Source organism: Nuphar pumila, chromosome 9 (genome assembly GCF_984573655.1).
Source record: "Nuphar pumila chromosome 9, dmNupPumi1.hap1.1, whole genome shotgun sequence".
Classification (NCBI taxonomy): Eukaryota; Viridiplantae; Streptophyta; class Magnoliopsida; order Nymphaeales; family Nymphaeaceae; genus Nuphar; species Nuphar pumila.
The window spans coordinates 116,340,193-116,412,281 of record NC_143257.1 but is presented as its reverse complement, the minus strand read 5'-3'; the positions used below and the strand labels follow the sequence as shown (position 1 = coordinate 116,412,281).

At 37.7% G+C, this 72,089-nt stretch overlaps 1 protein-coding gene across 1 annotated transcript; it reads right to left on the bottom strand.

Annotated features, from left to right (window-relative positions):
• Positions 1-18,230: 18,230 nt before the first annotated feature.
• On the bottom strand, positions 18,231-34,632 carry LOC149828989 (beta-glucosidase 12-like). The gene is made up of 13 exons (XM_090017188.1): positions 34,546-34,632; positions 34,389-34,458; positions 34,174-34,232; positions 32,835-32,910; positions 29,662-29,739; positions 27,337-27,424; positions 25,669-25,921; positions 22,862-22,977; positions 21,111-21,331; positions 20,203-20,234; positions 19,939-20,041; positions 19,738-19,846; positions 18,231-18,399 (listed from the first exon to the last, which is right to left on the bottom strand). The coding sequence occupies exons 4-13, from the start codon at positions 32,893-32,895 to the stop codon at positions 18,231-18,233; spliced, it is 1,230 nt and encodes a 409-aa protein (XP_089873314.1). The 5' UTR covers positions 32,896-32,910; positions 34,174-34,232; positions 34,389-34,458; positions 34,546-34,632.
• Between the last annotated feature and the right edge of the window lie 37,457 nt (positions 34,633-72,089).

The window sequence follows — 72,089 nt, the reverse complement described above, 5'->3', positions numbered from 1 at the left end:
CTTCTTGAATAGTAATAAACTTTTTTTTATGACAAAGAAAAACCCTCACCAAGAACTCAGTTACTTAATGGGCCAGCCTCCATGTGAGGTAAAACTCCTTATTGAGGATACAACCACCCAACCTTACGTGCCTCAATCGTGATAAAGCAATGGCAGCCCTCGTACACCCACTACAAGATAAACCTCTTTTACTGGTGAGTTCGAGTTGGCGGGTTAGTAAAAGATCCTTTACGGGCGCTATTTCACTTAGTGCCAGTGAAAAAGTGAGTTACATTTTTCTGGCGCACAAATAAAATTTGCAATAAATATTCTTGTGTCATTTATCTCTCTGTGTTCTCTCACTCTCTCTTCACTGGTCAACCATCACTGCCTCCTTTTCATGGTGGGTGATCGAAATCTCATCTCTCTTGGCTCAGATTGGAAGACTCATCTCGGAATTGTCGTGCTCTCGATCGAGGACCAAGCCCAGCAGTCCCTCTGGCAGGGGTTATCCCATTTCTCTGGGGTTTTCAACCTTGGTTTGAACCCGAACCCACCCTGGGCCCACGTCTCGACAAGGAATCGGGACACCCTCGAGCTCGCAGTGCGCCGGCCGGGTCCGGCAAGGCCGTCGCCGAGGAGCGGCTCACCGGAGTCCCTGTCTACACTCTGATTAATTCAAACGAGGATTTTATGTTGGTTTCGGGCGCGAAGACAGGGAAGTCATTTGGGCTCTTCTATTTCAGGAAAGATGCTGAATCCCTTCTTAAACATGTTGGCATCAGAATCATTTTTTGTGTTTTTGTTTGTTTTTCTTTTCTTTGGTTGTGGAGTTTTGTCTGATTCAAGCTTATAATTATTTTGTCTGATTCAAGTTTTGATATTATTTTGTTGATTTTTTCTTCGGTTTTCTTGTTTTCCATCTTTCCAGTTGAAGTCTATGGATCGTGGAATGCGAAAAAGATCGAAGGTGGTCACTGTGGCATTGAATAAGGTGAAATCGATTTAATGGAATGATTATAAATTCACTTGAGCCTTTTCTAATAAACATTTCTTATTTTGATCCTCAGTCATTCTCTTTGTTTGGTTCTCCTGTGTGCAAAGAGCTAAGGCAGGAGCTCTCAAAGCTGCAAAAGGAGAGGGGGGCATGAGGAGGGCTGATTTTAATTTTGGATTTATGGGTTCTTTCTTAGTTCATAGGGAACGGTTACGGATAGTTCAACTTCGTTATCTTATTTGCTGTGTTTTGGCTTCAAATTGAGTACTAGGGTGCTTAGCAGTAAAATAAAAGGATTATTCTCTCTTTTTTTCCTGGGAAGGACTACCATTTTGTATTTCAATATGCCTTTATTCAATTTAAAAAAACTTTTTCGTTGTTAAATTCTCTTTCAGTGATTCATAAATCTCCAACACCTTTTATTTCAATTCATTCTTCAGGATGGTTGAATGTAATAAGCGACCATGTCCAGAAATTCCCTTATTAATTAAATCTCAACATATACAAGAAAAGGTTTGATATGAGACGAAAATTCATAGGTTGATTTGGAACACACGACCCTGTATAACTAGTCTTTCAGCTGCTTTTATAGCATTCCTTCTTGTTTTGTTTGTGTTATGGTTGTTACTCGTTAGTGACTTCAACTTTATGCTTATGATCCCACCTTTATTCAAAGCAAATGCACCCAAACAGTATGATCAACAAAATATTGCAGAAACACCAAGTAGGATTAGACAATTGTTTCTATTAGCCTATTTTGTTCATCTCTTAATCTTGACTGTGCAGTCCGACGCCACATTGTGTAACCTCTGGCTGTTTCAGCCTTGTCAAGGAAGGAAGATCTTGTTGGTACATCGATCTTATCTGGATTAGTTGAGATGGTCAAAAGAGACCATGTTGGCTCTTCTGCAGACACCATGCCGACCACTAGATGCATTCAAGACTTGTTACTTTGTTAAATTCTAGACTAATAAGTATGATAAACACATAATTTGCATAACAGTGAACATTTTAAGTGATGAATGTTATTGCTCAGCTGTTACTTCAGGAGACTGAATTTCAGTACATGAATAATACCAAAATTGCCTCAAAATTGACCCTTCTTTCTCAATCACCGATGTTTATAGGCAATGCAACACAATCACTAACCAACTAATAGTACAAATGCCACAATCCCCATTTTTTCCAAACGGCCTTCTTGTCCCTAAGCTGATGGCAGAAGACTGACAATTAAATGAATTGGCCTCATAAACCAGTTGATCCACACATGGCTGTTCCATGATATTCTGTTGCAAGCTCTGCTATTTTAGCTACATCGGTTGAGCTCTCACTAATCATTCGGCAAAGTTTCATGAATAGCGTGTGTATGTAATGCTTGCCTGCATCTGTTATCCAAAGGATTTGAAGGATATCACCTGGTATGACTGTTGCCGGCTTCGCCTGCCACTGATGCCGATTGACCACTCAACCATGCAAACTAACAAAGAGAGTGAAAATAAGCAACAGGAGCCAACTGAGTAAAATTTTTAAATGAATAAAATTGAATCTTAATCACTTGCTGAGGATTTTCACCATATTCATTGACTCGCTTGCTTCGAAATGCACATCTATAATGTTGCTTCTCACTTTGCCTACCTTTACAAATAGCAAAGACAGTCATAATTTCAGTTTTTGTATTAATGTTGGAAATCCTCACAACCGTAGATTATGGCACATCCGATAGAATTATTATTCCAGCAGCTAGATGTTTGCAATCACATAAAAATACCCTTAATGCCAGAAAAAGAGAAAAATACTTAACAATCACGTAAGAAACAATCTCAATATCTCAATATCTCAATCTTCTTTTTTTAATCCGTAAGAAACAATCACATAAAAATGCCATAAAAAGAGAAAAAAGAAAGAAAGAAATCCATATTGTCAGCAAAAACTTGCCTTAAACTCCTTAAGACTCCCAAAATCCAAGATCTTTAGGGCCAAAAGAAACCTCAAAATCCAGGTTTTATGGAACTACCAAGAAACGACAGAATATCAAAAGGAGAAAATAACGAAAAGTCTCAACAAGCACAGATTAATAACAAAAAATAAAGAGGCAAAATCCTAGATTTTTTGTAAAAAAAATGTTAATTGCATGAAAATTAGACTTTTCAAATTATATAATATTAATATATATATATATATATATATATATATTTGCATGCATTGGACATTTCAAATAAAACATATGATGTTAGTATGCATTGGATTTTGTAAATAAAACATATATGTTCACATCCGTTGAATTTTATGAATAAAATATATGATGTTCGCATGCATTGGATGTCTTACGAAGAATAAAATATATATATTCACATGCATTGAGATTTGTTCGCATGCATGGAATATTTCATGAATAAAAATATATATGTATGCATGCGATGATTGTCAAAGCTCACGATGGAGTTGTGGTTCATGGAACCCTGTTGATTATACATGTATATGTATATATAGGATTTAAAATTATGTAAAAAGTACATAAAAGACAAAAATATATATGAAAAATATATATATTTAATGCTAAAAATACAAATTTTGAATTATGCATGTATAGCTTGAATGACATACATAGGGATTACATATGCTTGAGGTTTATATGTTTCATACTATGGAATATGCATGTTCATGTATGCATGCATAGATACATATTACCTTATTAAAGTTTAAAATTTTTAAAAGGATAAATTTTTATAAGCTTTTAAAATAATTACGAACCTTTGAAATATTTACGAGCTTTTGAAATTTTTACATAATTAGGAGCTTTAGAAATATTTACGAGCTTTTGAAATATTTATGAGCTCCTGCATAATTATGAGCTTTCACATGTTTACGAACTTTTGGGTGTTTACACACTTTCGTAGGTTTTACGAGCTTTAAGGATGCATTCATAAAATTTATTATGATTGAAATTACATGTCATATGATATAATTCACATGTAACTTGTATTATAATGTTAATGCATGTGATGATGTGTAATTTGAAATGCCATGTGATAATGTATGCATGCAATGAATGTTTAAACCCAAATATTGGAGTTATAGATCATAGAACCTTGCTAATAATGCTCGCATGTTGAAATATTAAATAATTGTATTACAATAGTTGTGATGATGTGCTTTTGAAATGCCACATGATGATGCAAGCATGCAATAAATATTTTAAACTCAAATATTAGAGCAATGGGTCATAGAGCCCTTCTAGCTATGCTTGCATGTTAAAATGTTGTGTTACATGATATATGCATGGCTCATGTTGGATCCAGGGGTTCAAAGAACCCCTATAGTGCCATTGAGCACGTTGGTGTGTATAGCATGTGATATATAATATATTGTAAGCATGCATGTACTTATGATGGCTCATACATGACCTTGGGGTTGATACGAACCCATGAGGTATGAAAGGGGCACTGTTACATGAAAGATACATGCATACACACACTTATGGTGATTTCACCTTCAGAGTTAAAGTGCTCATTGGGGCTAAAGGCACTCAAGCAAAACTAAATGGGTTGGATACCTATGAATGAATCTTATCGTAAAAGGGTATTAGGGTATGTAATAATAAAACCCCATAAAAAGAATCTTGTAGTCCATTTAGATTTATGGTCTACCTGAAGAGGTAAGTGGTACAAGCCTCGAGTGATAATATTATATTTTATAGGAGCGAAACGTCCAAATGGTCTCCAATCACTCGAAGGTTAGGAGACCGAAGCTATCAATGTCCTAGGTGATATATTTTCAACTATTACAGTTAGTCCAGGATTCATCCTATACCAAATGTTATGGCATAGAGGATTTTTTTCTCTTAGTCACAGGCCATCTACTTTGGGTCTGCTCAATCCGACTCTTGGGTAAATTACAACCCATGAATAATATACCCCTGAAATGTCATGACTTTTTGAGGTGGTCGTTCTCCCGTATACTTGAGGGGATTATAATCAAGAGAAACAAAGACCTTCTTAATTACACAGTCTTGAAATGAAAACATGTCCTGATAATATACAGTCACATTTTGAATAAAGTTGTAGGACTCTTTATAATTGTTATTTCTCATACATGTATTTTTTGCTACTGAAATTTAATATGCCTTTAAAAAAAAATCCTATTTTTTTCTCTTAAATACTCTCTATTTTAACTATAGTCCTTTCAAACAACATATAAAACATGTAGGCTATTTCAAACTTACCATACTTATTTCTTAATTTCATCGTTTTCATCTTTCACAACACCAAAGAAAGGGAAGGTTAATTATTATTATTTATTTTTTTCTTTCATCTAGTTAGGTGGGTCCCACTAGGGGTGTGTCACTCATCCTCCTAATTATAAATGAGAATATCTATTAATTATCTTAATTTAAAAATCCAATCTTGTTTACTATAAATTCTTGAATCCTATTAGATTACTAAGAATCCAACACTAATACCCAACTGGATTTTGGATCTATCTGAGATCCAAATCCAATTACCATATCCAAATCCATATATTGGATCCATATTACTTTATTTGGATCCAAGACTCAATTAGATTAAATTCCCATTTACCTTAAGAATCCAATTTCTCTTGGAATTTAGTACTTAAGTTAAATTTATTATAACTTTACTGTGACATTTTATAATGAAATGTTTCATGGTTTGATGAATGGTGACATCTTATATTAAATTGTATGCATGCATAGGATTTCATGTGCTATATATGCATGTTCTTAATTATGAAATATAATTAATTCAATGTATCGAATGCGCATGGTTGGATTTTTGTATGCATGTTTTGATTCATGTATGCATGCTTTAAAGTTCAATTCACAAATGTATAAATAATATGAAATATGATGTGATATCTAATGTGATGCATGCATGAAATAATTGAATTACATCATGATAGAAATGAATTATGCGATAATTTTTTTGATATGAAGATCAACTAAATGATCAAGCCCAGACATGTGGCTCATGACCTTATGATTGGTCATATGAAGTAATATGTGTTGATGCCCCAAAGTGATGGTCAATAATATTGTATTTTGTTAATTAAATTTATACATGTTTGCATCATAATTGGTGGCCATCGACCCTATGAGCGGTCAATTGTGTTTATGCATATATGGCAATAGAATCTACTTGATAAATTAAAACTATTAAGGAATTGTTCATATCACATATGTGTATCATGAAAGATGTATATCATAGATATCTAATTAAATGGATTGTGTTATCATTAATTTACTACATGTATTAGTTTTGTACACTCACTATGTGTTCTGGTGTAGACCTACCAGGCTTTCACGAGTCTGACCCATTTTATGAGCATACAGGTGATTATAGGTTTAGTTGTGAATCTGGAATGCTACGATGATGTCAATGAGCCAATCATTTTCCTTTCTTGGGTACTGAATTCAGATACATCTCTTGTGTAGGTTTTGTAATACTCTATTTTTTTGGAATTGAAGTATTTTAAATGAGTTATCTTATCTGCATTTAAATTCGGTATAATCATTTTTTTGTGTAATATAACTCGCCTGAGGTTTTGAACTAAAGTTAAAAAGGTTTTCGCTGACGATTTTAATAAGAAAAGAAAAATCTTTTAATTTTTGCTTGCTAGGCCGGCATACATCAAGACCCTTAGACTACCTTCTATTCAACCCCTCAAAACCTTGGTAAGTGAGCTAATCCTAAGCCTTAACCCCAAAGAAGCAAAAGTTTATTAAGAAAATCATGCATATATTTTGTCTGACTGAAACCTTTATCAGAAACTCATTGTGAGTTGTATTGATCACTTTAAAAGCATATGTGATTGGGATCACACACACATGGTGTGCATCTTCGTCAATACTGATTAACTCAGACTTCGATTTCTATGAAGAGTGATTCAAGGAAATTTCGCAGACGAAATTCTTTTAAGGAAGGTAGGATATAAAACCCATGTTTAAAAAAAATGGAACTGGGTCAGACCCGGACCCACTAGGGTTATCAGGGGTGAGGGTTTCTTTTAAACCCTCTTCCTCCCCCACGCCGCTCTCCCTTTCCCCCTCGGCTGAAAAAGGAAACCCCTTTGGGGTTTCCCGATTCATGCCCCTAAGCCTTTAATAACCCATAGGGGGGAGGGGGAAGCCTCACCCACAACCCTCTCTCACTCTTGATCGCCCTCACCACCCTCGCCCTCTTCAATTCGTCGGAGGAAGCCCCGATCATCGTCCCCTCTCGTTTGGCATACCCCAACCACATTCGGTGCTATAGATATGCCCTCCTCTTTGTCTCCTTCTTCTTCTCCTGTCTTCCTCTCCCTCTCTGACGACTTGTTACGGCTGTCGTCGGTGACTCCACTGGGGAGCCCGACATCAACATTGTGCCTCTCCTCTCTCGTTGTCTTCTTCCTCCCTTTATCTCCTTCTTCCTATGTCTCTACATAGTCCTTCAGGCAGGAGAGGGGGCTCTCTTTTCCACTTGCATGATTCTTCTGGCAGGGGTAGGCCCCTGCCTGGTTTTTCGGTAGAGGTTGAATCCCTGTCATTTGCTCAATTGCGCTGGCAGGGGCTGAGCCCCTACCACGACTTGGTTATCCGGCGGGGGCCTAGCCCCTGCCACTCTCCTTCTTCGGCAGGGAATGAGCCCCTGCCATTGCCCTTTCTGATCTTTACTATGGCTTTAGCATTTTAAGTCTTCATACTTTTGCAGTTTGCACGACAGATCTCGCTCCTACCCCACGACCTGAGTCTTATATCACCTACACTCGTAGGCGCACACAATGATACAACATTCTGAGGTAGGGAAAAATCGCACGAGGACTTTGGATGAATTAAATAAAGATTTAGGAAATTGAGATAATGACAGATGATACTCATATGACTTATGTTTTTTACTTGTCTTTATTACATGCTTTCTGTAGTTGCCATATTTTGCATGCATAGATTAGTTCTGCAGTTAGTTTTCTGTCATTAATTTCCTTTACTTGTTTACTTATGCATTGGCAAGTGTATGAACACTTAAAAAAATTATGCCTTAATGTGGATATGTGTATGCAATGCAAGTGTGCAATGAGCATTAAATGAGTATTTGCATGTGTTAATTGGATTACACTTGGTTTTATGCATGCAAGAGAATATGACATTGCACACATGTCTAGGTTGTTTATGACATGCATGTTCATGGTATTAATGCATAGTTGCTTATTATGCATGTAAAGACTTGAAATTATCATGCCTTGCATGTAATCAGTGGCATGAGTGTTCACATGTTCATTTGTATGATTCATGAATAAAATCATGTATTGGTTCACATGTTTAATTGAATTGGTTTATGAATGGAAGTGTGCATTTGGCATATGGAAGCATGCATTATAATGATGAATACATGTATACGAATATTATTCTATGCACATCTCTAAATTGGCATTCATGATTGTGCATCGAAAGACATGTGATATGAACATAATGCATTGGCATATTCCTTAAGATTTTTGCATATGAATGAATAGATGATCAAGATGGATCATCATGGGCTATGGGATGCCTTGAGCCTGTGTACTCCTTGTTGTACTTGTTTTTGTATTGCAAAAGTCATATTTGGTATTATGGTTTTAATTGCATTGTTTTACTGTTTCCATGGGTGGTAGACCGTGAAGAGTTGTGCATGCTGATTTGTGAGCTTATGTTTGCATGTTGATTTACAAATTTATGGAATTAATATTAACAATAAGATAAGAAAGAGAACAATGTAATTAACGTTCCCTTGATGTTCCTTCTATGGAAAGGTAATCTTGGGCTTAGCGGTTTGGAGACCATGAGGATACTAAAACTCTGTGTGCGTTGTTGTTTCCCTTGAACTCGATATTGAGGTTATTCTCATGGTTATAATTTTAGGGAGAGTCTGTCACTTTGCCTAAAGGTGGTGTGTAGACACAACTGTTGTTTTGGTATATCAAGAAAGTAGCGTCAGTGGATGCTGATTTCTATGGTGTCCTCGACATTGGATGTTGATTTTCAATGTTCTGATGTATGGTATTGTTTCCTGATATCGGTCGAGGGCTAAGTTTGAAACCTAATAATAAAATACAACTTGTATGCTAAGCTACCCAGAGAATCCAACTTGACCTCGGGGATTTTACCCGTTTGGTGTATCCGTGGGCAATGGTAATTAAAAAGAGAAACTTAAATTATGTGCATTTAATAGGAACATGCATATAGAAAATGAGACTTGACCAAAGATAATAATGTGTTCATACATGTGCATTGAAATCATGCATACTCCTGCTATGCATTATATCATGCATATTTACTTGTTTCCTTAATTGTTAAATGTTGGTGAATGTATAATTTGTTTCTTAATGCATGTTAAATATTTTTAATACTCAAGTTTAATTTCTCGCAAATTATAAATGTTATTACTGATTTCAATGAAATAAATTGTTTATCTTGTGATGTCCTACTTTATTTATTCTACATTGTCTATTTGTGTACCTACCAGTTTGTTATGAAACTGACCCATTTTATGGGCAGGTGACGAGTAAGACTTTACTAACGATCGATGACGCGATGCAACATGGCTCAAGATCACCCTCTTTCTGCCGACATCTTGACTATTCTTTGTAAGTAAGATTGGTTTGTAAGCTAACGTGCCCATAATTGTCAACTTGTTTTTCTCTCTAAAAGAAAATTGCTTCTGTTTACGATTTGAAAGATCAAAATCCTGAACTTTAAAAGGTTTTCTCTAAATATTTTCAAAATTACAAGTTGAAATTTTGGGGTGTTACACTCTTAGTTATGTCTAGTCTTGAGAAGAATGGTTAGAACATTCAAGTTTAAATCTACCTAAGGTCGGCATACATCAAGACCTTTAGACTACCTTCTATTCAACCCCTCAAAACCTAGGTAAGTGAGCTAATCCTAAGTCTTAACCCCAAACCAAGTAGTAAACTCCCTAAATCATTAAACCTAACTTCAAGTTCAACATTCTACTAATGTAAATCGTTGAAACTAAGTGGAGTTTAACTAAATGATTCTCTGAAACTTGACCTAGTCTAAGCCTTAAATTTTAACCATATTTTCACCTACTTGTCCTTAGTCTACCCACCAAAAATCAGATCAATCCTCATTCTTAGTGATTAGAAATAAATTTGAGACCATAACCTATTTTTATCAAATCCCAGTCCAGAACCAGTGGAGACCCAAACATGTTTCCTATGTTCCTGTATTTTTATCTCCTTGACCTTAAAGACCATGACCCCAAAATTTTAACTGAACCTTCCCTAGCCTATCTCAAGCTTACCCTAAACTTTTCATAATTATTTTATTGGTATTATGAGAGAAATAAAATTAATATCTTAAGGTATATCAGAATCTAAATAAAACCATGTCCTTAGAAAATCTCAAAAATGTCTGATATTTTATCTCCCAAATGACAAACCTTAAAATATTGATATTTTTACCCAAGCTGGCCTAACCTATCTAGAAGCCCCTCTTATTTTTTTAGCATTTTATCTATTGTGAATTGATAGAACCAAAATTTTCATTAAACCCTGTCAAAACCCAACATGAATATGAACTTGTTTTAGCCTACTCGACCTAACCTTGACCTAGGTTCAAACCCAAACCTACCTGAGGGCCCAGGAATGTAATAGAACCCAAGCAGGTTAGATCTAAATGCCAAAAGGGTACTCAATATCCTTGAAACAAATAGGAGGATCACTTGTTCCAAGACACAAAATTAGGATTTGAAAATTCTCAAATAACAATTGATCCAAATAAGTAGGGGATGGAAGAATCGCCGAAAAGGTCAAGACCCAAAAAAGTATGTAAATCGGCATGAAACTAATTTGGAAGAGGTAGATAATGAGGAAGAAAGTGTTCAACTAGTGGCAAAATCATTAAGGAAAAAGAATTAAGTGGTCCACAACCATAAGCAATTAATGACCAATCAAAAAAGACATGCAAGTGTTACATAACGATGGCAATATACAGTCTCATCTCAACTTGTGAAGTGAAAATGGTGGAAAATGAGATTCGACTCAGAACCCTTCAACAACAATAGAGACAAATCATGAGTGTTCGAGTCGGTCTAGTTCAAGTTGTTTGTCAGCCAGAAAGTGTGATCCCCCAGGTTTGGATCTAAACACCTCAATCATATGAGTATGAGGATCAGGTAAAAAATTTGGATAATGAGTTAAGCGATATGAATCGTCAGCTCTGAAGTATCAATGGAGAAAGGAGAACCTATACCATTCAAGATTTGTGGATGGGGCAGATGACGCTCCAGCAACAATATCGCCTAAGAAGTTTGTCAAGTTTATTGGATCATGAAATCCCGAGACCCAATTGGCATTGTTCCTGAATGAGTGTGAAGACTACCAACACAATCATCGAGTCCTGATATATTGGTTCTCAAAAATATTGGAGGGAGAAGCTTTAGCATGTTTCTCAACCCAAGATATCCATCATATAATTAAAGGACTTCAATGTTCTGATGAATTTCTTCATAGAGAGATTCATATACAACATTGATTCCTTGTCTACCATAAGTCTGCTTTATAACCTCAAGCGGAGACAAGATGAAGATGTCCAAGACTTCACAAACATATGGAGGTCAGTCTACCATAGGATGAAAGATCTAATGTGTGAGTCTCATGTACTCACAATAATTTTGAACAACTTCAAGCAGCCTCTAAAGGATCTCTTAGCCACCAAGAAGCATGAGACATTTGTTGATCTGATTGATGCTACCATCAAGATAGAGTCCAATTTGAAGAAAGGCAGAGTACTTTAGACTGCCTAAAGACTCAAATCCTCCTCAAAGAAAAGGAAATGATCCATCAAAGTATTATAGATATCATCAAGCATTTAGTCATGATACTGAAGAGTGTATTCCTCTCAAACACATAATCTAGGACTATATTGATGAAGGTAAACTAATTATAGAAAATGAAAAAGCCCAAGAAGAATTAGGTTGTAGTCATGATAAGGAAGTCAACATGATAAAAAAGGTTGATCATTATAATTCTAAAGATTTGAAAAAAGATTCATAACTACCTTGCTCACCCCCAATTGGCTCACCGTCAAGACCACCAATATGAAGCTCAAGTCACAAAGGAAGATGAAAAAGGTCCTACTAAGTCTCAAAAAAAAAAATATTGATTGTGCTTGAATCAACGACCAACACTGCCATTTTGGAGGAAGAAGAGGTGTTTGAAGTTCTTATGTAAGAGAAAGACCTTGAATATGATGATGCCTTAGAAGATTTGGTAGGGGAAGATAATCATGTTGAGATGAATTGTGTAGATGATGTCATGGAGAATTCAAAAATGAAAATTTGTCGTCTCTTTAGAGGAAGAAGAAAGTAATTATGTTGAGATTTCTTAGGGCAACTCAAAATTTGCTAAGAAAGAATGTGGTCTTGTTGTTCTCATGCTCATGTTGTTTGTCAACATCCTGATCTCGGTCTGGACCATGCATAAAGTCAAGATCTTTGCTAACTTAGCTCAATTATTTTCCTCAAACGTTCAATAAGGTGGAGAATTCTTCTCTGTTATGCATTATGCAAAACCAATATAGGTTGGGGAAAGAGAGCCTAAAGGCCAATAACCTTTTTTAATGATATGGGACATCATCATCACTTGTCATTTCATGGAGCTACATCTAGGACAACATTGAAACAAAAGTCTAGTTATCAATCCTAATCTTTTGAAAGATTAAGGTTGGAAAGGAGGATGACAGATTGGGAATATAGACAATATCTTACTTCAAGGGGAAGATATCATAGGCATATCCTTATGGCATCTCAAGTCCATTGTTGGGGCAGATTCAAAAAGCATTGTCAACCCCACTACAATTCAAATAGAACTTGAAAGAATGAGGTTCTATGCCAGCTCAGAAAGAATCACCCGAGGTAAAGTTGCATCAACAAGATTAGGTTTGCTCTCAACCTCCTATAGTCCAATGTCACACATTCATCATTTTCATATCTTTTGGGAATTTGAGTGATTTGTTTTGATCATCTTTTGTAAATAGTTATTTCAAGAATCCAAAAAATCTAAAATTTTAAAATTCCAAAAACATAAAATAAAATAAAATATTTAAATTTTCAAAAAAGATTGCCTTTTTATGCACAATTTTTGTCATTCGAATGGATTTTACCAAGAATTTGTTGCATTTATGAGAAATTTGCATGCACTACATCTCATTCTGCACCATTAGCAGTAGTTAGCTTTTTTCTATTGTTGTGAAAAGGAAGCTTGAAGGTAGTCTTTTATGAGAAAGAAGTATAAAATCAATGAGCCTGCAATAAAATAAAAAGATAAATCTTTTTGTGAAGCCTAAAAATAGCAAACGATGAATCATACAAGGGAATGTTCAGTATGATGTTCTATGTTTTAAAACTGTGATAATCCACTTAGAAGAGTCATTTCTTCTTATCCCCTCCTTTGGTTGATCATGTAGATTTGTTCATCTTATCCATTGATACCTTCTACTTCCAAGTCTTGTCTTCAGCATGTTTGAAAAGGACTAAGCTGGCCATTTCATTGTACAAAGCAAAACCTACCCATTTTGACCTTATCTTATGACATGTTTTTTTGCTTTATAAAAAGAAGCATTAAGAAATGATTTCTCACTAAAAGTTGCTTCTAAAAGAGAGAGATGAAAATTGCCAAAAAAAGAAATTGATAGAATCAATCATGTCATCCCCTATGCTTGGTGATTTCCTTGTAAAATTATAATCGACCCTAGGTCTTGGTGGTAGTGATGAAAAAAAAACATTATTGCAGAAAAACAAAGAAAAAAGGACATTATTGAAAAAAATGATAAAGCTCGTAGAGTATCAATGCTTCCTTTGTAATTAAAGAATCAACCTGGAGATGCCCAATATTCCTTATCCCTTGTTTTTCTTTGAGTCTCAAGTTTGAAAATGTCATATCCACAACTTTATGTCTTAGCTTTGAGCCTCTTATTTAAATGTGCAATATCCATCTTTCTTTGTTATCCCTTTTAACTCTCATGATACCCAAAGTTCATTTACCTAAAAAAATTTGTCAGCACTACCTCAATCATTGCCATTGCCATTACTGTTTTATTCAAAAAATTTAATAATCAATTGTTCCTTCAAACTCTTTGAAAAATGATTGTCCACTTGGGAATATTCAATATGGATAAGTTTGATGCAAGCTTTGGAGTGATGAAGTTAAAGTGCATGAGAATGAAAAGTCTGTCATTTCTGTACTTGGAGCTCTCAGTTTTTCGGCATAGACAACCAAGAAGTTTTCTTCATTTGAAAGTTTTTAGAGTCTAAATCTTTATGAGATTAGATTGACAACTATTAAAGTGTGAACTTGTACAAGCATTTTTTTTTACTAGTTCCTTTGAAATTTGAGGGTCAAACAAAGGATTTATTCTAGTAAAGAAGAGTGATTTTTTTTATTTTATAAGGATTTCAATTAGAGGCAAAACTTGGAAAGTGAAGTTAGACAAACCTTGACAAAGAATCATATTTCTACTAAGTAATGCAAAATGCACACTCAATTTGCACTCACTCTTCTCATGTCTGCAGCATTTTCCATGGCAACCATCCATTCAAGAGATGAAAATTTTCTTTCTCAAAAATTCATTTCCTAATAAGTTGGCAAGAGGCAATTTCCTTTTTGAAAAAAAGTCATTTGAAGCATTTTTTAGATTTAGGTCATCATTCATATGGCATTCCATAAATTTTTTCATGACACTTGGCATTATGTCATATATCTTTGTTGTTCATGAGTGTCATCTTAGTCTTATCATTTGCTTAGCATGAAGTTTTTTGGCATCATGTCTTGATTGTCACATCAAAAGCATTCATATTCATTCAATCAATTAGGCTATCTCATTTGACCCACAATGGTCTACAAGTTTATTCTCCAACATGGTTTATTTTGACAAAATTTTCTGCAATCCTTGGTGATTTTATCCAAATTAGTTTTTTCACAATGTATGGATTCATGCTATAGTTTTTTGCAAGAATTGTCAATTTGAGATAATCTTAAAAAAGTGTAAGTCTTACTACATTTTGTCTTTCTTGTATCACCTTGAGACCAATGGTTGGTTGTCAATAAGACCTCTCACCTTTTATAGTTATTCATCAAGTCGGGGAGACTCTCATGTAAAATGAGGTTCTTATTTCATCTTAAAACTGATGATTGGTCATCAACACAACCCTCCTACCTTGAATGATTGGTGATTAAGTCAGGGAGTGAGGAACAATTGACAATGCATAATTTTCAATATTGACTTCAAGGAAGCTAAGAGGGGTATCTTTTGTATTTTTTCTCAAAAATTTAATCTTTCATTAGTCAAAAAGTTTGTCTTGAGAACTGGATTTGTAATCACCTTGACCAAAAGATGTTAAATTAAAAGTGTTGCATCATGCATGTCATGTCATATACATTTTTCTGCATATTACTAGCCAGTTTTTCCTTGCAGCCGATATAGTTCTTAGGAACCCAATTGTCCCATTAGAAAGGCTTACCCCAGTCATATCTTATATTCATCCTCTAGATAGATGAACATTATATTCATAGGTTGTCCCGCTGATGTCTGCTACCCAAAGACGAGCAGAGTCAAACCCAACAATATTCTCTCAAGTAAACCAATGTCTTTCTTTGAGAGTAAAGAATCAGTAAATTTTTCAAAATGATTTGGTCAACCGTCAACATCAAATGACTTTTGAACCTAGTATGTCACTAATGCCATCTTTTCAAGATGTCTTTCAAAGGTCTTCAGTCTTTCATGTTTGTGCAATCTTTTGGCCATAGGCACTTATTATGCCTTGTTTAATCCAAACTTGTTAGGCAAGACCTCCCACTTTAAACAGTAAAGAGTTGAGGAGACCTTTTGTATGGAACAAGATACTCACTTTGTCTTGTTTAATTTGACCTTGCTCAGCAAGACCTCTCGCCAATAGGCACAAAACTTGGGAGAGCCTCATGTAAAGCCATGCATATTCCAATTATACAAAAGTACACTATTTCATCTTATTCATCAAAAAGCCTTTTGAAAAGATCTCATGGTTGTCAAGTTTTCCAAAGATTGACTTCTGTCTTTTAAAATTGGTGTGTCTACTTCTTTGTCAATGATCGAGCTTTCTTCACTCGACAACAAAAAGAGACATCTCTAGACATCCCAGTTTTGACCAATTATTATTTTATGGATTTAGTCCAAGTGATTGGTTTCTCAAAACACCAACGTCTCGTGTCCAAAACTATTGGATCTACTTCAAATGCATTTTTTTGCATAGAAAATGATGTTTTCAAGGTTTTTTTCCAGAAGAGAAGTTAATGAGAATATCATAAGCTTTTTAACGCACCAAAAATTACCTTAAATAAACATCAATATCAAAAGTTATGGCTAAAACAAGGTTTTGACCCTTTTTAGATCCAGATCTCGTCAAAGTGGTTGCCCAAACCTCATTTGTCGGCCTTAGTTTGGACTTGAACCCAAGTTGTCACCCAAACTATTTAGATCTAGACCCTAGTTGTCATCCTTAGTTTGGATCTGGATCCAAGTTCTTGCCCATACCAAGTGGATCTGAATCAGATACAACTTAGTTGTCGCCCAAGCTATTTGGATTTGGATCAAATCCTGGCCAAGTTGTTGTTCTTATCATTCTCACTGTTGGATCCAAACTCGATCCAATCCAAGTTGTCATCCATGTTGTTTGGATCTAGATCATATCCAGGTTGAGTTAACACCTTTACTGACCCAGTTGTCATTCTTGGTATGGATCCAGACTGGATCCAGATATATTTCAGTAAAAACAAAAACCTAGATAATCACCCTTGCTCATGCATACGGTTAGGGTGGTGCCCAAGCTTGGGACTTCCCGTTTTGGTCATGGTTCATGTTTGTTAGGAGTTTTTGAAATTATAATCTACCAAATGCCTAAAACTCGCCCTTTCAGCCTTCCAAAAATGATTCCTTAGCCCCACCAGCTTGCCAAACCCATTTTCTTGACATGTAAGCTAAAAACCCTAGCCAATAGGATTGTGTCATCTCAGATCTCTAGCCAATCAAATTTAGGCACCTGCATGGCACCTAGATTTGGTTTCTTTGGCACAGAATCAACTAGATCTAGGCCCAAGATCTGTCTCTATGTACAAGTCCACCCCCAGTCCAAGATCTATTTTCTTGAAGCCTTCGCAAACAAACTCTTTCGGATTCTCCCTAGCCTAGTACACCCCCGTTGGAACCTGGACTGATAACACCCTAGATCTAAATTATTGTATTACCCAACCTCTCCAAAGCCTCTGCCTAGCCAAAGCTACGTTTGTCTGTCATCATCGTAGAAAGGGCTACTTATGCCCGAGGTGAAACTCATATCCTTTTGATTTTTTTTATTTGATGTTTTATTTAATCTAAGTATGAATTTGTCTAACCATGCCATATTGTTTGTTTTGAATCTTTTTCTAATTTTGGTTCTGAACGCTAAAGCTTGAATCAAGGAGAGCTGACATTCCTAGTGAGGTGAGGTTGATCCCTTCTCATCGGAGGAGGAAACACTCGACTTGCAAGTGGGGATCTCACATCACCTTTTATATAAAAAATACGGATCCATTTTAAAACCTTTGTCAAAAAAACCCATCGGATCCATATATTCACACATACATAACTGATAATGGAAAGGATTCAAGTCTCAGTTCTGAGAGATAATAGTAAACGAAAAAGGGTCTTCAATCCATTTCATCCTTTGTCTTTTCTCAGATGCAACAAAGGTTAATGTAGGGTAGCGCAGTGCAAAATCCATTTGCTTAAGAAGCAATTCAAAAATAATATAGAAAATTCTTTGAGTTATAACGTCAATAACTTTTTCATTGGATTATGGGTATCTACCTGTTTTGAAAAATATAACATACTTCAGATAGAGGAGAGATCACACTTATAAACGTTTATTGTACCTGTTGCCATAAAATATATTTTTTTCCTTGGATTATGGGTATCTACCTGTTTCTTTCTTTTGTCATAAACGTTTTTCTCCTTCCTTCAATGAAGTTAACAACCTCCATCTTTTTAAAGGAAACTAAGTAAATAATAAAATTTTGCTTTTTTATTGTACCTGTTGCCATGTTTGAAGGGACATTTTTCATTCATTCATTCATATGAGAGATAGATAGAAAGATACTTTATTTCGTATGCTGTCCTGGGTAATACTGTTCCATGCATCCATGCATACATAAATTATTACGGTACATGATCAGTTCACTTGATTGGTCCTTAGGCATGGAGAAACTTTTGGAACCAGAGAAATGAACTCTTAGGAAGCCTCTTCAATCCATGTTTGTAGTCGATATAAACGAGTCCGAACCGAACTGTGTAGCCGGAGTTCCACTCGAAATTATCAAGCAACGACCAAGCGAAGTATCCCTTCACATTCACTCCTTCCCTATAAAATAAAAGTTTCATCACAAAGTATATTACAATGCATGGACATCACCCCAACTGTTTAATTGACCAAGGCATTTCACCATGTGCCGTTGTTCACCCCTTGTGACATTTTATTAGGTAGAGCCAAATACAGCGTGTCATTTGGAGTGAGGTTTTGAGTCCATGAAAAGTTCAATTGGCAGTCAATCTCAATGGTGTACAACCTTTAAAATGCTAATCATAATTTTCATGAACATCTTCTAAGCTCAGCTTGAACAATTATCAAAATTCTTTGACTATGATTCATGAGGCCTAAATGAAAGACACACACACACACCCTTTGATTATGACCTTTTGCAAAATAACCTGATCATTTTTGTATTAGCAGAAGGATTTAACCCTGATGAGAAATTAGGGCATCTTCATATACATTAGAAGGGTGGGGTGGGGAGGTTGAGGTGGTTGGGAGAGAGAGAGAGTTTTACCAAGGTTGTGACCTAGGTCTCTAATGCTTTTATGTAGACATCAATCTAGTTACAGATCTTTTTTATCCATTTACACTAACCAATATTAGAAAGAATATAGAAAATTTAGTTCAAAAGTTGTAACCTCAAGAATTTATTAAAGGGGCACACTTGAATCCCTTTCATTGTCAAGATATGCCCCCTCCATAGACGAGTCCCCTGACAGCATGAGATGTTATTTCATGCAATTGATGCCACACAAGTAGCTTGCTACCATGGATACTTTTTGGACCAAACCTTCAGCACAAATTGCATTTAAGATATTCATGAGGGCTCAACTCATTTGGTAGAGAAACTTGTGGATGTCACCAAGCTTAAGGGATGTCACAAGTCCGAAACACATCGTTGTGCATCCCTTACTGCAAACCCGAATCTGGGTGTATCCCTAGTGGACAAAGAGGACATGGGGTTTTAACTCCAATGAGCTCATGTGTGACTGAGGTGGTTTTCCCCATCATCCAAGAAAAACAAAAGTTGTGATTGTAAAGACCTGAACTAAAACTTAGAATAACAGACCCCTATAGGACCTGGATCAAGCCAAGGACATTCAGGACATCTTTATTTGAAGTTATTTTAAGGAAAATGATTAGTTAGCTCAGCTAATTAATAACCTTAACTAAGGCCTTGCAAGCATATCAAACAAGGCAAGCACAATGAACTTTTTGTTGGACATGAAACTTCATGGTGTTGTTTATCATTGTGCAATCATATATTCCAAATGTAATTGCATGCCAATGTAAAACAGTGCATGCTCCACTTTTGGAATGGACTTGAAGAAAAAATGAATATGATAGAAGATGAAAAAGAGATGGCAGCATTCAGCACTGTTGTACCTTATAGCCTCATTTAGATAGTAAAGGTGCGTAGAGTGGTACTCAATTCTGATCGGGTCCTTCAGTGCCTCCGCTAAGGGGGTAGTACTGTTGTTGGCCTCTGAGAAACCTGTGATCATTATCAAAAGAGAGTAAGAGCAACTGCATCTCCAATTGCCCAGTATCCTAAGGGTTGACAGAAAAAGGAAGTTAAGAACAAACCATTTTCTGTGATGAATATTTTTGGACTGTCATATCTTTTCTTGACATAGAGCAATAGATACTTTAATCCTTTTGGGTACATATAGAGCCATGATGAACCCGCCTATGCATTAAAATTAAAGGACTGTTCAATTTTGCAAAATTGTGAATTAAATTTTCACCAGCTACTCAACAATTGGCTGCAATTGGATTTGAAAGGTCTAAATGATTGACCAACTGAAAGAATTGAAGGTATTCTGGATATGTTGTTAGTATAAGTCTTACCACAGGTCCAATCGCTACGCCATTCCTTGTACCTGCCATAATGAAATTCAGGAGTTTTCAAGTGTGAGTATATGGGAGTAGATAGATAGTGCTTATACAAACCTAAATTAAAGTTGTGGCTAGGCTGATTGTACTAATGATCCATTACATAGAATCACAGGCCATGGCGTGCTAATGATTCATTACATAAAATCAATGGTTCTCTTTTAAAGATGAGTTGGCTATAATTGGAGTACATTTTTTTGTTTTAACCATTCAGTTGCACGGGATATTCATGGAATGGTAATTCATACAAATTATTTCACAACTGTGTATGAAAAGAATCTACTGATGTGCACATGCAACACCTAGGTGTGCATCCAACCAATTGCGACCTGGTTTACGACAAAACCAAGATTGGAACTGGTTTAACTATGTTACCAACATCAATTGATGATATTTGGAAAATTACCATAAATTTATTGTGATATTTTCAATTATCATGATCATATTGTACATTTTTAAAAGCTGACATGATACCAAAAATTCACAATATCTTAAAAATGTCACTTATTTTGAACATATTTTGATTCATAGTGCTATTATTGCTATAAACACTTATAAAATTGTTATTTTTAGAATTTTAATCACTATATTAAATGATAAAATTGTTATTTTTAGAATTTTAATCACTATATTAAATGTGTTTAATATATATATATATGCTGGTGTTTTCTGAGCTTTTCTTGAGATAAACAATTTTTTAATTTACTATGAGATTTTTTCTCACTAAGCAATTCCTGATTCAAAGATTTGTGATGTTGGTTCAAGGATTTGCCGTTGAAAAGCTAATTATTGCCCTTCAAAATGCATTTTTACCACTTCATGATCCATGTATTGTCAGCTAAAGATGTTACTGATGTACGTACCTGCAAAATTAGCTCTGATATCAGTGCTAAAGCTAGGAGCAATGACGGTATAATTTGAGGGGTAGTCTGAAGCATAGTAGGTCGTGTAGTAGTTTAATCCAATGAAATCATAAGACCCTTTTACAAGTCTTGCCTCTTCTTTTGTGAATACCGGGAGACGCTTTTTCACAAGTAACCGCATGCTTTGTGGATAATCACCCTTAGTCAGTGGATCCATAAACCTAACAAGTTTACAACAATATAAAAATCAAGGAAAGTAATGACATGAAAAATTCTTCATGCAGTCTTAGCTGTAGTATATGAGCTGAAAGTTTGTTTACTTCATTGATTACTACAAGTTCTTCACCAATCAATACAAACTTGGCCAATTCTACAGTGAGCTGCAAGTCTTGCATCTTTGTGTTTGTGTGTGTGTAAGGTGAGGGTGTGTTTCACAGGAAGATTTCTAGCATCTTTGTGTTTATCCTTCATGATGCCAGCATGGATTGTGATCAAAGAGTCCGAATCTGGTTTGCCAATATGACTATTATATATAAGGGGACATGAGAGTGGAAGTCAAAATGGAGTATCCATGTGACATAGCAAACGACAAAAAAGTTCCAAATGATCTCAGCTGCAACATGGAGTTCTCAGCTGCAGTGGGATCCATTATCGAGATCTTACTACTGAAGTTTTTGGCTGAGTCTCATCTCCAAGACAGCCTTAGAGAAATTCTGACTGTTCTCTGCTAAATTCAAACTTACAGTTTAGCAGATGGACTATTAGGCTCACAGTCACAGACTTATGCTGGGAGATTAACACAGTTCCGTTTCATATGTGGGAGGCCGTCAATCACGGCAACACGGTTGATTATTTGCTGAAATAAAACTGGAATCTTGGAGCTCTGTCTTGTGGCTTTCTGTATGCTAAAATGCAGTTTGCAGGGCAATTTAAAACCTACTGTATTTTTGACTCATAAATGGTGGGGGCCAGAATTCCCGAGCTTGCTGATCAGGAAAAAAAAAATTACATATTCATGTGTATTGACTATGACAGATTGTTGGTATCTTCCAATCAATGGTCAATTTCCAATCTAATTTATATCTATGCAATAGGGCTGGGGTTTACCTCGCAGAGGGGGGGGGGGGGGGGGGGGCAGTCCCATTAAGTGACCTGGTTCTTGACGAGGGTTTCTTATCAACGAAAAAAAAAATAAAGGCTGCAAACAGATCAGACAGGCTGGATCCTACCTGATTCAAATAGGAAACTGAATTTTGTGCACTTGATCTGAATCTGAATTCAAGAAGAGATTTGATGATCTAATATTGAATCCGGATCCAAACTATATGTGGTAAAAACATACCCAAAAGGGCCAAAACATGTTCATGACATGTAACAAAAATGCAATTAGATCAGATTTTGAACAGAATCTGAATTATATCAAACATAAAATATTGATCCAGATCCTGTCCGAGTCTGAAATTTATTTGATCAAGCAAGTCCAGGTATGATTCAAATGCACATTTTGAGATTTCACTTAAAGGATATCCAAAAGCAAAAATAATATGCCAGATTCAGATTGGATATCCAATCGTATCTGTTCAGTGTACTCCCCTGCTATGAAATACAGAATTCATTTACGGGATAACAACTGTATAATACAGCAGTATATATATATATATATATATATATATATATATATATATATATATATATATATATATATATATATATATAGAGAGAGAGAGAGAGAGAGAGAGATATTCACCCACCATCCTAACATAAAGTCAAGTACCCGTTGTGTTGCATCTTTATTGGGTTTTGATGGTGAATACGGTATAAACCAAGGAGACACCAACGTAATCCCTATCTCTCCCTTTTGCCATTTCTGCACAAAGTTAATCATAAAATTACCATCAAAGGCAGCTTTCTTGCCCGTTGAATGAGACATAACCTAAAATCTGATGACCATTTCTGCACAGACTCTTATTTTGCATAGAAGAACATCTCTATAAAACATGAGCAATTTGTTACAAACTATAACACATAACTTTACAGTTCTTGAAAGAATGCTTCTTAGCATCAAAAGCTATGTCACATAGGTGACGGTTGCGGCACTTTAAAAAAACTTGGGTGGGGGGTGCGAGGGTATATATATATATATAATATTTAAGAGTTTTAAGTTAACACTACGTATATGTGTGTGCATTTATGTATTTATATATATAATATAGATAAAAATGAACTTGATTAGAGCTGAATCAACTTTTATATAGAAATGGACCTCAGAATGGTTGATTTCACCTAACACAAAGAAAGTTGTGTCCAAGTGTCGCACCCGCTGGGGGGTGCCCTGTTAGAAGAGTTGGTGTGACATAGATCAAAAGTGCCACTTAATTTATGTACCTAGGCCATGCTACTTTTCATGTGAGCATATCCGAATATGAATCCAACAATCACACAAGCAAATAAAAGCAAAACAAGAATTGCAAAGAAAAGACATCAAGGTTTACGTGGAAAACCCTGAGTGAGTGAAAAATCACTTGACAAATCCGATACACTATACAATAAACAAGTACAACTTTTTTAAAGATCAGTACGAGATCACAAGATTAATAAAATGCACATATGTTTGGGCCAAAAATTAAAAACGAGACTACAAAACCACAGGAAAAATAGCACCACAGAAGTCTTGAGACGCGCAACTGCCATTCTCCCTTCTTCCTTCTCTTCTTTTTCTCTCTCTCTCTCCTCTTTCTTCTACGTTTTTCTCTCTTTCTCTCTCTTTTTTTTAGTCAATGCACACACACCAACAGATCCCAACGTGGTCTCATTATTTTTCTTACTCTCTTCACTAAAGGGAAAGCCAAGACGCGAGGTGTGAGGAGAATCCTCCTCCCCACCTCTTTCCTATTGGGTAACCCTTAGTTTAGAACGATCAGTAAATAGCAACAGGTTAGTTTTTTTCTGCTCAAAATAAGATGTATACATGTAGGAATCCTCCTTTGTATTTGAAGTGGTGGAAGACCCACGATGTTATCATGATTATATCCTTCAATCTATCAAACAGATAAAAGGTAGAACATAGATAAAGAAATTAAATCAAGGCCAATCTTTTTATATTCTCTAATAAGATTCAGCAGATATGGTATCTGTAGCAGAATCCATTGTTTCTATGAACATTTTGTCAACACTTTTGTCAAGTTGTCTACATTTATACATGTTGCTCAACCTCCACCTTTTCATACTCTGAGGAGCCTTTTTTTTCCTTCATTTTCTTTTTGACAATTACCCAATCAGCCAAACAGGTGGAATACAATATAAGCATTTCCACCTAGTTTTTGTCAAACCCAGAGTAGGGACAAACAAGATTAGGGGTGGCAAAACCTGACACGACCCGCCAACCCGCCTCTTAGGCGGGTTCCGCTTAAGCCAACCCGTTTAATAAACGGGTCGACCCGCCTAACCCGTTTATTAAACGGGTCGGGTTCGGGTTGGGGTATGCCAACCCGCCAACCCGGCTGACCCGTTTAATAAACGGGTTAGGCGGGCGGGTCAACCCGCCAACCCGGCTGCCAACCCGACCCGCCAACCCGATCCGTCAACTCGACCCGCCAACCTGACCCGCGAACTTGAGAACCCGTTTACCTGACCCAACCCATTTATTGAATGGGTTGGCGGGTCGTGTCGGGTTACCCGTTTATTAAACGGGTCGGGTTCGTGTTTGCCATAGCCGACCCGTTTAATAAACAGGTCGGGTTCGGGTTGAGGTATGCTGACCCGCCAACCCGACACGATTGCCACCCCTAAACAAGATGTTTCAAATAGGGGTGTCAATGGGTCGGGTTTGACCGAAATAGACCCATACCAAACCCTATAGGGTCAGGGTTTGGTGATAAAAGAAAAAGGAGGTCCAAGTGGAATACAGGTATGATTTGTGAAATTTCATACCAAACCCTCCGACCTGAGTTCTCTTTAAAACCTATGAATTTTCAATATAAGTAAAAAATATATATTATTTTACTAGGTTTGGACAAGGTCTGCAGGTTCATGTAAACTTTATAGGACCTGGGTATGATTTTTCATATGTCAAACTGATTGGACCTTAGTCCGGATCCGGTACCCACATCTTAAAGTCAGATCTGGGTTCGGACCTAGGTGAGTCCCAACCAGCTCCGACCGGTTGACACCTCTAGTTACAAGAAATGAGCCTCTCACTCTAGGAAAGATTATTGCTCTACGGTACCTCTTTAGTAAGATGGAGTTCTGGTACCTCCTAAGCAGGAATAGAATGTACCAGTTATGTCTCTTCATCCTATCAAGCTAGTGCTAGAAAGTTGAAAGGTGTAGACGAAGAAGTGAAGTAAAACATCAATTGTAAATAACTTGTTAAATTGCGAGTTATGTAGATTATGGTCTGCTCGAGTTGTGAGCTTCTAGCTTGTCTTTCTAATCTATTTTCTTTCAATGAATTTTTTCTTTCTTAAAAAAGAAAAAAAAAAAAACATAAATGGTTAGTGCATTCCCACTAGAAGTAAAGAACGCTAAAGTAGTAGACACATGAAGAGTCAAGTTCTACCTGGTACTTCTCTTTGTAGACTTTCACTGCATGAGCATGTGCCAAGAGGAAATTATGAGTAACAATATATGGCTCTGTTCCCGAATTCCCAGCAGTGCAATTGCCAAGGACCTTGGTGCATCTCCCTGGTGCAAACGTGCCAAGTGTGTAGCCATTATACACGACTGTTAATGGTTCATTGAGAGTGATCCAATGTTTTACTCTATCTCCAAACTCTCTAAAGCATAGATCGGCAAAGCTCTTGAAATCCTCACTGTATATCAGAAAAAAACCCTTCATCACTTTTTATTTGTATATATTTTTTACTTAATGAAGAACTCTAAACGCAGAAACACATGAAATAGCAAGTAGACTGTCACGGGCATAGAATTTTTTGCAAACCCGCGATGCGCCAGACTGCACATGCCCCATCCCGAAGGCTCGGTCTGGGACATAGTACATTCCATCAATTGAAATGCTTGAGAATATGGCTAGTCAACATACAGGTATGAGCATATTATGTGATAGATGTTGAATTCGGCGAGAAAATGAGCTACTTTGATATGTGAACAAGCATTTTCAAATTTTTTTTTTTGAAAGAAAAGATTTTCTTTCTTTTAAGAAATAAAAATCTTATTTTTGGAACAGGTGGGAATTACAGCAATGGAAATGCGTGGTGTAACAAACACAACATAAGTATGGGGGCTCATCGATGAGAACCCAGTTTTTGATTGGTCATGCCTGTGATATGAAAAGGGAAATTTGAAGCTCCCTGTTAGGAAAGGAATTTCGCATTACTTCTCACATACTTTTTCTTTTGTTTTGGGATAGGTCAAGGGCAAAACAATTCACCCCGGTCCCTTACCTTCCCCCATCACTGATCGCACATTGGCTGGCATCCTTTTGGTAAAACCCAGGGTTACCGGAAGCGCCTAGCTAAAAGGGGAAGCGCGCTTCCCCGAAGCGCGCTTCGGAAGCACGGAACGTCGCGCTTCCGAAGCATGGGGGGAAGCGTCCCCCTTTTTTGGAAAGCGCGTCCCCCTTTAATGGGGGACGCGTTTCCCTTTAATGGGGGATGCACTTTCCTTTAATGGGAAGCGCGCTTCCCCCTCGCTTTCCCTGTTTTTTTCAATTTTTTTGTATTTTTTATTTTTTATTTTTATTTTTTTCGCTCCCCCCTCGCTTCCGAGACGCTTCCTAGGTCGCTTCCGAGACACTTCCCGAATCGCTCCTAAGTGGTCCCACGCTTCCCCGCTTCCTAAAATTTTGAAAGTGCCTCGCTTCCCGCTCCCGCTTCCCGCTTCCCGCTTCCTCAACTGGCAACCATGGTAAAACCCTTGAGGTTTTCCTGCCTATTAGGGAGTACACCTAGCTTCCACCTTGCAGCAAGAGATGCCACCTGTGGGTTTCGAACTTGTGGCATCTCGTCAGCTTGGTGACATTAACAAGTCACCCCTACCACATACATGAGATAATTGAAAGCTAAACGCGAACAAGCATGAAACTTTTTTCATGTAATTTCACTCTCTATCTTCCGAAGAGAATATAGACTTGACTTAATTGACTCGTGGATTCTTTTGTTTGACAGGTTTTGTCCATTTTGGGAAGACAATCGCGCGGTGATAGTTTTTCAAACATGATGAGTAGTAGGTTGTTTTGCAATATGAAGAGGGGAATCAAGGCACTTACACAATCTTGGAACTCAGGAATCCACCATATTCACTCTCCAAGGGTTGAGGGAGATCCCAATGAAAGAGTGTCGCAAAAGGCTTCAAACCTATCATCCAACAACCATTTGTTAGCTGTTAATGAACAGTCTCTCTCTCTCTCTCTCTCTCTCTGACATGAAATCATACATGCATACATTATAAGCATATACTTTGAATGCTCTATGACAACTAAGATGAAAAAGTACAGTTTGAATAACAGGTGATGTCTGCTCATTCATGTGTTATAACCCCAATAATTGCCATCTAACGCTGCATCAAAAGCATAAGACCCAACACTTTATCTTCTCTCATTTTCCGTAGTCACAACATAGACCCTATTTGTTCAGGCTTTACATTTGCGCACCTTGATTAAAACTGAACCAATTCAGTCTGACATATAGGTGTCATATGTTTGAACCCAAGGTAGTTGGGTTTAAGATCTGCCAACGATCATCTAACTTGGATCTGCCAACGATCATCTAACTTGATCCAGCTGCTAGAATCCAAACATGCTTCCAAATGCGTCAACATCTAATGAAGGCTGGCAGACCCACAGGTCGATGAATTGGTACCTTGTAAGCTGGGACTGAATTAGAATACCTTTATTTTTTGAGATTTGCTTGGAGAAACCGCCCCAGGCACAGAGACTTAGCTGCGCCATACTACGGTCTATGTCCATGTCAGTATAAAACTCTGAGGGCTTACCCCTCAACCCCAGGGAGTCGCCAAGCTTTGGCTTATGCAGGGAGGGTGACGCCTATGGGATTTGCACCTAGACTGTCCGTCTAATAGTCAAGGTCTCATCCCACTACGCTAAACCCCTTTGGTCTCTATGAATTAGAAGACCTATCTATGGGGTTAAGCCTTTTTTCTTTTTTTACTTATGACACGAGAAACTGCACTTGGGATCAGAGACCTAGTTGCACTGGACATAGCCTGACGTACTTATGGTCACCATCCCAGTAGCATAAAACTCTGTGGGCACACCCCTCGCTCCGAGAGACACACTTTGTTTCGGCTTCTGCAAGGGGGTGACGCCCGCAGGATTTGATCCTAGACTGCCAGTCAAGCGGCCTAGGTCCCATTCTCCTATGCTAAACCCATTTGCAGCAGGACTAAGCATGGTTAGCAAAACTATATTTCAAACATGGTTTTTCAATAAAACTTGAAGAAATAAAAACTACTACTACTTTCATATACCAGCAAAAAAACCCCATTCGTTTGAGTGAAGGAAAATTATAACTTAAAAAATATTTTCAAAAGACTCAATATGGATCCTATTTCACCAGTTTTCAGATAAAAATTATGTTGGATCTTTTATTTCAGTCGTGTAGTTCCCACACCCTAGCTTTGGGTATCAAGTTTGTCCTGTCTTTTTAGCAGTTAAAAAAATGAAAAGTATTATGTTGCCAGATATATACTATGTCTGGTTCATGTCATCCTTATAGAACCTGAGTTTGGTTTTTCATGTGGTAGGTGCTGTTGGACCCAAATCAAGACCTAGTACAAGCACCTAAAAGTCAGACCCAGGTCCAGGCTGATTGGGTTCCACTGAAAATTGGATCCATTGGCAACTCCACTTAATATCTTTCCAACTGTATCATGACTTCATACCAAGAGAAAAAAAAAAGTCCTAGACTTGTTGTGTATATTACCTTCCATTTTGCCGCATTTACTTTTTTCTGACATCATGACCTTGTCACCTGCTTCTTACTAGGTCCACTTAATATGGAATTTTTTTTTCATTTATCATCTCTCAACTCACCTTCCAATGTTGGTGTATATATGATATTTGGTGCTATTGAAGACATGAAACTATTGAGTATAAATTACCTTATTTTCAAATTTTTTATATTAATCCTCATGGATGTGACAATATGCTTGTTTAATAGAAAATGAGCTTTGAATCATGTCATTGTGACATGTAAGCTGGTTTTTTATGGCTTTAAAAATAAACAGCTCATAATGCATTAAAATTTTCTGATTCAAAAAATCATATATCTAAATCGAAATAACATAATCCAAGATTAGATGGTCAACAAACAAACCATGTTGAATACATCTATGTATGTGGTCGATAAAGCTTGAACTTATGATTTTTCAGGTCATTCATGCCTTCAATAACACAAAATATTAACTCATATATATGTCATGTGTCAATAATAGCCATCCAATCAATTACATTTTTATGGTTAGGATTAGTTCACATTCTCACCCGTTTGTATCTATAGTCTTGGATAGCTAGAAACAGCACTACATGTCATGGGATAAAATCTTTAATTTTTAGAGAGAGAGGGGGGAGGACCTTTAGCGAGGAGGTTATTGATTAGGTTGTTGTAATAGGAGATGCCCGCCTTGTTTACGCCACCACTTATCTTGCCAGCTGTTGAAACAATTACAAGTAAATAAACAGATAAGAATCAACTTCCCAAGTATAAAATATAAAGCATGAGATTTTATTCTATTACAGAAATCAGTCAACATTAAGTCCTTGAGTTATAATGCTAGTAAATGATAAAATTCTCTCCACGTTATTTCAACAGGAAACAATGGTACTAAATTTTATTGAAATTTGTGTGCCATGAAGACATTCGCCATTAAGTTTGTTAATTAGTACATTTACACTGTCCACTTACTGTGACGGAATAAAACTAGTCTTGTATGTATATGGCAGGGGGCAAAACCTGTGCTTTTATAAACACATTTTGCCCAAAACTGCCGCAAAGGGGTTTGGCTTAGTGGGACGGTACATAGGCCACCGACCAGGCAGGTAGTCTAGGTTCAAATACCATGGGAGTCACCCCTTGTGCATGCATGCCGAAGCGTGGAGACTCCCTGAGGTTCTGCTGTCAGGACAGTGATCATAAGTATGGCAGGTAGAGCCATCTTGACTAGGTCTCTGATCCTGGGAGTGGTTTATCTCTGTGTAAATATCAAAAGATTTTGCCAAAAACTAAGTTTTTGACGAGATGAGTTAGGCTCAAATTTGTTTTTTTAGATTTTGGATGATGAAAAATCTGAAAAACCATGCTTTTGGTTGAGAAAAACTTAAAAAAAGAAAAAGGATATCAGCCATTTTTCAACTACCCGCCAGCTACAAGGTCAAGCGGGCACCTTTTGCGCCGAACAGCACCAGGCAGCCAACTATTTCTCAACAGATTGGTGGCCGAAAAAAAAGAGCCAGAATGGTTTTTCTGAAAAAAGGTTGCATTTCCAGCCAGTGATCAAAAAAACGTTTACATATCTACTTATTTTCTGGCCAATCGACCAAAAATAAGGAGAGGTGTCTAGTCATTTTCCATCTGACCACTAGCCAAAAATAGTCCAGCTAAACATGTTTGGGTTGGTGGTGATGGAGAGGGGGTGGTGGGGTGTGAGGGAGAAGTTCCAGATAAACCCGGTTTCATGGGTAAAAATAAAAAATAGGATGACCAGGTCATTTCAAAACCAGACTTTAACACATGAAAATGGTAAACAAAACATGTCAAACATTATCCAAATGTTAGATTTTGTTTTTTGAGCTTAAATTTATGTAAACCAACTGTCTACCACCATAAGTTTTGGTAGTTCAGTACCACAATAGAATTGCTTTTATATATATATATATATATATATATATATATATATATATATATATATATATAGGCCATAACTGAAATATGTTTACCAACCAAATATGTTTACTAGTATGAACAAAGACTTTTATAAGTTTTTGTACTTTCTTCCAAAATTCCATTATGGGGATGTGATCTCAACGCTTGGTTTTATAGGAATAGACTCTTGGATCATCCAATTACGATGTGTATAAGAAGGATCTTTAAACGGATAGATGTGTATGCACGAAGGATCTTTTAAGGGTTGAAAATCAATAGCTTAGAATTTTCATAAGTATTCAAGTATAAAAAATCACATTTTTTTTATCTGATTACAATGATACAACAGTCGATTTCTAGCAAATGGACCACGCCTAATGCATCTACAAGGTTAGATTTGCAAAAAACCTATGAAAATCTCGATTCACACCAAAAAACTTATTCATTTATTTTTATTTATGAAGAATTTGGACTGTTGATTTTTTGAATCATATATATGAAAACCCACTATATATATATATATATATATATATATATATATATATATATATATATATATATATATATATATATATATATATATATATATATATATATATATATATATATATCAAAAAAATGGTTACAACTTACAACTCGTTACCCAAAGACTACCAACATAGCCTTGAGTAACTTTTAGGGCACGTTTGTTTCATTCCCAAGAAAGGAAAGACCTTTGATGAGAATGGGTATTGATTTCTAAAACATTTGGACAACTCAGCCTTTTCATGAGAATGTTTTGGTAGAGAAGGTATGAAAGATTTGTTCATGAAAAGTGGCAGGTGGTGGGAAAAACTGAGTGAAACTGAATTGATAAAAGGGTTCAATCATGGTGAGTTAATCATCATAAAAAACCAAAAAAATGGTTACAACTTTCAACTCGTTACCCAAAAACTACAAAAATAGCCTTGAGTAACTTTTAGGGCACGTTTGTTTCATTCCCATGAAAGGAAAGACATTTGATGAGAATGGGTATTGATTTCTAAAACATCTGGACAGCTCAGCCTTTTCATGAGAATGCTTTTATAGAGAAGGTATGAAAGGATTTGTTCATGAAAAGTGGTAGGTGGTGGAAAAAACTGAGTTTCTTGTTCATAAAAAGTGGTAGTTGGTGGAAAAATCTGAGTGAAACTGAATTGATAAAAGGGCTCAATCCTGGTGAGTTAATCATCATAAAAAATCCAAAAAAATGGTTACAACTTACAACTCGTTACCCAAAGACTACCAACATAGCCTTGAGTAACTTTTAGGGCACGTTCGTTTCATTCCCATGAAAGGAAAGACCTTTGATGAGAATGGGTATTGATTTCTAAAACATCTTGCCAGCTCAGCCTTTCCATGATAATTTTTTCATAGAGAAGGTATGAAAGGATTGGTTCGTGAAAAGTGGTAGGTGGTGGAAAAAACTGGGCTCACTTGTGCCATCATGATACTTTATTTCATTCATGATGAGAAAGAAAAGAAAGAAGGATGCTCCCATGAAATATATATGAAACAAACAGGTCTTTAAGATCTATAAGTCTCATTTGTACTCTTCAAGATTTTTTCAACAGGTGCCAAGTTACGAGAAGAGTTTGGAAGATGCCAAAAAGATTTCCAAGGACCTGTTTGCTTCATGGGAGGCCGGGGAGAAAATCTCGTTTCATATGAAAGGAGGCATGTTGTAAGAAACTGTGTGGCCCCACTTTTTGCCACAAAGCTGTTTTTCACAGGGAGGAGGAAAATGTAGCCACTTTCTTGTGAAAATGAAAATCGCTGCCTCTCTTTTGAGAAAAACAGACCCTTGATGTGTTTTACTTCTTCCTTTTCAGTTATTCAAATTAGTCGCAAGTTTAATGTGGCTTACATGGTAATATTCTACTCCAAGAGATTGAGAACCGGTAAGCGTCCATCCCTATGTCTTTCATCAATTTCACATCTTCCTGCAATTCAAAATATTGTACATCAGGGGAATAAAGAAACCCAAGCAAGTAAAGTGCTGGTTGTTGTCATGCCAAGGAATTGCATACACTAACAACTGTGAGCTGATCCAGTGTTTGGGGCAGAACACTGCTACAGTGTGCTTCCCCCTAAAAAAGAGAGGGAGGATCAGGTGCAATGTGATCACACACTTTTAACATGCTGCTTCACTTGAGCCCTTGATCCATCTAAATCATGAGGAAGGTTTAACATTCGTGAAACGTGGAGCTATTTGGAAAGTTGCTGGCAGGACTAAATCGAGCTCATGCATACAAGGTTTCTATGACTTCCGAAGCTGGCATTTTTGGCTAAAGTGGGGGAGATTATCATTTTTAAAAAAGAGATTGAGAAATAGGAATACTATTACCTGTCTCAAGGATAAGGATCCCACTACATTTAGAGAGCGCTAGCGGATCAGGTTCAAGGGACCTTGGACAGAAAACTGTCTTCTGTCCAAAGTATCTTGAATGTCGTCCATCATTAAGATGAACGACACCCAAAATCTGTCAAAAAGGACGGCCCCCAACTAGATGGATCCCACAAAAATTTTGGATGCTGTTCACTTCTTGGACGGCATGAATGATTGAAAAGTGAACTGCTGAAATTTGTCCAGCACAAAAAGTTTTGGATGGTTTTTTGGTACCGTTCATGTTGATGATGGACAGCGTCCAAGGTACCTTGGACAGTTTTCTGTTGAAAGGTTGAAAGGATCTATGGACCAGAATTAAAGTAAAAATTGTCTAAATTAGCTGATGTTCTTTGTCAATTCAATCATATTAGATGTAAGCTTGTTAAGAAGAAGAATTATTAGCATGTAGCTTAACCTGCATGGCTGTCATTCCACAGGGTAGAGTGTGAAAGACGAGCCACGGGGATTGGTTTCCCACCTTAGATATGAATCAATGTTTTGAAATCTCACATCTATTAGTAGGAGTCTGCCTGACCCCAACTTGCCAATTAAAAAAAAAATACCTGTTGAGATATGCCATCTTTACTTCACAGTCCATCTTAGTAATCAGTGGGCTAGCAATCAATGGGCTGGTGATGTCATGGGTTGACATTTGGATGGGCCTGTAATGGTTTCTATGGTTGATGGTGATGGATAGTGATCATGCCATATCTCCGATTGTTCACACACACACACACACACACACACACAGAGACTTGAAGGAGAGCAATATAAATAAGATCAAAATACATGTTCCCTTTCAATCTATCTAGTAAACCTTGTAACGATGATATTGATCTACAGCTACATCGCCATTTGATCTGTCACTGATCTTGTCTGCACAAACACACACACACAGAACATCCATAAGCAAAAATATTTGAGCCAGAACATCTTTGGTTGCAAGTGCACATGATCAGACACGGTTGTGGGTTAATTGAACAGAATAAAAGACCATCTACCACAGGCAAAGTGGAAACACTGCATGCATACCAGGATGCTCATGAGTAAAGGTGTCCCAAATGCTTGGACCTCTCCCATCTTCAAATGCAGCTCCTTCATACTGAACCAATGGTGGTTGTACTCATCAAAAACAACATCGGCGAAAGCGATGAAATTAGATAAAACACAGTAGAAAAATGTAGGAAACCTGGTATGATGCAGACGCAGTTCCAAAAATGAAACCCCGTGGAAAACTCTTCCTGTTAAGTGTTGAAACATTTGCAGCATCATGGGCTATAATATTAAGGGGAAGGTAGAAGAAGAAAAATAATAACAGCAAGAAGGATAAATGGGATGCCATTTCAGAAACTTACTGGTGAGTTATTAGGACTTAAGAGGTGGTGCTTATATAATTGAAGAAGTGTACTATTATATGATTTTTATTATCAGGGGGTTTATAAAAGTCTACAGCGTCCTCATCACGTGACAAAGTATTTATTTATTCATTTTTTGGTCATGACGGATCCCATCATTTGACATAGGATGGGCTTTATCCTGCATTCAATCCAAACCATCCAATCAACGGCTAAGGGTGGTCCATATTTTAATCTTTCTGTGGACTGTTCTCAGCCGTTCATATTCTTTAACTGGACAGCTAGGATGGAACTCATCCTATGTCAAAGGCCATTGGCTCCCTTTTGGATAAATGCCGATATTAAGGACAGTAGCAGAATTTTGAATTTTTTAAATTTTTTCCAAAAGATTATCTGACCCAACTTGATTCTATTACTGATTTGTTTTATCTACGACATGACACACATTTATTAGGACCAACGTGACCGGAGGCCAAACCGGGCATGTGAAATTGTGCATTACAGAGAGTGGGCCCAGGCTACAACCACATGGCAAAATGGTGTTCATAGATGGTTCCATATTTTCTTCTAATGTCAAAGATTTGAAGGGCAATTCCTGTTCTTACATAATAGCTGAAGTCTACTCTTATTTAAGAGATTGTTTGTTTCTAGGACTAGGATCCAATAAATGAACGAAAAAATATGGTGTACAGTAAAAAATGATGTTTTCAAAAAAGCCCAACAATTTATCAAATTCAATATGTTCCTAATTTTTGTAGGATGTTTTTATGGCTTGCATGTACAGTTTTTTATTTTTGTACATCATGACATTAAAAGTTTATGATTTCATGAAACTCGTCAATAAAATTATATTTGAGGATGCGATATTTCAAAAAGATTATGAAATTATAAACTACTTGTAAAATTCATGATGAGTATTTGAAGCCACGTTACCAAAATCCTTTGTTTCGTTAATGTTCTTATCTTGGGAAATTTTGAAAGAGAATCACATGAATTATTTTGAAATTACAAAAACCTTGTAAAAGTTTGATATTGCAAAATTTTGTATTTGTATTGCAATTTTTTTTTCATGCAAATTTGTTTTATATAAATAATACTTTGATTCTCAACTTCATTTTTGCATTTGAATTCTTTATTCTTGCAATCTTAGATTTCTTGTGGTCTCCAATCCTACATTCAAGAGAATATTTCAACATGACGACTTTGGAAAAATCCCACATATATATTTGACGATTCATTGACAGTGACAAAACCTTGTATTTTAACCCCCCTTTAAAGAATACAACAACAATAACAACTACTAGGCCTTCATCCCAAAACAATTGGGGTCGGCGATATGAACCAAAAAAGAAATTTATTTTGGGTCTTCCACATGAATCATTTTCCTCCAATCATTTCTATCCAATGCCATGTCCTCGGTGAGGTTCAAAGCATTCATATCCTTTCCTATCATCTCCATCCAAGTCTTCCTAGGTCTACCCCGACCTTTTTCAACTAATATATTTTCTCATTTCTCCATCCTTCTAAATGGAGCATCATTAGGCCTTCGCCGAATATGTTTAAACCACCGTAAACGATTCTCTCTCATCTTATTTTCAATGAGTGCAACGCCTACCTTCTTACGTATCTCCTCGTTCCAAATCTTATCTTTTATTGTATTTTCACACATCCATCTAAGAATCTGCATCTCAGTTACACTCATTTTTTGAATATGATGTCTCTTGGCAGCCCAACATTCTGTACCATATAGTAAAGCAGGCCTAATAGTCATCCTATAAAACTTTCCCTTCAACCGCAATGGCATTCTACGATTGCACAGCACTCCAGTTGCACTTTTTTATTTCATTCACCCAACCTGTATCCTATTATTTACATCTATATCAATTTCTCCATACTTTTGAATGATGGATCCCAAATATTTGAAATAATCATCCACCGGTATTTCTTGCTCACCAAGCTTCACTACACTCCCATCACTACTCCGTTGCTTACTAAATCGACATTCCATATATTCAGTCTTACTCTTACTCAACTTAAAACATCTAGCTTCCAATGTTTGTCTCCATAATTTTAACTTAACATTAACCCCAGCTCTAGACTCATCAATCAAAACAATATCATCAGCAAACAACATACACCAAGGTACATTTTCTTGAATTGATCTCGTAAGCTCATCCATCATTATAGCAAATAGGAAAAGGCTTAAAGCATGTCCTTGATGAAACCCAAGCGTTATCGGAAAATTGGTTGTCACCCATCCACAAGTGCGGACATTGGTTACTACTCCTTCATACATATCTTTAATTATACTAATGTACTTGAGAGAAACACATTTCTTCATCATTGTCCACCAGAGAACGTCCCTAGGTACTCTATCGTATGTCTTCTCCAAATCAATAAAAATCATGTGCAAATTTTTGTTCCTCTCTCTATATCTTTCAATAAGTTGTCTAAGAAGATGTATAGCTTCCATAGTTGATCTTTCAGGCATAAAACCAAATTGATTCTCCGATATCATGACAACCTTCCTCAACCTAGACTCAATCACCCTCTCCCAAAGTTTCATAGTATGACTCATAAGTTTTATACCACGATAGTTTGTGCAATCTTGTATATCACCCTTATTCTTATATAGAGGCACCAAAGTACTCTTCCTTCACTCATTAGGCATCTTATTTGTCTGCCAAATCTTGTTAAAAAGATTTGTCAACCATTCTAAACCTTTCTCTCCCAAGCATTTTCAAGCCTCGATAAGTGTACCATCTGGGACAACTGTCCTTCTTGATTTCATTTTCTTCAAAGCCTCTGCCATTTCTTTCTTTTGAATCTTGAGTATGAAGTCACGATTTATCTCATGAAAAGGAATGGAGAAGTCTTCAGGATCTTGAGCATGATTTTCATTAAATAGCTTATCAAAATAATCTTTTCATCTCTCCTACGAATAATCTAATACAAAACATCAACAATGATTTCATCAACATTCCTCAATCGAGTTTTTTTTTGTGGTGAATCATTTTTTATTGTTGTTTTCTTAGTAAAAACCTTTATTTTAATTGATTGTATGTATCAGTTAGTCTCTGAGCTGACTTAGTTTTGCATTTATACTATCCAATTTACTATTTTTATAGTAGGAATTGGTTGTATATATTAGGTAAAACATGTCATCTCTCTCTCTCTCTCTCTCTCTCTCTCTCTCTCTCTATATATATATATATATATATATATATATATATATATATATATGAACCATGCTTATCTTAAAAGCTTACATTTGAACTAATTTAAGACGTCCAACATATTTTAACATCAAGGTATCGTGCACGAAAACTTGTCAAATTTCATCTCCGCTCATGTCATAAATGACTGGTCATTTGGATGAATCACTGTTACATAAGAATGAAAACTTTTTTAGTACCCATACTTAATTATCTACAAATTTCAACAGTTTTTATTGTGTAGCACCCACACGTTTAAGAAAAAATCAATGATGGGAACTTAGGATTGAGAAAGATCTCATTATCTACATTCAATCTTAGACATCCAATCAACAGTTAGGATCAGTCCACATCCTCATCTAAATGTGGACTAATCCAGGCCATCCTAATGCATCAATCGGATGGCCAAGATCAACACAGTTACTCTGACATCACAGGTCAGAGAATAGGAACCTTTTTGCCTAGTGTTTTATCATTAAGCATAAATCAAACAACTTTCTTTTCAGTGTTCACGGTGTAAAACTTCATCTGCACTTTTCCCTTCTCACCAAAGATAGTTTTGGATTGGCTTCAGCCTTATATCAAACTATTGATGTGTGTGTGTGAGAGAGAGAACCAGCAGTTACCTAGGGTTTGGGTACAAGTAGGGGTTTCAACTGCTGGGGTTTATCCAAACAAAACCCTATAGGGTTCAGGTATGGTGATAAATAAGAAGAGCCGATTAAGACCGGAGTCCGAACCCGGAGGTCCAATTAATACATAGACCCGGGTATAGTTAATTTGTGAAATTTTATACCAGACTCAGACCCAACCTGAGTTCCGATTAAGACCCACAAATTTTCAATGCAAAAATGATAAAAAGAATATGGTTTTAGCAAGTATGGACCAGATCTAATTCATATAATTCTTATCGGGTTCGGGTATGATTTTTCTTATAGTGGACCCGATTAGACCCAATTTTGGACCTGATACTATACCCAAAAATTTGATCCAAGTCTGGTTCCACCTAGGTCCTAACCAAACTTTACCCGTTGACACCCCCAGTTATAAGTACCCAGTTGATGATGATTCTTTGGCTACAATAAAATTACCTGCATCACAATGTGAAGCAGAGAACTATATATCAAATCCTAAGGTTTCGAGATCTGATTAGACCAAAGTTTTAGACTAACTAGAATCTTGAGCTGATTGAGAGCCTCCTATGGCCACCCTGCTCTCTTCAAAGAGGATTTTGACTCCCAGATAGTTGAATGAGCACATACTTTCAGGATGATTTATGAACCTTTTATTTGTTCACGAGAGACAGGCATGGGTATCCCTTCGTGTTCCTACATCTGGCGATCCAATGTCATAATTTAAACCAACCCTTAGCGAGGGATGGCAAGGGTTCCAATTTGAGTCAAAATAAACATGAATTTGTTTCATCAGATTAGATAATCAGACCCAATCAATTAATCGGATTTAAATGTGTTTTCATTTTTAGCATGTGAATGCGGGTCCTTGTCAGATTTGGATTCTGACAAGATCCAATTTTTCTACATGTCAATGCATATCCGATTAGTATAAATTGTTCAACCGGTATAGATTTTGTATTCTTCATCAGATTCATGATTTAGATATGTAGGAGCCTGTTGGCACAAACGGCATTTGTACAAACTATGTAAACGTAGGGCTTTTTCGAAGATTTTCCTTTTGAAAATCAGATCATATAGATGTGATCTAAAGGTTTGATTTGGTAAATCGGATCTTGGATCATTCAATTATGACATGAACTGTGTTCTTGGTGCTTGAAAATCAAGAGAATTTTCATAAATATTCAAGCCTCAAAAAAGTCATAATTTTAACTAGAAAGCATGATCCAGCAGTCAATTCTAATGCAACCTTTGGATCATGTTTGATACATCTTATTTACCATAGATATGGACACTAATATAGAAGTTACCAATTTTTAGCATAATACCATAACATGGTGTTTGATTTTTTTAGATGGCAACTCAAAGATTTGACGTTTTCTAACTGTTTTAACTCACTAAAGACTCAGAAAATAAAAAGAAGATGAGTACGAACGAGATACCCAACAACAAGAAGTAAAAAGGATTGAATAGAGGAACTCCGGAGCATTTGGTGATCTCAGATGTGTCCATTTCAACAGAGCTGGTGACTCATTATTTTGACAAATCATTTCTTCAGGCAGAAAAAGATTTTGTAACAAGAGGCACCTAATTTTTTAGGAGATAAAATGGTAAAACCATCATGAAAAAAAATAATTGGCAAAAATTTGTCATATTTTGAGTCAGCCATGTTGGTTATCTTTTGTTGTTCTCAGCCAAAACATAGAATAGTGCCAAAAGTGTCACATACATCTTTGTTAGTATATATATTTTAATATTGACTTTAATATAATGTTTTGGGCTGTTTTTAACCCAGCACCATTTTCATGAGTTGTGAGGCTTTGATTGCATACTTTTAAAAACTAAACCTTACATCATATTGGAGATGATAAAGCAAACTACGATAGTAATTCAACCATGATAAACACATCTATATGGTTAAATCTAACATTTGGTAGCCAGATTCATGCAAATAACGATGGGTAGCACTATACGATACTGTGATTTAGAACCATATATAGTGTACCAGAAATATGTGAACTTTTGTATGCACGAAGAGTTTCAGAAGTTTTTTTTTCGAATAAATCTGGCTATACAAATGTGATCTCCTTGCTCGGTTTTATATGGACCAGCTCTTAGATCATCCCATTTAAGACACATAATCAAGTTTTTATTTTTTATTTTTTATTTTTTTTGGTGCACCATGACTTTCGAAATGTTTTCTATAAATCTAACCATATATTTGTGATCTCTATGCTTGGTTTTCTATGAACCGAATCTTGAATCATCCCATTATGACACATTGTAAGTATTCATGCTTAAAACAATTGCATTCTTGTTCCAAAAAATATATATAATTCAAGTGTTATTTCCTAGCAAATGGAAGATGCCAAACACATCTATACGGTCATAGTTATCCAAAAACATCAAAAATACCCCATCCACATGGAAGTTCACATGTTAGTGGTATATATGTATATATATATGATCAATATGCTCTGTTTAGTAGAAATAGGCTTTTGGATCAACCGATTATGATATGTGAGCAAGTTTCTATAAAGCTTTAAAAATGGCTAGAATTTTCATAAATATAAAGACTTGGAAAATCATTCTTTTCATTGAAAAAAATTGATTAAAAAATTGGTACCTAACCAAATACATACCAAACATGACCCAAAACATCAATATCCAACATTGTCCACACTTTATGGACATTTAAGAGGAACCAATTTTCCTATATATATATATATATATATATATATATATATATATATATATATATATATATATATATATAGATAGAGAGAGAGAGAGAGAGAGAGAGAGAGAGACGGGTGTATCATCAGACACTAAAGGGTAGTGTCTGATGATCCGTCGGTTAAAGGCACACTGTTGATCACGTGTGATCAAAGGTGTGCCTTTTTTTCCCATTTTGATGATTTAGCGGCAGTCCAGGACCACCACCAAATGTTAAAAATCATCAAAAAACTGGATGCATGTGTTTCACGCACATTCGATAACCATCCAACGAGAAGGGGGTCCAACGATACTCTCTCTCTCTCTCTCTCTCTCTCTCTCTCTATATATATATATATATATATATATATATATATATATATATATATATATATATATATATTCGATCAAATGGTTGATTCCAAGCAAATTCACCATGACAAGTGGTTGGATTTGCAAAAAGAGTATTGGAAATGCCCATATTTCCAGTTCTCATATTCTAGTGACTAGAGAGAGAGAGAGAGACTGGAATGTGTTTACCAATCAAATGTGTTTGCTGGTATGATTCACGACTTTCATATGTTTTTTTATAAAGCTAACCTTGCAGATGCATTCGGCGTGGTCCATTTGCTAGGATTCGACTGTTGAATCATTCTAATCAGATCAAGAAATGTAATTTTTTATGCTTAATATTTATGAAAATTCTAAGTCATTGATTTTCAACTCTTAAAAGATTCTTCTTATACATGGATGATCCTAAGGGTTTTTTTTTATAAAACCAAGCATCTAGTTCACATTTTTATGGTGAGATTTTCCATAAAAATAAAAATAAAAAACTATGAAAATATTGGTTTATACTGTAAACATATTTTGTTGGCAAGCACAACTGCATATATATATATATATATATAGAGAGAGAGAGAGGTGTGGTCCGACGAGCTGGGGGTCGGAAGTGCCCCTGGAAGAGATCTCCATAAATTTTAATTTTATTGATAACGATGAAATCATATATTGGTAAATCAATTCCACTTGCGCCTGGTAAGAAGAATATACACTGAGGATTGGCCTGGCAATTATTAGTCTATCAATTTAAGTTCTTTTTTTTCAAGTATATCAAGTAAAACGTGCTGATAATCCAATAGAAAATCAAACGATGTGCAAACTTTAACATTTTTTTTTCGATGAAGTGCACATGTTATTACCATGAACGACTACCATCTTTTCTATTTTATCAATCTCTTCTGTTGACTTCAGTTATTTTTTGTGTAATGGAAGGCAACTCTTTTATAATAATAGTTGGATAAATTGTGGGTGCAAGTGGGTCCCCATAGGTTGGGTCATGTGGATCCATCATTTTTAAATTTTAATTCATGTCTTGAGCAATCAACAACTTGAAAGGATAATGTTGCCTATAAGTTGCCAGCAATTCTCTAAGGTTTCACGTGGGCAACTGGTCATGCATACATCCATTGATCGTATCCTTAGTCCAGAAGGAATCCAAATACTAGAAAAATAAAGAAACTAGTCACAAGGACAAAACTAATCCTTCTTTTCTTTGGTTAGCTATTAAGGCGAGTTTAATACAATATATCTATTGTTTTGTTAAAGAAAAAATTATAACATTGTTTCTTCTTTTTTTTTATGGTTGTTGTTATAGACTTATCATGTAGGTTTCTTGTTGTGAATGTTACTCCATGTAAACATAGAATATTTGTCACCGGTTTTGCCATTTAAGGTTCACTCTATGTAAGCATATAGTTACTTATTTTTGTTTGTTGCTTGTCAATATTAGATAGTTTTGTCAACATTAGTGCACTAATGATATTGGCATGTTAATTCTTCACCTGAATAATCTTTATTGCCATTTGATCATGAAACTGTGTTTATGAATGTAATACTTTTATGATTTTATGCTTTTTTTTTCAATTAATGCATCGTTTTTAAAACACATGAAAGTCTTCTAGCCATCAGAACACATGCATTTGATCAAATTGTGATTATAAAATAAAATACAAAGTTCATGAGGGAATTGTTTTCTGTCCATCATAGGAAAAAATGATCTTAATATTTATGTGTCTAATGGAATATAAAGTCCATTAAGACACATATATTTGATCAACTTATTATTTGTTTTTCGCATAAAACTAATTGTATATAAGTTTGTTTTGTTGTTCAATTTATAAATCTTTATGGAAAGGTTGAACTTTTTATTTGCCGAATGCACTTATTGAATTTTATTTTTTAATTTCTCCGAGCAAAAGATTAGGTAACAAGTGGTTTGATCAAGGCACCTAGTTTTTTAGGCAACAAAATGGTAAAACCATCAAGAAAAAAAATAGCAAAATTTGTCATATTTTATTTTGTTGTTCGCAGCCAAAACATAGAATGGTGACAAAAGTAAGTGTCACATACATTCAGTACATTTTAATATTGACTTTAATATAATGTTTTGGGTTGTTTTTAAACCACCACCATTTTCATGAGTTATGAGGCTTTGATTTTGCAAACTTTTGAAAACTTATATCATATTGGATGATAAAGCAAACTACCATAGTAAGTCAACCATGCGAAACACATCTATAAATCTAACACTTGGTAGCCAGATTCATGCAAATAACAATGGGCACCACTATATGATACTGTGATTTAGAACCAAATATAGTGTGTACCAAAATATGTGAACTTTTGTATGCACGAAGAGCTTCAAAAGTTTTTTTTTCTAATAAATCTGCCTATACAAATGTGATCTACATGCTAGGTTTTATATGGACCAGCTCTTAGATCATCCCATTAAGACAAACAAATTTTTCTTTTTTTTATGCACGATTTTCAAAATGTTTTCTATAAATCTAACCATACATATGTGATCTATATGTGCGGTTTTCTATGAACCGAATCTTGAATCATCTCATTATTACACATAAACAAGTTTTTCAGGGCTTCAAAATCAATGGCCCATAAATTTTGTAAGTATTCATGCTTAAAAATATTGCATTCCTTGTTCCAAAAAAAACATAATTCAAGTGTTATTTCTTAGCAAATGGAAGATGCCAAACACATCTACACTGTCATAATTATCCAAAAACATCAAAAATGCCCCATCCACTAGAAAGTTCACATATTAGTGGTATATATAGAGAGAAAGACCAAAACTTTACTGGTGGGAGCACAAACTCTAAGCACATATATATATATATATATATATATAGAGAGAGAGAGAGAGAGTGGTGCTTGCTAAAGATAGGAGGGTGCAGAGTGTTAGTTTTTAACTATTTTGTTTTTTTTCTATAATCTAACCTTATATATATGTATATATATATGTATGTTCTGTTTAGTAGAAATAGGCCTTTGGATCAACTGATTATGACACGTGTGCAAGTTTTCATAAGTTTTTAAAAATCCCCAGTTCAGACTTTTCATAACTATAAAGACTCATAAAATCTTTATTTTCGTTGAAAAAAATTGATCCAAAAATTGGTACCTAACTAATGACACATACCAAACATGACCCAAAACTAGGGATGGCAGTGGACCGGGGGGGGGGGGGGGCGGGGGGGGGGGGGGGGGGCGGGGGTGGGGGACAAGGTCTCCACCCCCGCCCTGTTTCAAAATCCGAACGTCCATCCCCGCCTCCATCCCCGCATGGGGATGTATTTTAACATCCATCCCCGTGTCATGTCCTCCATCCCCGGTCCAAACGGGGGTGAGGTGGGGCCCTGCCCTAGTCTATAGTAATCCCTTAAAGGATTGGGGACGGGGCAGGGCGGGGCTAGGTGGGGATTGGGACGGATACGGGGTGGGGCGGGAAAAAGCGTAAGTCCATCCCCGCACGGGGATAGATTTTAACCTTCATCCCTACCTCCATCCCCGTTTCATGCACTTCATCCCGGGTCCAAATAGGGTGAGGCGGGGCGGAGCCCGGCCCGTTGTCCCCCGGTCCACTGCCATCCTTACCCAAAACATCAAAATCCAGTCTACATTTTATGGAAACTTAAGAGGAACCAATATATATATATATATATATATATATATATATATATATATAGAGAGAGAGAGAGAGAGAGAGAGAGAGAGAGACGGGCGTATCATTAGACACTAAAAGTGTCTGATGATCCGTCAGTTAAAGGCATACGGTTGATCATGTGCGCGATCAATGCCACACATTTTTTGTGCATTTTTGATGATTTAGAGTACAGGACCGCCACTAAATGTTAAAAATTGTCAAAAAAAATGGATGCATACATTTCACGTGCATCCGATGAGAAGGGGGGCCTATGATACCTCTCTCTCTCTCTCTCTCTCTCTCTCTCTCTCTCTCTCTCTCTCTTTCTCCCCAAGACCACTCTGCCTGCTTGCTGGGGCCATCGACCACGATACGGCTCTGTTTCGATGCCCTTCCACTATGGCACACGATCGTCATCACCGGCCGATTTCTAGAGCATTTTGGGGACTCAGCTCTAGACAGCCTCGTCGCATCAACCGTGATGCTCTGCTTGTTTTGGAGAAGGCCCCTAACGATTGGGGGGCTGCCTATTGTCTGCGACAGTATGGTGCTTCTATTAACATGCCGTTCCGCGTAACAGCATCCTTCTTTCATCAACTCGGAGAGGTTTTTGCAGCATGCCTAAAAACCAGATCGTTAATGCTCTCTGACATTAGGAAATTCCTGCGAGCAGTGCGGAAGGAGGCGGCATGGGTTTGCTCTGTCGGTTCCGTCCTTCATCCGCCTTTCTTTTTCAGGCTTTCTGCGGAGGAACTGCTTGACGGATGGCAGCTTGTCCCATCGGTGTGGCAACAGTCATTTAGTTCTGTCATTGGCAGGGCACAAATCTCTCGAGCTCGAAAGGCCGATTGGTGGTGCTCGGAATGCTTATCATTGAATTTTCGCAGTCGTACCGATTGCTTTCACTGTGGGTGCGGGCGTCAAGGACGCAGACACCCTGTTTGCTACGCCCGGCGAAGCTTTCGTCGTTCTGCTCACTTGCCTTCGGATCCGGTTAATCGCCACGGTAAATCACGAAAGAAGGTTACCTTCAGCAATTTGCAGGAGCTATGTGTGTTGGAATCTTTCGACCCCCCGTGCCAAGCCTTTCGAGTGGGATCCATCTGGGTTTCCGTTCGTCGGACAAACTAAAGTTCCACTGGAACGTCTCCATTGTCGTCGGAACCGGCTTCTCTAGTGGACGATCATTGTGAACTCATGATGGAGCGATTGTCACAGCTCCCCAAAATACAGGAGGCCCCTTATCGATACTTGGAGAAAGAATCTCCTCGTGAAGATGTTATCATCAGTACCCGCTCTATGCTAGAGGATCAGGTTTATGGCTACTCAGATGTTGTGATCCATGACACTTCGTATTCTGCATGCCCTGTTTTAAAAACCTGCGAGAAAGCAGCCCCGGAAGGACGTGTCGTTCTTGGCCAGCGCACAGATATCTCATTTTTATGTCATGTCGTTGTCCCGATGGTTGGCAACATTATAGATATCATCATTGGACCCTTTCGGATAATCGTGGAAACTCCTTTGACATTCATCTTCCATCTCACTTCTTGTTTTGGAACGAAAGTTTTTCATTATCGACCGGATACGGCTCCCGCCTTAGTTTGTGGCAGGGGGGTGGGTCGGGAACACAACTTTTTCGAGGCTCCTCAAGTGGTGCAAATAGACATTGTGCACGAAATCAATGAAGGGGAATCCTTACGGGAAAAGGGGGATGATGACCGATTGCTTTCTCAAGTGATGGGTTGTGATGTCACGGAGGTAGCACAACTACTGGGTATCGATTTATCGAAATCACAACTCCAGGAAATCTCGAAGGATCTTACGGTACGTGCTACAGCTGTGGATTCATCAGTTAGTCAGCCTTCCCCGTATGATGGGTATCCAACGTCCTCTAGTTTGGGATCTACGCGAAAGAGAAGGGCTACCAATACGACTATATCTCGAGTGCAAAGGAGAGATGTTGTTTCATTGCGTCGTTCACCCCGGACACGCAGACCTCGGATTATTTCAGATTGTGTCCAATGAAGATGGCTTGCTGGAATATTCGGGGCCTAAACTGCCCGACTAAACGCTTATTCTTGTCCAATTGGATCAGACAGGAAAATTTGGATGTGATTGCTATTTGTGAAACAAAGATGAAAGAGGTTTCTATTGCTTCGGTTTCAGAGCTATGGAGGGGCGCGAGTTTCTGTTTTAAAGTGGCTGTTAACTATGCTGGGGGTATTTTAATTTTGTGGAAGTCTTCATTGGGGGCGGTTGAGGTGGACCTGGGTCAGTTTTCGATTTCCATCGCTTTCCCTGTACAAGCTCTGAACCGTGTGGTCGTGCTTACTGCTGTGTACGGCCCAAATTGTTCTTCTAGAAGATTATTGTTATGGGAGGATCTTAATCGAGTGCTCTCTCTGGCTGGTGATGGCCACATTATATTGGGAGATTTTAACTGTTTATTGTCTATTCAAGACTCGAATAATTTAGTGATGCCCAATCCGTCGATCAGAGGATTCCAAGATTTCGTTGCCGCCAATCAACTATACCCAATGCCATTATCTGGAGAAAGGTTTACTTGGTCTAACCGACGGGCACAACCATGTTGTAGGGTGCTAGATAGAGTCTTAATTTCACCTGGACTCCTTGAGATCATCCCAGATATAAAGGGGTGGATTCTTCCCCCAACCGTGTCCGACCATGGTCAGGTGATCGTGCAATGGGGAGGAGGTTTTAGATCAGTTCGTCGCTTTTCTTTCGAGCAGTGGTGGTTAACTGAACAAGAGTTTCATTTAGTGGTTGAGGGCTCGTGGGGTTTGAGGGTTCATGAAGACAAGGCTGCTATCCGATATCAAAAGAAGCTTTCGCGCCTAGCGAAGAATATTAAACTTTGGTTGCAAAGGCGGTCTATGAGTAAGTTTCACGAGATGGCGGAATGGGAGGCAGAGATCTCATCACTATTCAACCTATTATCTTTCACCGAAGGGATGTCGGACACGCAGCTGCAGGGGTTGCAAAGCAGACTTGCTGAACGGACAATGTTATTGAAACATTGGAGGCTAAAAGAGGAGTTGAAGTGGAAGCAGCGTGCTCGGGTGAAATGGTTGGCAGCAGGGGATGAAAATACTCATTTTTTCATTCTTTTGCTTCTGATCGGTTTAGACGAAGTATCCTTCAATCAATCACAATTGACGGGGTGTTGTGGGAAGGCCAGAATCTTGTGCCAGCGGTCTCCGACTATTTCGAGAAGCTTTATTCTATTCCGCCAAATACAGGGGGTAATATTGGGCATGAGTTATTTCTTTCTCTTCAACCAGATCAGGTCTTAACCTTGCAACGTAGGTTTTCAGAAGCAGAAATCATGAACGCAATTAAGGATTTGTCGGGTTGGAAGGCACCGGGAGTAGATGGTTTCCCTGTAGATTTTTTCAAAGTATTTTGGAGAGTAGTGAAGAGCGATTTATGTACAGTGCTTGATGAGTTTCATCGTAACTCTAGACTGCCTAAGCAATGTCATGTTGGATTAATCTCTCTTATTCCAAAAGAAAGCGCTGCCACAGATATTATGCGCTTTCGTCCCATTTCCATAATGGGAGCCTTGTATCGTATAGTCACAAAGGTATTAGCCTCAAGACTGAAATTGGTGGCGTCTAATCTTTTTTCTGCTTTTCAGTTTGCTTTTATTCCTAATAGAAGAGTTCAACAAGCATATATTTCGGCTTCAGAGGTCATTCACTCCATGCACGCGAGTCGTACTCCTTACTTCGTGTTGAAGCTTGATTTTAATAAAGCATATGATTCTGTGTACTAGCCTTTTTTGTCGCAAGTGGTGAATCACATGGGATTCGGCAGCCGTTTTTCCAGATGGGTGTCAGAGCTTATTACCAATGCACAAGCCATGGTGTCCATTAACGGGGTAAAGGGTGAGCAATTTTCTTTGCGGCGTGGCTTACGGCAGGGATGTCCGCTATCTCCGCTGTTGTTTAATACAGTGGCAGAAGGACTTGCGGTGATTCTTAGACGAGCGCAGACAAGGAGCTTCCTACAGTCATTGGATATTCGAGGCTTTTCCGGTCATATTATACAATATGCAGACGATATGCTAGTTTTTGGAAGGGCTTCAATACAACAGATGCTTCGCGTTAGGCTTATTCTCATGTTTTTTGCAGCGTTGTCTGGGCTGAAGCTAAATGAAAATAAGTGTTCGATCACGCTTCTGAATGGCGATCCGACCAGTCAAAATGCGGCGGAAAAATTTTTCAACTGCGCTATAGGGCCATGGCCGATCAAGTACTTGGGCCTCCCCCTACAAGTCAAGTCAACCTCTAAAACATCATGGGCACCCGTGGTTGACAAGGTGTGTCTTAAGCTCCAGTCTTGGCGTGCAAGATATTTGTCTCTTGCGGGCAGAATTACTTTAATCAGGCATGTTTTGTCAGCAATTCCGGAATTTTTCATGTCGGTCTGTGTCATGCCTGTCAATGTTGAGCATCAACTTAAGAGCGTCTTGTCAAGGTTTTTGTGGCGTGGTGTAAATGGACCTTATAAGAGGCACTTGGTGGGATGGGACTCCATCGTTATGCCAAGGAATGTGGCTGGCTTAGGAATTTTTGCTTTGCGTAAAAGGAGTGTGGCATTGGCTGTGAAGCAGTGCTGGTTGGCTCATACGTCACAGGATGCTTGCGCAAACTTCCTCCGGCTAAAATATGGTCTAATCGATTCGCTTGCTGTTCGTCGGGGGGCTCGTGGACCATACACATCGCATTTGAGGAAAATGTGGTTTAGGGCATTGTGTTTGTTTCTTGACAGGGATTTGGACGTGGGGGTAGACGGATCTTGGCTTCAATGGGCAGTCTCGAATGCGGGAGTTTTCCAAGTCCACAAGGTCTACCGTTCTCTTTTGCCTCCAGGTCAGGGCTGGATCTTCAACAATGCTTTATGGGCGAAGGGACCATCTCCGAGGACCAAGGTATTGGCTTGGTTGATTCTTCATGACCGGATACAGACCCATAACAATATCAAGAGGATGGGTTTTCAGTTTCCCAGTTTGTGTGTGCTTTGTCGACAGGCCGAAGAAACTACACAACATCTCTTCTGGTCGTGTGAAGTGTTTCAAGAATTGTTTTCAAAAACATGGAGGGCTCCATCAGTTGTTGTGCGGGAGGGTTGCTTTGCGTTAGATCTTATCCTCGGCCCTGCTATAATTAGATGCGAAATGAAGTGGAGGACTATTTGGAGAGTTTGGTTATTTACAGGGTGGTGGTTCATATGGATGGCCAGAAATGATGCTACTTTTCGGGATGTCCCGTTCAACCTTAACCGGTTGACCCATAGGGTCTTGGCTGATGTGTATGCTATCTTACGCATATATCTCAAAGACCTGCCTCTGCCACAAACCGATCCTCATATAGATGTTTGTGGTCCTCAATGAGTGTTCTGTTTTGTGTTATTGGTGTTCTCATGTTATGCTGTTGTGTTTGTGTTTGTGCTTGTGGGTCTCAACGCTTTGTTGAGTTTCACTTTTAAGTAACGTTGATCGCTTTTCGTCTCTCTCTCTCTCTCTCTCTCTCTCTCTCTCTCTCTCTCTCTCTCTCTCTCTCTCTCTCTATATATATATATATATATATATATATATATATATATATATATATATATATATATATATACACACAATTTGGCATATCATCAAACAGAGGGTCGGATGCGCCTAGTGCATCCAATTTTGCCTTTTTTATATTTTTGACCTTTAGAGGCGATCACAACTGCTACTAAAGATCTGTGAGGAAAATGACAAATTTGGCAGCAGTCACGACGCTAAATCGTTAAAACATGAAAAAACTGTAGCCGCTGATCCGCAGCAGCAGAAAAACATCCACTAACAGTGGACATTTTGTGTGTGCACTGTACGCCCTATATCACTTCTATTAAGGTGCTAAACTACCATAATGAATTCGTTGTGGTACACCACTAATTTACATAGATTTAATTTTGAAAAGCAAAAACTAACCATTAGATCATGTTCTCCCGCAGTATGGTATCATGGTTCACCCTTTCTCACAGAAACCATGACAAGTCTTGGTGCAACATGCATCCCCTTATTTTATATACAGGACCGTGTATGGAAAATATGACATGTTTTCATAAATACCCTGCAACTTTCACTATTCCTCTGATGTTCAAAATCGCAAATACCCAACTTCACTATGATTTTTAGAACTTGGCATGTGCGAAACTAACAAACTTTGCACGATATATTGCTTCTCTTATCGGGTAACACAAATAACTGCTTAAAAATAAGTTCTGCACGTTTTATATATATAGAAACAAAGAGAGAGACAGTGGTGTAACTGCAAATGTCCTTACCATGTGGGCACCCTAATATTTTATTCTGTAGTATTTTTTCTTGAATCCAATTGTGCAGACGTCTACTATATTATTTTCTTTTGTGCAAACCATTATTTGATCACTTGATTAGAATATATGTGCAATTTTCTTTTGGCTTTAAATATCAACAGTCCACAATGATTATTTTGAAGGCTCAAAATGTGGTTTTTTGTTTAAGAAACATCAACCAAGTACTGATTCCTACTAAATAGACGACGCCAAACACATCTACAGCGTCTGAGTCGTGAACACTTGTTGAGAAATAGATTTAATTTCCGCACCGTCCACACTATAAGGCATACTTACCCATCTCTCTCTCTCTCTCTCTCTCTCTCTCTCTCTCTCTCTCTCTCTCTCCACATACATATATATGTATAATTATTCATTTATTTATTTGATAGTTTATTTAATTATTTATAGACAAAGGTTGGCTAATCCATCAGGGGAAAACATTATGTTTTCTGTTTTTTATAGATTGGACCCTTTAGATGTGCTAAAGATCGGCCTTTGGATCATGTTTTTCTGACATGCATGTAGGATTTTAGGGGGTTTAAAAAATCAACGGCTACATTTTACTGAATTTTCACCCTTCAGAAAATTATATTTTTACATTTAGAAAATGTGATCCAAAGGTTGGTTCCTCTTATCGGGGCCATGCTGAACACTTCTATGGGGTTAGATTTGCTCAATATAACAGCTCCTATGAGTTTCAACTAAGGGGTTGGAACCCATGAGATATAGCTAATATCTCTCCTCCTCAACCCACACACACACTCATATATATATATATATATATATATATATATATATATATATATATATATATATATATATATATATATATATATATATATATATATATAATTGGATGTCCAATCGTAGAATAAACATTGGACGCAGTTGGTGCGCCTGATGTTATTTTCTATCTGCTTTTTGCATTTTTAGCAGTGGTCCACGACCACCTCTAAAGGGTCATTTTGCAAAAAAAAAAAATGTGTGATGTTGATCGTGCTCACAATCAGGGCCGGGTGTTTGTCCGATGTAACAGTGGACGATACACCCATCTCTCTCTCTCTCTCTCTCTCTCTCTATATATATATATATATATATACAACAACGCCTTCATCCCAAAACAATTGGGGTCGGCAATATAAACCAAAAAAGAAAATCATTTTGGGTCTTCCACATGAATCCTTCTCCTCTAAATGAAATATGCTAAAGGAATTTTTCAAGGTTTATTTTATTTTATTTTTAAATTCTGACTGTACAAATGTGATCTATGTAATTCACTTTATAGGGATCAACTCTTGAAGTGTTAGATTCCGACACATGGGTGGGTTTTTATAACATTCAAAAAATCAATGGTCCAAAATCTTTGCAACTTTTTGAGGCTCCGAATATCATTTTTTTCATTGAAAACACATGATTCATGTGCGGATTCCTCGTAAATCGACCATGCCCAACACATTTATGAGGTCAAAACTGTGAAAAAAATACCAGAAGAACATAAAAACCCATTTAGCATGTTTTATTTAGCATGGACCCATCTCTCTCTCTCTCTCTCTCTCTCTCTCTCTCTCTCTATATATATATATATATATATATATATATATGAGAATTGAACATAAGCCTTTTTTTCTTGTTCTTTTTCCCGTTAGGCCCCATAGTTAGAAGTGTTTTATGATAGATCTAAACTGTTATATGTGTTTATTATGCTTGATTTAGTGGGAATCGACTCGTGGATCTTGTTTTTTCAAAGAAAAATGTATTTTTATGAGCTGGGAAAATTGATGCCTTCATGGCCATTGATTTTGGACACCAGAAAACCTTGTATAGAGGTCAGATTCTAGTGATCCAAAACTCGATTCTCACTAAACAAAACCTATAAATCACATCTATGGTGTTAGATGTAAAAACAAATGCAAAAATCTATGATTTTTGAAGGAGGCTAATGGAGTAGAACCATGAAAGAGGTAGTACTGATACATTACTCTCTCTCTCTCTCTCTCTCTATATATATATATATATATAGAGAGAGAGAGAGAGTCACTAGAATATGAGAACTGAAAATATGAGAACTAATGTGTGAACCATGATTTTCATGGATTTTTTATTCTTTTCTTTTGAACCTAACCTTACCGATGTGGCCTAAATGCTTTGTTTTATAAGAACCCACTCTTGAATCATCCTATTTTGATGCAAGATTCTTTTTTAAGGCTTCAAAATCAATGGATCATAATCTTCATAAATATTCAAGCATTCAAAAATCACATTTTTCGTCAAAAATACATGATCAAATGATTGATTCCTAGCAAGTTCACCATGTCAAGCACATCCTGATGGTTGAATTTGCAAAAAAAGTGTTGCAAATGCACATATTTTCAGTTCTCATATTCTAGTGACTATATATATATATATAAAGATAAAGAAAATTGAATATGTTTGCTGCTATAAATCAAGGTTTTCATATGTTTTTTTATAAAGTTAACCTTGCAGATGCATTCCGCGCGGTCTATTTACTAGTAATCGACTATTGAATCATTTTAATCAGATCAAGAAATAAATGTGATGTTTTATGCTTGAATATTTATGAAAATTCTAAGCTATTGATTTTCAACTCTTAAAAGATTCTTAGTATACATAGTAATTGGATGATTATTTTTATAAAATCATCTGCATGGTAAGATTTTCAAAAAAAAATAAAAAACTATGAAAATCTTGGTTTATATCGGTAAACATATTTCTGTTACCCTGAACGCGCTGGGGGTCAAACCATGTCGGACGCGCCCAGCGTGCCTGATAAGCGGCGTATGTTGCGTTTATGTATTCAGCATTTTGCTTACCTTGGTTTAGGCAAAGGATTTTACTATCCTCAATCAAACACCATGGCGAGATCTCCATGAATTTTAATTTTATTGATAACGATGCAATCACATTGGTAAATCAATTCCACTTAGTCTATCAATTTAAGTTTTTTTTTTTAAGTATATCATGTAAAACGTGCTGATAATCCAACAGAAAATCAATCGATGTGCAAACTTGACATTTTTTTCGATGAAGTGCACATGTTACTACCATGAACGACTACCATCTTTTCTATTTTACCAATCTCTTATATTGTACTTCAGTTGACATTTTTGGTTAATGGAAGGCAACTCTTTTATAATAATATATAGTTGGATAAACTGTAGATGCAAGTGGGTCCCCATAGGTTAGGTCATGTGGATCCATCATTTTTAAATTTTAATTCATGACCTGTCTTGAGCTTCGATCAACCAACTTGCAAGGATAATGTTACCTATAAGTTGCCAGCAATTCTCTAAGGTTTCACGTGGGCAACTGGGCATGCATGCATCCATAGATCGGATCCTTAGTGGAGCCGTATCCAGGAGAAGGAATCCAAATACTAGAAAAATAATGAAACTAGTCAAGAGGACAAAACTAATCCCGAGGGGGTTTGGAGTTGTGAGGTGGGGGCTTAGGTTGTTAGGGAGGCCGTCGAGGTTCGATTCCTGTGAGCATCACTTTCTATTATCTTCACAATGAGTTGAAGACTGGATGGAGTGGATCCAGATGCTCATAGAGTCCATATTGCCTCTTGTTTGATCCACATCCTGTCAGACTCTTGGTGGATCCAAAGTTACCAAATCTGTTTAGTGATCTACCACCGAGGTGGTATTCCATGTGGTAAGCGGGGTCCTGTGCCAAGCTGAAGGCCCAGGTTCGAATCCCTCTGCCACGTAAGGCTTAGGAGATATCTGGTAGGGGTCCTGCCTTTCAAAAAACAAAACAAAAAAATGTTTAGTGATCTCTCGTCACTAACAGCACTCCTGTAACCTTTCTATTTTAATTTTTCTTTAATAGAAAAATATCTTGGTTGAATAATAAAATCAGTACAGGTAACGCCGATAATATCTTGGTTGAATAATAAAATCAGTACAGGTAACGCCGATGTAGGAGCGATGAGATATCACTACCCACAAAGCTGCAATGAACTGTATCCTAGATACAGACTGTCATAAGAATTCACAGTTAACAGAAAAAGAAATACTGATTTAAAACCAATGAAGATTATTAACCCAGCCCTCTCTTAGCGCCCATCCATTGAGAAGGTTGATCCGCCTACTTAGCTGTGCACCCAAGTTGATAATTCTCACCTCAGCTGCAGGAGAAGCTGATTGGGTCTGACCTTCGAACCTCTGAAAAATTGTTAGTTGCCCTCGAGCCAAATAAGCCTCCAAGCCGATAGCACCCAGACCCACCATATATATTTCCATTTCATATCCCTAGATTCTAAAAGGATAGCAATCAGAACCTGTCAAGGAAATTGTATTTCATCCCAAGCAATAATGAGATCTTCACATGCTTGATGCAGCATATAACCTACAAAGGCACAATGCCAAAAAAGATATTGAATTGATTTCTCCTGACATAAACACAAGGAATACCTACTGGCCAGGTAAAAATTGTAGAGAAATGTGGGTAACAAAAATTTGCGCGGAAGCGATATACAATCAAATCACAATACAAGGGTTTACGTGGTTCGGTCAACACGACCTATATTCACGAGGCACGGAGAGAATAATCTACTATAATAAGAATAGAGAGTACAATGTAGAGAGTACAACGTCCAATAGCTTACTCAAAGCTAAAGAGAATAACAACAAATGAATCACAGAAAGAGAGAGATACAAGATTACCTCTCGGGTGCACAACCCGAGTCAAAACCCACACCACAACCAACACCTCTCTCTGAGAATCAATGTGTGGTGACGAACCTTTTTCCTTCATCTTCTTCTCTCAACTCTCTCTCTCTCTTATTTTTTCTCTCTCTGCACGCTGCACACAGCCACTATGCTCACAACACTCTGCTCTTCTCTCCCAACACACAGCCTCTGCACCCATATTTATAGATGGCATAGAGTCTTCTAGATATGAGCCTTCTAGACTCATTCCAGAAACCGAAGGAGTTTTGGCCCTTCAACTTTCTCTGCATTGATGGGAAGTGGGTGGCTATTCCATTTTCCCACATCATTAATGGAGGGATAGGGTTGGCCTTTCAACTTCTACTACATTAATGGGAAGTAGTGGGTGGCTATTTCACTTCCCCACATCATTAATAAGGGATAGGGCTGGACCCAACAATCTCCCCATCCAGCCCAAGGAAATACTCCAATTCAACTAATCAACTGAAGTTCATGTCGGTAAGCTGCCAACATGTATTTTGTTTCTCCATCGATAAGGACTTTGTCAGCATATCTGCACCATTATCATTTGTGGGGATCTTTGCAAGATGAAGTAAAATTTTCTTAAACACATCTCGGATCCAATGGTACCTGATATCTATATGCTTTGACTTAAAGTGAAAACTCGGATTCTTGGCGAGATGAATGACACTCTCACTGTCGCAGTACACCAAGTACTTGTCTTGCTCTAAACCCAACTCCTTCAAAAATCTTTTCATCCATAGCATCTCTTTGCAAGCTTCTGTAAGAGCAATGTATTCTGCCTCTGTAGTAGACAAAGCAATACATCTTTGCAATTTTGACTGCCATGATACAGCTCCCTCTGCAAAAGTGAGTACAAAACCTGATGTGGACTTTCTTGTATCAATATCTCCAGCCATACCTACATCTGTGTAACCTGTCAAGACAAGTGGTCCACCCCCAAAGCTAAAACAAACTTTGGAGCTCCCTCTGAGATATCTAAAGATCCACTTTACTGCTACCCAACGCTCTTTTCTTGGATTTACAAGAAATCTGCTAGCAACACCTACTGCATATGCGATGTTTGGTCTCGTACATACCATCATGTACATCAAGCTTTCGACTGTTGAAGCATAAGGAACTTTCTTCATTTTCTCCTTCTCCTCATCACTTGATGGACTCTATTCTGAGTTCAGCTTAAAGTGACCTGCAAAAAGAGAACCAATTGGCTTTGCATTGTTCATACTGAACATGTCCAACACCTTCTCGATGTACTTCTCCTGTGATAACCATATCTTCTTGGTTTTTCTATCACAAGAGATCTGTATGCCCAATATTTTCTTTGTTGGCCAAATGTCCATTGCAAAGGTCTTACTCAGTTCCTTCTTGAACCTGTCAATTATAGACATATCTTATTCAAGGATAAGCATATCATCAACATATAACAAGAGAATAACAAATTTCTTATCGAACCATTTTATATAGACACAATGATCTAAAGTCGATCTATTGTATTCATTTTCAGCCATAAATGAATCAAATTTCTTGTACCACTGTCTTGGAGCTTGCTTCAGCCCATACAAGCTCTTTTTCAACCTGTAGACAAGATTTTCTTTACCTTTAACTTTGAAGCCTTCTGGTTGATCCATGTATATTTCCTCCTCCAAATCACCATGGAGGAAAGTAGTCTTCACATCTAACTGCTCAATCTCCAAGTTCAAGCTAGCAGCAATACCTAGAGTAACACGAATAGAAGATATTTTAACATGAGATAAAATATCTTCAAAGTCAATACCTTGCTTTTGACCAAAGCCTTTCACAACAAATCTGACTTTGTACTTTGGTTGAGAACATTGTTCTTGAGTCTTCAACCTGAAAACTCACTTGTTCTTAAAGGCCTTTATGCCTTCTGGTAGTTCTACCAAGTCATAAGTGTGGTTCTTCTGCAATGCATAACTATTAGCCACTTCTCTTTCTACTCACACTCTTGTGCTTTCTGGCAACTCTCTTGTTCACCTGCATCAGTAAGCATCACATACTCATGTGGAGAATACCTTCTGGAAGGTGGTGACTCTATGGAAGATCTTCTGAGCTGGGGTTCTGGAGGAGGTTGTTCTCCAACTTCTTTCTGCTCAACATGACATGCAAGTAAATCAACATTGGCATATTCGACTATGCCACAAATCAATAGAAGAGTCCTCAGTTGTATAAACTCGCTCCAGAATGTAAGATTTTCTATGAAAGGCTTTTATTACAAAAGATACTTTATGTTGCTTATCAGCTAATCAATAAACACACGGGTTTAGATGTGTACCTTTTAACTCTGGAAGTTGTTCCCTCTTAGCAAGAATCTGCAAGCCCCTCTCACTCATGTGGCCTAATCGACTGTGCCACAAATCAATAGAAGAGTCCTCAGTTGTATTCAATTGTCCCTTGCATACCTTGCCTTGCATCTTATAAAGAATACAACACCTCTTTCCTCTGGTCTGAACCAATGACCCGTTGTTGAGTTTCCACTGTCCTTGGCTGAAAACACTGCTTTTGCCCTCTTCATCAAGCTTTTCTATTGAAAACAAATTCAACCTTAAGTCTGAAACATGTCTGACATCCTTGAGCACCAACATGTACCCAAGACTAGTCTGGAGATGAATATCTTCAATCCCTATAATTTTTTATGTTCCTGTGTTTCTCATTCGGACAACACCAAAATTACCGGTCCTGTATGTACTGAAATACTTTCTACGTGGTGTGGCATGGTACGAGGCTCCTGTGTCTATGACCCAATTTGTATCCTGGCACACACAGATACATGGATCATTAGTAGTAGACAAAATCACAAGCTCACATTCGACTGTGGCTATGATATCTTCTTTAGTTTCTGATGATTATGTCTCTTTTTTTCTGATTTTTCTTTGGCTTTTTGCACTGATTCTGGAAGTGCCCTTTCTTTCCACAATTGTAGCAAGTGATGTCCTTCCTTAACCTGAACTTTCTCTTATATCTGTGGTCATTTTTCCTGTCCTTTGACCGACCCCTGCCTTTGGATGAACTCACTATCAATCCTTCACCAGAATCCTCATTTGGTGATGGTCTTCTCCTAATTTTATTTAAAATGAGCGTACTTGTGACCTCTTCCATATTCAATATTTCTTTTCCATAAATTATAGTTGTCACAAAATGTTCATAGAGCACTTCAAACATATTCAATGTTTCTTTATTCATGAGAGTGTTGTTTGGGTGGTTAAGTACAAATTCAAAGGGCACTTCATTTTTGATGTGATGGTTGGTAACTGTACTAATCTAAAGTGTTTGGAGGTTTGTTTTGATATTTTTTTACAACTCCAATGAGATAAATTTGTGGCGGATCTATACACCATACATATCTATGCTGTGAATATGGTCCTTGTAATGCACTGACTATGGACTTTGGGAAAAGTAGTGTAAGATTTTTCCTCTATGGAGATGTCTTTTCGAAATGATAAGAAAATTAAACTCGCTTTTATCCGACCTCCAACAATGGAAAAAGTTGAGCAAAAAGGGACTATGAAGATGTGTGGCACCCAATGTGTCTATTTTCTGATCGCCCAAGCGGTAGATTCAAAAAGTGCCCTTGACACAATGGACGTCCTTCACAACATAACTGATTTGTTAAAAGAATTTTATAATGTATTTGATGAGCCACGTGGTTTGCCACCTAAAAGGTCCCAAGACCATAGAATACCCTTAAAAGGTGGGCATGGTACCCATGAATGTAAGGCTCTATCAGTATGCTCAGTCTCAAAAATACGACATCAAAAAACTCGTGGGAGAGATGTTGAACCAAGAGATCATCCACACGAGTGTTAGCCATTTCTCCCTACCGATACTTTTGGTGAAGAAGAAGGACAACATGTAGATATTTTGCGTAGACTATCAGGCGGGCCTTAAATGACATAACAGTGAAAGACAAGTTCTTGATCCCTGGCAATCGAGAAACTATTTGATGAATTGCATGAAATCACATTCTTTACAAAGCTTGATCTTCATTCGGATATCATCAAGTGTGTAGTGCTCATGATAACATGAACAAGACAATGTTTAGGACTCATGAGGCTCTATATGAGTTTTTGGTCATGCTCTTTGGGTTGACCAATGAAACAAAAACTTTTCAAGTTACAATGAACAATGTTTTCAAAACTATATTGTGGAAGTTTGTACTTATTTTTTTCGATAACATATTGGTGTACAGTCATTTTTGGGATGCACATTTGTAACATGTGCGAGCTATGTTGAGGACCTTAAGGTAGCACCACTTATATGTTAAGATGTTCAAGTGCCTCTTTAGATAAGCACAAGTAAGTTATCTCGGCCTTATTATCACCGGACAAAAAATGATGATATGATAGAGTGGCCAACCATCAGACTGTAAGGGCACTTAGAAGATTCTTGGGGCTAATCGGGTATTACCAAAGATTTGTGAGAGATTATGATCATATCACCCATCCCCTTACCTCCCTCCTGAAGATGGATGGTTTTGTGTAGACTGATAAGGCCACTGATGCATTCAAGAGGTTGAAGGAAACTGTGTCAAGCTTCCATTTTTGTTGTGTTGGATTTCTCTAAGGTTTTCGTGATGGAGATGGATGTGTGTGACAGTAGGGTAGGTGTTATCATTTCTTAAGAGAGACACTTTATTGCGTTTATGAGCAAGGGTTTTTCTAACTAGAGTTATGCCTTGTCTACATACGATAAAGAAAATGCTCACAATGGTTTTTGCAGTAGATAAGTGGCGCCCTTATCTCCTTAGGTGTAAGTTCATCATATGGACAGCTCATCAAAGCGTCAAATACCTGTTGGGGAAGCAGATTACTACTGTCAGCTAGCAGAGATGGGTTGTGAAGCTCATGGGGTATGACTTCAAGATCCAATACAAGAAAGGCTTTAAGAACAAGGCAGTCGACGCACCAACTTTGCACACACTTACCATGGTTGAATTTGATGTTTGAAGTAAAGCATGTAATTCTCAATCAGGTCATAGTGGAATTCAAAAAGTGGTGTGTAAGTTGGGTGAGAACCCGCATAGTTACCATAATTACATAGTAAGAGGTAGGGTCATGTTCTACAAATGTCGAATCTATTTGTCAACAGAGAGAGATCTAATCTGAAATCTTTCATACGAGGTGCATGACACTCTTAGTGGTGGACATGGAGGCATATCCAAGACTTATCAGAGGTTGAAAACCCTCTTTTATTGGTCAGGCATGAAGGGTTGTGTATGTGAGTATGTACGATAATATGTGGTTTGTCAGGCCAATAAGCATAAGACGATAAAACCACCCGGGTTATTGTGGCCTTTGTCGATTCTCAAGTAGGTGTGGCAAAATATATCTATGGACTTGGAAGCTCTTCTTTTATATAAGTATAAGGAAGCCATTTTGACAAGGGTGGATAGGTTTTTAAAGTATGTCCATTTTTTTAGGTTACCATAGGAGTATATCGCTTAGTTGGTATCGAAGCAGTTCGTGAGTCACATGGTGAAACTTCACGGGATGCCCAGGAGCATAATAAGCAATCGAATTCCGATCTTCTTGAGTCAATTTTGGTTCACCTACTTTATGCTGAGTTGGACGAAACTGAACTACAACACTGCCCACCATCCTTAGATGGATAGGTAGACAAAGATCATAAACAAGACTATAGAGACTTACCTTCGCTGCTTCATTGGACACCGCCCAAATAAATGATACTACTTTCTACTATAGGCAAAGTATGCCTACAATACTAGTCATCACTATTTCATATAGATGACTCTGTTCGGGACATTATATGGGTTTTTTCTCTCGTCGATGGATACATACGAGCACAGGAGTGTTGCATCTCTCAAAATAGATCATGATTTGAAGTTGCAAAATGAGATTCTCGCCATATTGAGGCAGAATATTGTAAAGGCTCAGCAACACATGAAGCATATCTATGACAAGGGTTGTGTCAATCGAGTGTTCAAGGTAGGAGATTAGGTGTGGCCAAAAAACTCTCTTGGGCTAAGAATATCATAAGCTCCTGCCAAAATACTATGAATTGTATTGGGTTGAAGAGTGGGTAGAAAAGTTAGCCTACCGTCTGGCACTCCTCGAAGAGGTAAAAATTCATCTTGTTTTTTCATATATTTCATCTCAAACCATTCCATGGTGAGTTCCAACCATTCTGGATGTGCTTCATGAGTAGTATCAAGAGTCTTAGTCTACCTCCATCATGAAGACCAAGAGGTTGTGAAAATATGATTGAACAATGCAAAAGCATCTAGTTGAGTGGGATTATGATGGTAAAGATTCGGTAACATAGGAATGAAAATTCAACCTAAAAAAGAAGTTCTCCAACTTTGGACCTTGAGGGCAAGGTATATTGTAGTTTGGTAGAGCTGTTACAATCTTAGTTCCAAAGTTGACAACAAAACCATTATTTCAGGATTCAAATGCTACATCATCAAGTCAAAATGGAGCCCAAGGAGGTGATGGAGCCCAAGGAGGTGATGGGACTGCTGATATGCCTCATCTCCAATAGGAAAATTCAAAGGACACATGTCTACACAAAAATGAAAAAGTGGTTAGCTAGTGGGGCCCATAAGGGGGCCAACTTGGAAGAAGGAGAAGAAAAGCAAGTAGGGGGCATCTTCTACTTTCTAAAAAAGTGAGAGATAGGGATAGGGTCTAACGAAATCATTCTTTCTTTTTTAAAAAAAAAAAAAATTGGTAACAAAGCCAAGATGATAAGACCTAGTGAGGACTTGGTTAGCAAGGAACTCTAGTTAGACTAACTGAACCCCTTTTAGTTGATTTCTAACTATCACAATTAGGACCTCTTTTGACAGTTAGAGGGTATATGAGTTATTTGGGTTAAATTTTATTTTTAAATTGAAGTTGGACCTAAAACTAGGCCAAAATCTATAAATAGAGGCCTAGGTTCTCTTTGTTAGACATGAAATTTGGAATTAAGAGATCTCTCTCTCTCTCTCTCTCTCTCTCTCTCTCTCTCTCTCTCTCTCTCTCTCTCTCTTCTCCTATTGATTCATATGATGACCAAGTCCCAAAGGCTGGTCTGTCACCCTCTCTAAAGAGCCCAAGCTCTTTGACAACAAGGCAAGTGTGGTCTTGATCTCTTGATGAGCCAACCAGTGTTTCCTTATTATGGATTGTGTAACAACACTTCATAACGTGGGAGACTTATTCCCACCTGCTACAGACCTATAAGTTATACCTAACATCATATCTCAGCCAATCCCTTACCTATTTTCTTTGATCGAAAACCTGAAACAACCTCCTACCATTAGACCATCCTACCCATTGAACAAATCTGACAACTCCAAACTTCCAACTACCTCACCTACCGACCAACACCTATCCAAACCCTAAACCATGTCCTAAACCTCTGTCACCAACCCTGAAAAGCTTCATTAAACCCAAGTGGCAGTCCCTTGACCTGAACTCCCTAAGCCAACCTAAAGTGGTCTTACCAATTAGGAAATAACGCGCAATTTTGAGCATCTGACCTCACCATCCCTCTGTAAAGTTTTACCGGTTATCCCTGACCTCTAAAGTATATATCAGACCTTTGCACACATATCAAGATAGTCCTAGACCCTCTAGACTAAGTCATACAAGTTTTGAACCTAAACCCTTAACTGAACCACTCACTAAACCCAAGATGCATCTATTCGGTTAGCTGATTGACCTAGCCCTATTGTTTCTCTTTGTTCACAACAACGAAAAAACTACGACCTCTTCTCCACTGTGTCAACAAGGGTGCTGACCCTAAAACACATAACCTACAGGACCCAAGGCCTAAGACCAGTAGGTTCAATTTGCTTGAGTTTGTGGGACTCAAATTGATGTACCTATCGATTGTGAATCTAGATGTCCCAACCGGGTCCATCTCTAGTTCATCTAGCTTAAAAAATCTAGAGGGTACAACATAATGTCCATCCATTCTGAATCCAATGACTTTGTACCTTCATTCATTTTTTTAACGTGTTCGTTCGATCTCCTTATTGAAGGTTCATAAAGGTGAGGTTCCATACTTGGGTCCATATAGGAGAAAGGGAAGCTTAGCATCTTCTTGAGGTGCAACTCATGTATGACAAGAGATGGTACTTTCCATGTGAACCTTCGAACCTCCACGTAACACACCGTACCCAAACCCAAACATTCCTTCATCATTTTTTAAAGCCTTAGGAGGAAAGTTTGGTTGATGTTTGGTGGCCTTCTCCATTTGGGTGAGATGCCCCATTTAGAGTGTGAAATGCTCAGATGCAATAGAGCAATCTGGTTGATAGATAATTCGTCTCCAATGTATAGCTAGAACACGTTTTGTCATTTGCCCAGCCCCTTTCTTCGTCAGCTTCCATCTCCCAGTGTCAGCGCCAATGGGTGTCGAGACATGCTTCTTGTGCCAAACTTTATTCGTCATCAGCCGAAAGTAATGCACATGTGTGTGCGTTAAGGCGGGGCCTATGGTGACATGTGTGTTGCTAAGTGGAAAACTTGTGCCTTGCCTATGGCATGCGGCGGCGGCGGCACGAGGCAACACAAATGTTCCTTTCTAGCTGCTCAACAAACAAGCTTTAGTTACATCTCAAGTGCATCTGCTCAGATCCATGCTCCATGCCATGGGTGTCTCTCCAGCCACTCATGTGCCATGCTTCGGGGGTGCTATGCCACCCACAACCCTTCTCAACTTCGTGTTCACAAATGGAGGCCTTCCATGCACAATTCATATGCCATGTTCGAGTATTCTTTCGCTCATTCATATGTGGGGAACACGTCCATAAAGTCAAAACACAGAAAAGAGTTACTTTATCTACAAATGTCATGTTGGTGCCTATGCGAGTCCGCCTAAACTTCAGGGTTGCATATCTCCATGCACATTGAGAATTACTGAGCCAAGATCGAAATCTCGCTGATACATTCATATGTGGGAAAGACCCTGGCGTGGTCATTTTGGAGAAATACAAAGTCTATGTATGAGAACACTATTGGGAACAAAAGTGTTGTGTTTCCAAGGGATATTAGGGTTCCTCCTATTGATGGAGGTTCAGCACCCATAATACCTATACAAGAAACCTTTCTCTTAACCTACATTGGTGCACTATTGTGCGATTCGGAGTGGGCAACCCCTATATCTTGTGAGTAGCATGTCGAAGTGCACAAGAATGCTCATGAGTATGCAAATTTCTCATGGGCATCTCAGGCATGTGTGGGGCCCTCTCTTGTCGCCCGCCTTACCGCTCAACCTCATACTCTTGTGAGATGTTCGATGAGTGCATGTCAAGCGACGATGATTTCTCTTGGCTAGAGAGTTTCACTACGTCATACTAGCAATTGGTTTTAGTTGAAGGCCGGAAGATCTTCTTCATCGTGATGAGGGTTTCCTCGTGGGGTACGCTTCACGAGGCCCACAGGTGCCAAAATACAATATGCCCCTTGTTTAGATGCTCACTCAAATGTGAGTGATGATGACTCTATAATCCTCGATTGTTCGTGTGCTCATTACAAGAAGGTGATACACCTGTCGCTTCGCTTGTTGGCTTGGATGCTCATACACCAAAGAGCAGCCTAATATGATCTATTTTTTAGCTTGAAACTGGGAATGATTCATTGGTCCAAATTGCTGAGCTCTATTTTTTGGTAATGGATCATGGTATCAACGAACCTAGAACAATCAGCTAGTAGACATTAAGTTAATTAGTATAGGTATTATATAGGGTATTTTAGGTCTTTTGTATAGCAAGTATGTGGGTCAATTAGGATAGAGGTATAAGATCTGAATCCAACTCTTGGGTTTGGATTTGAGGCTAACATGTTGGATCTATAAGATCCATACCCAAAAGCATTGATTATGGAATTGGACCATGGGTCAGATCCAGTAACTAGATCAGGACTATTTAGACCCAACCAAAATACCATTCACCTTCTTTAGAGAGCAGTGAAAGGGAGGTGATCCATAACTACGAGAGGAGAAATCTCCTCCATTTCTCTCGAATTGGATCTAAAGAAAAATACGAAATGGTCAAACACGTTATTGTATATAGTATGTAAAACTTTAACTTACCCATTTGACCCAATAGAGGAGCTTGGATGGGCCCAAAACTAGTTACTAACGATTTTGAATAATTTTTTCAAATACGGCCCTCGAAATAAGCTTTCGAACGTATCAAGAATCGTCAAATTCTGATATCAGATGTCAAAGTTATGGCTCGTTGAAGTTGCATATGTTGGTTTGTTCTCTTTATGAACCCAAAATTGATCCAAATTACTCCTAGATCCACATGGGTAAAGATGATAGGGAAGGGCTGGAACCATATTCCTCTCTTTGGCTATCTTACTTTTGAGCTAAGGTACCACCGAGGTGGTATGCCATGTGGTAAGTGGGTCCTGTGCCAAGCTGAGGCCCAGCTGGTTCGAATCTCTGACACATGGGGCTTAAGAGATATCTGGTAGGGGTCTGCCTAACCCCAGCTTGCCTATCAAAAAAATTATTTGACACATGGAGCTTAAGAGATATCTGGTAGGGATCTGCTTAACCCCAGTTTGCATATCAAAAAAAAAATTAAGCTAGTTTAGGCTCTTTTGGATGTAGTCCTCTCTCTCTCTCTCTCTCTCTCTCTCTCTCTCTCTCTCTCTCTCTTAGCCAGCATCCAATGCGCCTCTCCTTTCCTTCTTTCAACCGTTTAAGTAGTAAAAATTAGGTTTAGGTTATCGAGGTAGTATCCCATGTGGTAAGCGGGGTCCTGTCTCAAGCTGAAGGCCTAGGAGTCCTTTGTGCTAGATCTGATCTTGGGGCCGGTTTGTATTAAGCGCAGCAAGAGGTGGAGGTTCATCTGGCGGACGTGCTTGCTTACTAATCTGTTGTTCGATTCAATTCGATCCCCACAGGCGTTATTCCTCTTTCTAGTAGTTATTAGTAAATGGGGTTGATTTGAGTTAATGGCTAGTAGTCAATGACTTTGACTAACTTGAAATCTGGATCTTGGGACTCGATTTTAGAGTTTAGCATGTACTGGGCATGGCTAAAGCAAATCGGTTATTGATCTGCCCATGTAATATCTCATTTTTTTATCAAGTAATATCTCATTTTTTGAAAGTTGAATACATAAATGCAACTATTCTAGTTCGAAAAGATACCCAAATCTAATTGCCCCATGTAAAAATACACCAATTAGTTCGAGAAAGCAATTTCATAATATAAAGAAATTTTGTTTAGTGGAACTTCTTAGGTCCCGTTTGGATGATATAAGAAACTTGTTGTGCCTTGAAGCCTAGTTTTTGAAAGTAAAATACCATAATACTTAAATTTTTGAGATGCATCTAACGATATATAACGCAAATTTTATCTTCAAAATTTGTTCGAATTTAACTCGAATTTAGCTTAAATTTAAAGGTTAAAAACAACTTTTTATCATCTTTTAATTGACTCGTTTCGGTCTCGTCAACGAGACCTGGGCTACGCCCAGACTCAATTATTGCATCCTAATATCGATGGTTTTCTTATATTTCTACAACACTTAGCCAAATTTCAGAAATCTCAAAATTTAACAAAATACATGATATTGCATTCTCTCTCTCTCTCTCTCTCTCTCTCTCTCTCTCTCCATGTTCGATCTATTTTTATTTTTTTTAGCTGTTTGTAAACTTGTTCTACTTAGAAACTGACATTTGAATCATTTTTTTTCTTCATATGTCATATTTTATGAGAGTTAAAAAATTAACGACTTACAATGTATCAAATATTCAAACATAAAAATACCCAGGTAGTATCGGACCCCGTGCCAAGCTGTAGACCGAGGTTAGAGAATCCCTCTCTCACATTAGGCTTAAGAGATGTCTGGTAGGGTTAGACGGAAGCAGATCAGGTCATGCTGAACATGAGCTTTTTAGCTCATGCCGACATCGTGGCCCATGCGAGAGCTGAGCCCACTACTTATCTTGCCAAAAGAAAGTATGAGAACCATTACCAACTGGATTTTGATAAATTGACAAGAGAGTTCAATGACCACCTTTCCATTTACAACTCTCCAACCAATTCCAAGGTCAATCCTTCAAATCATATTTTTTCACAAAGACTATGGAAAAGTTACTTGCTTTTTTTGCAAATAAGTCACACCCATTTGGCAATTAGGGCTAAATTAAATTTGTGAATATCCAGAATGCCCAAGCCACCAAATTCCAATGGCTTTGAAATGATCTACCAAGGCTCTCGAGTTGCCATATAATTTTTTCTTTCAAATGAAGTTTTGAAATATCTTAATCAATCTCTAGCTTCTCCACCTTTTTAGGCATTATACTAAAGTGAAGAATACTAAATTTTATTGAATTGATACGATCCACCCAAGATAGCAAGCATGCCACACAAGATTTAGTTCTGGTCCTTACCTTGTCTTCCACCTTTCTCCAATGAAATTCACGAGAGATTCCTAATTATAGAGTAAGCCCAAGTATGACATGGGTAGAAAACCCATTGCACACTAAAAAAATAGTACAAACCAACCTTTGCAAATTCCTAGATGGGTCATTGAGAAACAAAACTTCTTACCCGCATTTTCAAGCCCGAAACCTCCCCAAAAAACATCTAAGTAGCATCCAAATAACCAGCATATTATGTTCATTAGCTTCCCCAATAAATCATCCACAAACAATAAATGGTTAACAGTAACCGAATTTGAAATATTGCAATCGCATATCAAACCTGCTCTTTTTGCCGAATCAATCATGACCGAAAGGTCTTCCAATGCCAAAATGAATAGAAGGGGGGATAGGGATCCCCTTGCCTCAATCCTCTCTTAGTTTTGAAAGGTATACCCTTCTCCCCGTTTATTGAAACAACAATAGAAGTCGTATGAAGAAGACCCACTATCCAAGAGATCCACTTATTGCCAAAATTCATTGATCTCAAACAATTCAACATAAAATTTCAATCAAGAGAGTCAAATGTCTTCTCAAGGTTAATCTTTAGAATAAATGAAGGCTTACTCGATAGTTTGATAGAATGAGTAGCTTCATGTGCCATTATACATGCTTCATGCAATCTCCATCCTTGAATAAAGGCGTGTTGGGAAGGGGAAACAAGCTTGCTGATGTGACTCTTCAACCTAGTAGCCAACACCTTAAAAATAATTTTGAAGCATGTATTAATCAATGATATGAGCCGAAAGCTAGAACATTGTCTTCCTTAGGAATAAGAATGAGAGTTGATCTTCCCATAATAGCCGAAATCTTGGCATTCACATAAAATTCTTTCAATAGTGAAAATAACTCTTTAACACTCTCATTTTTCCTTAAGAAACTCAATAGGGAACTCATCCAAATCGGGTGTCTTACCTTGAGGTAGAGACCAAACCACACCCTTAACCTCCTCTTGGCTAAAAACACCTTACATGAAATCTCGACCAGCCTCACTTAGCCTTTGAAAATCTATACAGGAAATATCATAAAAACCCATTACAGATTTAGAAAATCAATTCATGAAGTAATTGAAAGCCATATTAAGCATTTTGGACCCCTCCTATACTTTGCCTTCAATAGATAATTAAGGCCAAAATTTTATTTTTTCGCTAGTGTAGAAGCTCTCATATGAAAATACTTTGTATTCATTTTCTCGGATTGCATCAAATGGGCCTTGGCTCTTTGCTTTCATCGCAAATTCTCCCTGACCCTCCATTTACTTATTTGTTTGTTTAATTGCTCACTTTGAGATTTGAGTGAGGCAGCTTCCAAATCATTGGTCACTCTTTCCTCCAGTGATTGAAGAGATGCCAACTGCTGCTTTCAATCCTTAAGAGCCGCAACCTTGGTAGCCTTAATGGTCTTGCTCCATTCAATTAACTTGCTGGGAATAAAAGCAAGCTTGGAGATCAAAACGTTGTGTTGCCCACCTACTCGATGATGGTGCTGACCAGCACCATTAGCAAATCAAATCAAATACACCTAGGACTATGAATCACCAAAGTTCCAAGTGAAACCACTTAGTCGCAAAAGGTAGATGTTAAAATAAAAATAAAGCCAACTAAAACTAGTATTACTCGTGAGCGATAGCAAGCCAACCATTTTCCGACTGGTCACTGGCTGGAAATAGCTGGTAAATGAGCTACTGGTTAGGTGAAAAATGGGAAAGGGAGGTGGAAGGGCCGTCCCTACCCTTGACCTCTGATGAACCAAGTTTGTTTTTCTTTTGAAAGGCAAGCTGGCGTTAGGCAGACCCCTACCAGTTATACAACTATACCATTGGGTTTTGAACTTGCAACGTCCCAACACAAGGTGACGAGCACTAGCTGCTCCTACAAGACAAGCGGATTTCCCGGCCGATAAACCAAGTTAGGGGCATGAAAGAACGGATCACTCTGTTTTCAAAAATCAGGTTTTGGATTCAAACCAGATTTGTGAAACCTGGTTACAGCTCACTCGAATTATGCACAAAACCAGGTTTTTCCTTTAATCTAAGTTATACATCCAAAACCAAGTTGTTAACTTGGTTTTCAAGTGTCATCCAAACAGGTCCTTGGAAGAAAACAACTCGGGTGTCACAATTTCCTTATTCTACTTTTATAGGAATTAATGAAGCTCCAGAAGTGCATTCACTTTTCTAGTTTCCACCCAAACAATCGAAGCATGAGGTCTAAAAAAAATCTCATTTCCAAGAAGCTAACCAATAATACCCTACATGTGTGTTTGTGTGCACATGCGTTGAGAGAGAGAGAGAGAGAGAGCAACAGATCGGGTGATTTGACAAAACGCAACTTTTTGTGTTTTGAAATCAGCAAATCACCACCCTTTATCATTTCAATCACCACCATCCATGTCGGTGTTTGTGTTTTAGAAGGTCGTTTATGTATTTATAATAAGAGTACAATAGAAATTTTAAAACATTTTAAAGCGTTTTCCATTGTAACGTGTGATAGAGGTTAATCCAATTACCCAAGGTTCTTATTTAATCATTGTCAGAAAAACCTTGGTCTGTGTCAGAAATCCAAGAATTGATAGTCCCTGACATGGAATATGAGGCAAAAGGTAGGTCGGCATAAGAAAAATGACCCTATCTTTTATCACCCTTTTTTGACCTTCTTAAGTTCACCTTAAAAAAAATTAATAATAAAAATATCTATCTTTAAATTAGAGTTTGGCAAGCTAAGGATGCAAATGGGGCCCCTCAGGTTGAGTCATATGGGTCCATCATTTGTGGCTCATGACTTTGTCTTATACTTGAATTAGGGGTGGCAAAACCTGACACGACCCGCCAACCCGCCTCTTAGGCGGGTTCGGGTTTGGAAAAAATGAACCCGTTTAATAAATGGGTTGACCCGCCTAACCCGTTTATTAAACGGGTCGGGTTCGTGTTAGGGGTATGCCAACCCGGCTGACCCGTTTAATAAACGGGTTAGGTGGGTGGGTCAACCCGTCAACCCTCCAAACCGACCCACCAACCCAACCCGACCCGCGAACCTGAGAACCCGTTTACCCGACCCAACCCATTTAATTATTAAATGGGTTGGCGGGTCATGTCGGGTTACCCCCCATTTATTAAATGGGTTGGCAGGTTGTGTCGGGTTACCCGTTTATTAAACGGGCCGGGTTCGTGCTTGCCACAGCCGACCCGTTTAATAAACGGGTCGGGTTGAGGTATGCTGACCCGCCAACCCGACACTATTGCCACCCCTAACTTGAATCAACCAAGTTGCAAGAATAATGTTAGGTATGAGCTGCTACCAATTTT

Excerpts from the sequence above, each read along its gene's own strand:
- LOC149828989 (XM_090017188.1), bottom strand. The coding sequence starts at position 32,895 with ATGAAAGACATAGGGATGGACGCTTACCGGTTCTCAATCTCTTGGAGT. Across the intron at positions 22,978-25,668 it reads TCTACAAAGAGAAGTACCAG|AAATGGCAAAAGGGAGAGAT; the intron begins GTAGAACTTGAC and ends AACTTTGTGCAG. Across the intron at positions 20,042-20,202 it reads GCGTAGCGATTGGACCTGTG|GCGGGTTCATCATGGCTCTA; the intron begins GTAAGACTTATA and ends TTTAATGCATAG.